This window comes from Medicago sativa, chromosome 7, assembly GCF_051527215.1.
Source record: "Medicago sativa cultivar Bolivia chromosome 7, Bolivia_mono, whole genome shotgun sequence".
NCBI lineage: Eukaryota > Viridiplantae > Streptophyta > Magnoliopsida > Fabales > Fabaceae > Medicago > Medicago sativa.
In genome coordinates, this window is record NC_140755.1 from 62,739,269 (window position 1) to 62,811,357 (window position 72,089).

General features: G+C 36.5%; 3 protein-coding genes and 4 pseudogenes across 4 annotated transcripts in view; 2 read left to right on the plus strand and 5 right to left on the minus strand.

Annotated features, from left to right (window-relative positions):
* Positions 1-15,997: 15,997 nt before the first annotated feature.
* Positions 15,998-26,172, plus strand: LOC146907501 (uncharacterized; annotated as a pseudogene).
* LOC146907502 (uncharacterized) lies at positions 23,921-24,900 on the minus strand (annotated as a pseudogene).
* A 1,306-nt stretch (positions 26,173-27,478) lies between the features above and the next one.
* On the minus strand, positions 27,479-42,513 carry LOC146907503 (F-box/kelch-repeat protein At3g23880-like; annotated as a pseudogene).
* Positions 42,514-43,979: 1,466 nt separating this feature from the next.
* LOC146907504 (F-box/kelch-repeat protein At3g23880-like) lies at positions 43,980-46,420 on the minus strand. Its single transcript, XM_085727651.1, has 2 exons — positions 45,068-46,420; positions 43,980-44,066 (listed from the first exon to the last, which is right to left on the minus strand). Exon 1 carries the CDS (start codon positions 46,318-46,320, stop codon positions 45,070-45,072), a length of 1,251 nt encoding a protein of 416 aa, XP_085583777.1. The 5' UTR covers positions 46,321-46,420; the 3' UTR covers positions 43,980-44,066; positions 45,068-45,069.
* A 1,569-nt stretch (positions 46,421-47,989) lies between these two features.
* On the minus strand, positions 47,990-48,635 carry LOC146907505 (uncharacterized). Its single transcript, XM_085729115.1, has 2 exons — positions 48,570-48,635; positions 47,990-48,457 (listed from the first exon to the last, which is right to left on the minus strand). The coding sequence occupies exons 1-2, from the start codon at positions 48,633-48,635 to the stop codon at positions 47,990-47,992; spliced, it is 534 nt and encodes a 177-aa protein (XP_085585241.1).
* A 5,985-nt stretch (positions 48,636-54,620) lies between these two features.
* On the plus strand, positions 54,621-56,491 carry LOC146907506 (uncharacterized; annotated as a pseudogene).
* Positions 56,492-67,347: 10,856 nt separating this feature from the next.
* The window catches only part of LOC146907507 (uncharacterized), a 6,081-nt gene continuing 1,339 nt past the window's right edge, over positions 67,348-72,089 (minus strand). For both annotated transcript variants that reach the window (XM_085727937.1, XM_085727938.1), the window contains exons 4-8: positions 69,824-70,520; positions 69,598-69,730; positions 68,714-69,013; positions 68,514-68,618; positions 67,348-68,219 (exon numbers count right to left, since the gene is read on the minus strand). In XM_085727937.1, coding sequence (XP_085584063.1) covers positions 67,662-68,219; positions 68,514-68,618; positions 68,714-69,013; positions 69,598-69,730; positions 69,824-70,518 — 1,791 coding nt within the window. In that variant the 5' untranslated portion in view covers positions 70,519-70,520 and the 3' untranslated portion in view covers positions 67,348-67,661. The remainder of the gene's footprint in view (positions 68,220-68,513; positions 68,619-68,713; positions 69,014-69,597; positions 69,731-69,823; positions 70,521-72,089) is intronic.

The window sequence follows — 72,089 nt, forward strand, 5'->3', positions numbered from 1 at the left end:
TTGAATTTGACATTGGAATTTGGAATTGAAATTGAAATTGAATTTTGACAGTTGACAGTTGAAATTGAGATTGAAATTGAAATTGAAGTTGAGTTTGACAGTTGAAATTTGGATTGGATTTTGACAGTTGAGAGTTGGATATGCAACATGTATGCATGGTGTAGCAAGATTATTGGATGTATGAGCACATAAAATGCATGATTATGCATGTATGAATGCTTGAAATGCATGATTGGCTTGTAATTTGGCAGAGAAAGTTTCACAAAGGCAGACGAAACATTGGAAGATTGGGCACGTAGTGGCTCGTGCTGCAACACATTCACAGGGGAAGACCTCTTTGGAGAGACCGTCGTTGAGAGACGTATCGAAACCATGGCTGAAGGCAATAAAACTTGTAAAGGAGGGACCTTTGGAAGGTTCTTGGATACAGGTCGCCGTTGCTAGGCATGTCAGTGCTGGGTAATCATTGGATGTTCGCATCTGTGGTCAATGCTTTTTTCAATATTTCATTCTTTCATTTTTCATTTTCAAACCCCATTTTTGCCTGAACCGCCCTTTCGGGTTTTCGATTCACCGGGGAGTAATATTCTTTTTATTGCCCCATTTTTGCCTGAATTGCCTTCATAGATTGTCAATCAGCGGGGTGCTCATTTTTGCCTAAGCCGCCCTTTCGGGTTTTCAACTTAGCGAGCTTCTTATTTTCATTTTTTATTTTTCTTTTTCATTCTTTTCATTATGTTTTTTTCATTCTTACCATTGACCACAGATCATCCTGGGGGTAACCTGCTTGTAACATGTATTGAAATAGACATTGACATTCATTTATTCATGCATGTTTCATTGAAATGTACCCTGTTGCTCAGGTTTGCTTTCAAAAATAGACAGGAAAAGATTTTTCAATTTTCAAAGATGTTTGTTTCAGACATTGACATTATCAAATAGAAAGAAATTGTTTTGTATAAAGCATTGAAAGTAGAAAGAAAAATAGAGTTTCAAACAGTAGAAAGGCTCAAATTGATGTAGAAGAGTGAGTGTCAGCCAAAGGCATGGCTTCACGGATTTACAAAGCTTGGAGAATGGTAAATTTATTGGTTGTGGTACATTGAACACGATGACCGCTACATTTCATAGAAATTTTGAATTCACAAGTGCAGAAGCCTCTGATGAAGACGACCATTGACAGTTGCAGATGCCCCAAGGGGTGATGGTGATTTGCCAGGTATAGTTACTTGTCTTTTATTGACCTCATTTTTGCATGAACCGCCCTTTCGGGTTTTCGGCTCATCGAGGCGCTCATTCTTGCCTGAGTTGCGTACAATCTCAGCGAGCTCTTTCATATTCATTTTTTTTTGTCCCTAACTTTTGCCTGGATCGCCCTTTCGGGTTTTCGATCCACCGGGAAGCGCATTTTTGCCTAGGCCGCCCTTTCGGGTTTTCGACCTACCACGCTGTTCTTTTCTTTTTAGACAAAGTATTTCTTGACTATATCGGCATTAACAGGATTTGGGAGTTCAACACCATCCATGTGTGTGAGAATCAAAGCACCACCAGAGAAAGCCTTCTTGACAACATAAGGACCTTCATAGTTAGGTGTCCACTTGCCCCTTGGGTCGGGTTGCTGACTTATCCTTCTTTTCAGTACAAGTTCGCCTTCCTTGAATTCTCGAGGTCGGACTTTCTTGTCAAAAGCATTCTTCATTCGCACTTGATACAACTGTCCATGAGCCATAGCATCCATACGTTTCTCTTCAATCAGATTCAATTGATCATACCGACTTTGACACCATTCAGCCTCAGTTAATTTTGCTTCCATGATTACTCGAAGAGATGGAATTTCCACTTCCAGAGGGAGAACTGCTTCCATGCCATACACAAGAGAGAAAGGAGTTGCCCCGGTTGAACTGCGCACTGTAGTGCGGTAACCATGCAAGGCAAACGGTAGCATTTCATGCCAGTCTTTGTAAGTAGTGACCATCTTCTGAACAATCTTCTTGATGTTCTTGTTAGCGGCCTCGACTGCACCATTCATCTGAGGTCTATAAGGAGAAGAGTTGTGATGTTCAATTTTGAATTCTTCACATAAAGCTTGCATCATGCTATTATTCAGATTGGAACCATTGTCAGTGATGATCTTGTTGGGAACACCATATCGACAGATGATGTTATTCTTGATAAACTTGACAACCACTTGCTTGGTCACATTTGCATAGGAAGCAGCTTCAACCCACTTGGTGAAATAGTCAATTGCCACTAGAATGAAACGATGTCCATTGGAAGCCTTTGGTTCAATTCTTCCGATCATGTCAATGCCCCACATAGAGAAAGGCCATGGGGAAGATATAACATTGAGAGCGTGTGGAGGCACATGAATCTTGTCAGCATAAACTTGACACTTGTGGCATCTTTTAGCATGTTTGTGGCAATCACGTTCCATAGTTATCCAGTAATAGCCAGCTCTTAACAGTTTCCTTGACATTGTGTGACCCGAAGCATGGGTCCCAAAAGTACCATCGTGTACGTCATGCATCAACTTCTCAGCTTCTTGTTTGTCAACACACCTCAACAGGACCATGTCATAGTTCCTCTTGTATAGGATTTCTCCGTCCAGAAAGAATCTGCTAGCCCATCGTCTCAAGGTCTTCTTGTCCCTGTTGGAAGCACCAGGTGGATATTCACGATTCTGCAGGAATTGTTTGATGTTGTAATACCAAGGCTTTTTATCATTCACAACCTCATCAGCTTGATCTGGCATATTTTCAATAGTAAACACATGAGCGGGTCTATCAAGACGCTGCACTTTGATTACAGGCACATCATTCCAATGGTTCACACAAAACATGGAAGACAGAGTAGCAAGAGCGTCAGCCATTTGGTTTTCATCCCGAGGGATGTGGTGCAGCCCAACCTTCGTAAAGTATGTCAATAGACGTCTTGCATAGTCACGGTAAGGGATCAGCTTCTCATGATGAGTCTCCCATTCACCTTTTATCTGATTAATAACAAGTGCAGAATCTCCATAGATGTCAAGGTGCTTAATTCTCAGATCGAGGGCTTCTTCAATGCCCAAGATGCATGCTTCATATTCAGCTATGTTGTTTGTGCATTCAAAAGTTATTTGAGCGGTGAAAGGAATGTGGTGCCCCTGCGGAGTTACAATGATGGCCCCAATTCCTTTACCATAAGCATTAACAGCACCATCAAACACCAATCCCCACTTGCTATTGGGATCCGGCCCTTCATTGATCAGTGGTTCTTCACAGTCTTTTGCTTTCAGATACATGACCTCTTCATCAGGGAAATCAAACTTAATCGGCTGATAATCATCAAGAGGCTGACAAGCAAGATGCTCAGCAAGGACACTTCCTTTGATTGCTTTCTGAGCTTTGTACACAATATCATATTCAGACAACAACATTTGCCAACGTGCAATCTTTCCAGTAACAGCAGGTTTTTCAAAGATGTACTTGATTGGATCCATTCGGGATATCAACCAAGTTGTATGATTCACCATATAATGACGCAGGCGTTTGGCAGCCCAAGCTAAAGCACAACAAGTCTTTTCAAGCATTGTATACCGAGTCTCACAGTCGGTGAACTTCTTGCTTAGATAGTAGATAGCATGCTCTTTCTTACCAGTCTCATCTTGTTGACCGAGAACACAACCCACAGAATCTTCTAACACTGACAGATACATAATCAAAGGCCTTCCCTCCACTGGCGGGACAAGGATAGGTGGTTCCAGCAGGTATTCTTTAATGCTATCAAAAGTTTCCTGACATTCATCATTCCATACAACAGGCTGATTCTTTCTGAGCAATTTGAAAATTGGTCCACAAGTAGTGGTCATGTGAGATATGAATCTTGAAATATAGTTCAGACGTCCGAGGAAACCTCTGACTTGCTTCTCAGTTTGAGGGGCTGGCATCTCTCTGATGGCTCGGACTTTGTCAGGATCAACTTCAATGCCTCTCTGGCTGACAATGAAGCCTAGCAACTTTCCGGATCTTACACCAAATGTGCACTTGTTAGGATTCAACCGCAGCTTGTACTTCCTCAGTCTTTCAAACATCTTTTTCAAATACACAACATGCTGCTCTTCATCACTTGACTTCACAATCATATCATCAACATATACTTCAATCTCTTTGTGAATCATATCATGAAACAGAGTCGTCATACCTCTTTGATAGGTAGCACCAGCATTTATCAAGCCAAACGGCATCACTTTATAACAGAACGTTCCCCACGGAGTGATGAAGGACGTCTTTTCTCTATCTTCAGGAGACATTCGTATCTGATTATAACCAGAGAAACCATCCATGAAGGAGAACACTTTGGATTGAGCAGTACTGTCAACAAGCACATCGATATGAGGCAATGGGAAGTTATCTTTTGGACTAGCTTTATTCAAATCTCTGTAATCAACACACATTCGAACTTTCCCATCTTTCTTTGGCACTGGTACAATGTTGGCAATCCACTCAGGATATTCAGCTGTCATGAGGAAACCCGCATCAATTTGCTTTTGCACCTCAGCTTTGATCTTAAGAGCCATGTCCGGATGAGACCTTCTCAATTTCTGTTTGACAGGAGGACATTCAGGCCTTGTCGGTATCCGATGTTCCACAATCTTGGGATCTAGACCCGGCATATCTTCATAGGACCATGCAAAGATATCTGGATAATCATGGAGAAGCTGAGTGATCTTCTTTTTCACTTCTGGCTCAAGTGCAGCACCAATCTTGATCTCTCGCTTGTTCTCTTCAGTACCCAGGTTGACGAATTCAATCTCTTCCTGGTGAGGCTGAATGGCTCTTCTTTCTTGCTCAAGCAGTCGAGTGATCTCATACGGTATCTCTTCATCATCATCCTCATCTTCAGCTTCATACACAGGGAATTCAAAATTTGGAGGAACCATAGGGTCACTGTGTTCAACGGGTTTACTGTGGTTCAATCTGCATAATATGATTGGGATGTTTTTAGAAAAATGTTTTCTATGCAGATTTTTGAAATTAATGAGAAAATACAGATGTTTTGGTTTTTTCTGGCATTACCATTATTTCCAAGAAAAAGGCACTAAAAAGTTAAAAAACAAAGAGTCGTGGAAAAAACGACAACTTTTATTGATAACGGCAATGCCGAAACAAACACACCCTTACAATGATATCACTTTCGCCTTGGGCAGAGCGAAAGGATTGTTATTTTGAAAACAAAAAAAACATGAGCAACAAAACACATTACATGGAAGCATGCATGACTAAAGGGACATCAATGGCTTCCCAATTTCTCACAGTGCCTCCTGGTATAACAAAGGTAGGCACGTAACCACCTTCAGCAGCATCTTCAGTAATAGCATTGATGTACCCAGCACTGTAGAAAGTTCCCTTTGAAACAGCAGATGTCGGGGAGAATCCAAGGCCTTCTTTACGCTTGTTTTCCAGAATCTGAATCACTTTGCCCCAGCCAGCAGCTTGCCCTGCTTGAACAGCCTTCTGGGCGTCTTTCAGTGAGGCCATGCTAGTACCAGCCCTTCGGGGTTCTGCACCCTCAACAGTCAAGCCTTGAAACGACGTTCCTTCTGCGGACCCTGCTTCAACACAAGAGAACGATGATACTTGGCTAACCAGAAATGCCTCCTCACCATGCACAGTGACAATCTTACCGTTCCTCATGAACTTGAGCTTCTGATGCAAAGTGGATGTGACTGCTCCAGCGTCATGGATCCATGGTCTTCCGAGGAGACAGCTGTAAGAAGCATTGATGTCCATGACTTGGAAAGTAATTTGGAATGTCTCAGGACCAATGGTAATTGGCAAGTCTACTTCCCCGAGAACATCTTTGCGGGATCCATCAAAAGCTTTAACCAGATAGCTGCTACCCCTCAGAGAAATTCCATGATGGCTCAATTGCCTTAGTGTGGATTCAGGCATTACATTCAGAGACGATCCAGTGTCCACCAATACGTTGGATATCATATCAGACCCACAGTGCACCGAGATATGTAGAACCAAGTTGTGGCGTTTCCCTGCTTCGGGGAGCTCATCGTCACCGAACCCCAAGTTGTTGCAGGCAGTAATATTACTCACTATCCCATCAAATTGATCCACAGAGACTTCGTGGTCAACATAAGCTTGCTCCAGTATCTTCATTAACACCTTCCTGTGAGCTTCTGAGCTCATGAGCAGAGACAGGATGGATATCTTTGATGGGGTTTGTAGCAGCTGGTCAACAATCTTATAGTCACTTTTCTTGATAAGCCTCAGGATTTCGTCCAGATTGGACTCTTCAATAGATTGGCCTGATGGGCCAGTGTTCTTGTTAACAGGAGGAGCAACTGGTGGAGTTACCGCGGCAATAGGTGTCACCACCTTCTTTTGAAACAAGGGTGGACGGATTTTTCCACTTCTCAGAGCTGTAACTTCACTAGCAACATTATCAACTGTAGCTGGGGATACGAGAGGTACTTCCACCCCGTTTTCAACCATGGTTGCATTGTATTTGTAGGGAATTGCTTTGGTAGAGGTATAAGATACCGGACCAGGTAGCCTGATCACCAAAGGCTCAACATTCTTTGCCTGAGATACACTTTCAACAGGAGAGTCATGGAACACTGGCACAATCACACATACATCACTGGCAATCAAGTACTTGTCATCCATCAGGCTCTGGATATCATTTTGCACCACACAACAGCCCATAGGATTCTGCAGACATTTTGAACAAGAATCATGATCATGTTTGAACAGAGAAGCCTGGCAAAGTTTGACATGTAATGGCACCAAGGGAGTAACGACATTGCGGACATCCAACATGGGATCCTCTTGAGGAACAGGAACCCTTTCAAAGGCCTCAATCATATTGACAGCAGCATGGTTTGGAAGCGGGTTGTCAAGGACATGAGGAACACTATTCTCAAAAGTCAACCGTCCCTTTTCTATTAGATCCTTCACAATATATTTCAGAGCAAAGCAACCTTCGACATCATGGCCTTGAGCACCCTGATGGAATTCACATGTTAGGTCCTGACGGAACCTGGGAGGCAATGGATTAGGCGGAGGCTTGCCTGGTCTAGTAACACAGTGCCCCTTAGCCAATAGAGTTGGGAGCAGCTCACCATACCGCATTGGTATTTGTGGAAAAGAAGGTTTGGGTCGGGGACCCTGTTGTTGCTGCCGTTGCTGTTGAGCAGGAGGCTGTTGTTGTACTTGTTGGGCAATGGCGTTAACGGGCACTGGTGGTTGACCCGGCGGTAGAGGATATTGCTGGTAGAATGGTGGGAAGAAAGGATGTTGAGAGTACTGCATGTAGTGATAGGGCAGAGGTAATTGTGTAGCAGCTGCAGATGGGTTACCAGACACCATCCCTACATCAGATTCTTTCCTCTTATGATGACCATTACCGTACTTCTTCGGTGCACTGTTTGAAGATTCACCTTTCTCAAGAACAATAATACCATCTCGGACAGCCTCCTCTAGGCGAGTTCCCATTGTAACCATATCCGAGAAGTTGTTCGGAGCAGAGACTATCATTCTTTCCTTATATTCCTTCTTCAGAGTCTTCAGGAATGTCTGTGTTAACTCTTCCTCATCAAGTCGAGGAGAAACACGGGCAGCTGCCCCTCTCCACCTCTGAGCATATTCACGGAATGTTTCATCTGATTTCTGAGATAGGGCTTTGAGGGAGTCCCTGTTTGGCCTTAGACGGGTGTTGAACTAATATTGACCTTCAAAAGCAGCAGCGAGTTCCTCAAAAGTATGAATGTTGTCTTTGCTCAGACTAGTGTACCAATCTGCTGCGTCATCTGTCAAGCTACTCTGAAAGCAGTGGATCATCAGTGCATCATTGTCGGCATAGTTAGCCATCTTTCGGACATACCGGATAACATGGTTGTGTGGGCAAGAAGTCCCATTGTACTTGTCAAATTCTGGCTCTTTGAATTTCTTAGGAACCTCAAATCGGGATACCAAGCATAGATCACGAGCTTTAGCAGGAGCACCATTGTTTCCTCGGCTAGCCTTGACCTCACGGAGTTCTCCAGCCAACTCCTTCAACTGTCTTTTCATAGATTCCATTGCGGGATCTTGTCCACGCGGAGTGTCAACATCAATCACCTGTTGCACGGTGTGTACAATAGGGTCGGTAACAACAGTAGTTACCTGAGGCATGGCAGTAGACACAGGAATCTGTCCTTGACCAGAAAAACCAGAAACACCAGCAGCAGTATTAGGAGAATAGAAAGGTGGGAGTCCATAAGGACGGCCGTTGGGCATAACAAAACGAGCATCAGTAGCCACAGTAGATAGTGGGATAGAGGGAATCACCTCAGCAGTAACTGGAATAGAAGTGGCTGGCTGTTCTTGTGAAGCCATCATAGCGGACATAGCGTCATGAGCCTTAGCCAAGTCTTCTTTCATAGCAGCCAATTCGGCACGGAGCTGAGCATTTTCTTCTTCAAAATTAGCCATCATCCTTCTCTTGTGAAATCTTGTTTGATGAATTCTATCTGGTTGGTAGACTTTGCGAACACGAATCACTTTTCAGACTGCGGCGGACAAAACCAGGAGGCAATGAGCACGAGAGAAGTTTTTTTTGACCAATGAATGCATATGATGCATGAAATGTGTTAATGCATATGCAAAAAAAGACTCTTTTTATGTTATCGAAGGGTTTTAGACAAATTATAAACTCGTAAACATTACTAAACAACAATTAACATAAACGGGGAACAAACAATCAACATATAGTTTTACAAGACAATTCCAACATAAACAAATGGAAATAAAAACAGGAAATGGAAGTCCTCAAACATAGGAAGTGGAAGCGTCGTCCTCCGAGTCGGACTCATAGCTGCAGTATCGTGCGTAGAAGTCACGGGCACCCCTAGCCCTCTTGGAGTCTCTCATAAGCAATCTATCTTTCTCCTCGATCTCTCTCTTAGCCTTAGCTAGCTCTTTCTTCAGTGTCAAGACCTCATGAGTCTGTTGCTCATCCTTTCCATCCAAAGTCATGATCAAGTTCTCAGCCTCATAGTATCTAGCCCTCCACTGATGCTTCTCCCGACTCTCCATAGCTAGATGCTCCTGATACATCTCCTGGGTAGGTGGAAGTAGCGGAAAAGGCATGGTAGGAACAGATGCAGACACATATCTCATAGAGGGGTAAGGCATACCAATCTCCTCAGCTTGGTTTATCACCCACTGCGTATAGGCCTCATGAGCAACACCGGATCTTACACCCATATGCTTCACCTCTTTCTTCCGAAGCTTGGTCCAAGCTTGCATGAAATCTTCTCTAATTCCGGTGGGAGCATTGGAGTAGTGAAAGAAGTAAGGAGCTGTAGCAAGATTGATGGGCTTATCTTTCATCGGAAAACCAAATTGTCGCAAAGCAAGCTCCGGGTTATAGTTGATTCCACCCCGGGTACTAAGAAGAGGTACATTAAGAAACTTTCCACCACCAAAGATAATTTCCTTGACCCTAGAAGCGGGAGTAAGCCAAACTACTTCATTAGGAGTGAGAGCCATAATCCTCTGTGAAATGGACCAATTCCTCGGATTGTCGTGGAAAGACTGCGGAAGGTGCGAAATAAACCACCTATAGAGGAGAGGCACACAACAAAGAATGTATCCACGACCTTTGTTAGAACGATCATGAATAGCATGGTATGTGTCAGCTAGCAAAGTGGGAACCGGATTCTTGGAGTGGAAGATCATAATAGCATTCATGTCCACGAAGCCATCAAGATTCGGAAAGAGAATAAGCCCATAGATGAGGAGTGCAAGAATGGCCTCAAGAGTGTCCTGACAAGTGGTATTGAGGTTGGCTTTCCAAAGAAGATACTCTGAAGTGAACCCTCGGATGCGTGCCTTAGTGACAAGATTCTTGGAGACATCGGTGGTCTTGAGATAGAGATCTTTAGCAATAACCAATGGAGGAGGAGGATTTTCAGGTCCTGAGAAAGGTATCCCCTTAGCAATAGATAAACCCATCAAGGAAGAATAAGCCTCTAGAGTAGGCACCAACTGAAAGTCTGGGAAAGTGAAGCACCGATACCCCGGATCATAGAATTGCACTAGAGTGTGCACAAGCTTCTCATCCACATTAGTATGGAGAATAGGAAGTAAAGCCCCGTAACGACGTCGGAAACCAGTCGGATCCTCAATCTTGAGTGTCAAATCCCTCAAACTAGCCAAATCCACTTCCTTGAACTTGTAGGACTTAGTCATCTTCATCCCTACAATGTTTACAAATTCAACTTGTCTAAGCCCTTCGATAACAATGCATGACAAAAAGTTTATGCATGTATGCATGTATGCATGAATGCATGATTATGTACAAGTTCAGAGAAAACATGGTGGGTTTGAAGTTCAAAGTCGAGGAGTCATGGGTGGACACGGTGTCCGGTGAATCTAGGGCTTTAGGATATAGTAACCAGGTTCTAAAAAGGTTCCCAAGTTGCAACCTCTCCGACGTATCTCATGGTGTCACGAGACAACACTCGCTCCATGATTATACGTGGAAGGTCTAACTTGAGTGTAGTATCGCGTGATGACTAAAACTCGAGACAACACCCGGTTTAGCCTCCGCACTACATCCTAGAAAAATGGCCATGGATGGGTTTGGTTATCTACGGTTCATAGCGTCATAGAACAATTAGAAGTAAAGTGCCTAAACGCGACAACACGCGCCGACAACATCACCCCCAAAATGCCTCAGCTATGTGGGATTGATCGCATAATCCAAAACACGAGGCAACCCCCGGAATGAATTGTCGATTATATCCCTCCTAAATCCTAAGTTCACTCAGCCCGGGTGCAGGACTTTTGATATTCTCACCCCCCACGTTTGCAAGAAATTAAACATTTATTCACATAGGAAAGCAAGTAAAGGAAACAAGTAAAAATACAAGCGCAAGCGTGGAAATAAAGACTAGGCGTAACTCTCGAATCTCCCCAGTGAAGTCGCCAGCTGTTTTATCTTGGTTTTCGGGTGTCAAACATTGATTACGTTTGAACCTTTTAAACCGGTGATATCTTATTTTTTCTTGGGAAGGGAAAAAGTAGGCAAAACCCTTGAGAATCGAGGTCCGGGAGTTGTTTTCGCTACGGGAAGGTGTTAGGCACCCATAACGACTATAGTAACCTATAGGAACCGTCTTTAATTTCTACGCGCGCGCTTTATTTTTAAATGCTATTTGAAAGTGTTTATTAAGCCTAAAGGATGTTCTAAGTGAAGAATTGGAGGGAGAAGAGTGTTCTTGAATTTTTATTTTTATTTGAATTGAAGGAATTTTGTTCCTTGCCTACGTACCCGTTTAAGGGATCAAATCCACCGTAGTTCTCTCTCAAAAAATGTTTTTGTTTTTGTTGGTTGATTTTAAGTTTGAAAATGGATTTTGAAGAATAGAAAGAGGCCTCAAGGGCATGAGATCTATGAAATTGTGAGGTTGAATTAGTCATTTGCAAAAACAAGTCAAAGTATGATTATTTTCATTGGATTTTTGATTAAGAAAATAAAAGGGAAATTCAATGGGATGTTGGATCCCAAGGTTTATTTGGAAAAGATTTGAGTGAAGTTGTTCACATTTGTTTGGAAAATGGGTTTTTTCTAAGTATAAGTCCTAGGCATTCATCTAAACATACAATCCTAAACATACATCTAAACATGCATATTCTAGCTATAGTGGTGTGTGTGCGTGTGTCGGTGCTTGTGTCGGTGTACATCATTAGAGTCCATTGTCCTTTACATCACACCCTAGATACATTCTATGGCCTCTTTGCCAAGAAATTAAAAGTGCATAAAAGAAAAAATATTACAAAACTCCTAAATGTTTACATTCTAACTTTGGTACAAATTAAATTGCAAGAAGAATAGAGATGAAGATGGGATGAAATGGAGATGCTTATGATGAATATGAAATATGAAATGAAAAGGTTAGTGGCATAAGGCAATATCAAAGGAAATAAAGCAAGAGAAACACTAGAACATAAAGGATAGAAAATAAAGGCAAAATGAGTGCAAATATGGCTAAAATTTGTTCATAAAAATGCAAGAACCAAATGACCTATAATTCTCACATTCCAATACATTTTAAAGGTTTAGAATCAAGTCTTGGAATGGGAATTAAGGCAACATGATTTACTTGGCATTTTAAAACAAATTTTGAGCATATTTACATTATTTAACTACTCAATGACTTGTAAGCTAAGTAACCTACCAAAATTCACAATTATGCAACAAAATTAAACACAAACAGTGGCTAAACTCTATGAAGTCAAGAGACATTGGTCACTAATATTCATCAAGCAATTTGGATTAAGATCAAACAAATTTTCATTTATTTTTAGCACAAAAATATGACAAAAATAGCAAGAAAATTAACACCTTATTTTTTTACCATTTTTAACATGTGAAAATCATCACAAAATGCTACAAAACTATCAAGAAACCTATATGAATTTTTTGGAAATTTTTAAAGGTTTTTTAAGCTAAAAATTACAAGAAAATTGCTAATTCTTAGTAAAAATAAGAAAAAATGCTATGCATATTTTTTGTCAATTTTATCATGTAAAAATGTCATGAAAACACCAAGAATATCATCAAGAGCCTATGGAAATTTATTTGGAGCTTCTTAAAGGAATTTTAACATGCAGAAGGTGTAAAAAACATGCAACATGGTGCAAATAGTAAGAAAAAGGGAAGAAAAATGAAATTCAGCAACAGAGACCCAGGCCCATGGTCTTTGATGGATCCTGGATCATCCATTGGCTTTACAGCCTTTAGATTGATCCAGGTCCAATTTTGACCAAGATCCAAGGGCTGAAGACGCACAAAGCAAAGTGGATCAAATCAAGCACGCATCAGGACCATACAACTCACAACAAGACAGATCTAACGGCCTAAACATGAAGGAGCACAGAACGAACACAACAAGCGCGCGCGTGGGATCAAAGGCATGATATATAAGCAGTTTGCAGAGAGAGAGAGACATAATACACATATACTTCTCTCTCTAACATGAGTTAGAGAGAGAAGCTCTGCAACAACGAGTCTTCTTCTCCGATCTTCTTCCGGCGAGTTCAAACATGCCGGTACGGTGGTCCGCCGGTGGCGCCGCCGTACCGGTGGAGTTTTTCAAAGCTTTTTACATCCTTGAACTCGTCTTCTCTTCCTCTTTACGGTTTTGAAACTATTTTTCGCAAAGAAGGTTTAGATCGGAGTAGATCTAGGTTCGAATCCTAAGGTTCTTCAGATTTTCAAAGATTTTCGTAACACCTTGAACTGAAACCCTAAACTACGCTATTTTTCTCACTGATTACGATTATGCACTTGAATTTGCGAAATAAACGGTGGATCTTCACAGACTGCATTTCTAGGGTTTCGGTTTCAAATCTTTTCGAATCTTTTTGGACATTCTGCTTTGATTCACCGTTTATACATGCTTATAAGCCTTCGATGATGATTTGAAACCAAAACGAGAAGGTTTTTGAGAGTTTACCTGGAGATTCAAGCGATGATGTGACGAGGATCTTCGTGAGTATTTCCTTTGAGCTTCTGGTGAATGATTTGTTGAACTGAATCAATGAACTTCCTCTTCTCTTTCTCTGATTCGAATCTTCTTTGTTCCTTCTTCTTCTCTCCCAAATTTCTCTGTGATCGTGCAATTCGTCAATCTAATGGCGAAATTGCGCTGGAATTGCAGAGTTAATGGATTCGATGATGATGATTTCGTAAGAAATCTCTGAGAATCTTGCTTCAAACTTGTTGAAATTGTTGGATTCTGTTGTGTGTTGAATTCGTATTCTTGCGAAATCTGAGGAAAATTAGCGTGAATTTGTGAAATATTGACCTGGAATTCGATGTGAATTGATGATTTGGTGTTGGATTGGTACTGGTTTGATATGAATTTCTGAGATTCTGGACAGTTAGGGTTTTGAGATGATGAACTTGTTCATCATTGTTCTTGAGATTTTCAGAGTTTGTTACGGTTTTGATTTGTTTTGGATGGAGAGAGAAATTGTGATGTGTTGGTGATTTTTTTGCTGAGTTGTTAGCATCTGAATGGAATGGCAATGATTGGAGCCTTTTATAGGCTGCCATGTGTAGCTTCTGGACCAATATGGACATGACATGTGGCACTGGACTTAACAAACTGGACCAATGGAAAAAAGACACGTGGCACTGGACTTTAACAAATTTTGGACCAAATTGCAAATAACCAAAAATAAAGGACTGAGATGTAAAAAATGACAAAAAAAGGACTTTAAAAGTAATTAATAATAAAATTGGTAAAAAACGTAATTTGGAAATAAACGTAAAGTGAAACGATTAAAATTTGACAAAGCGGACTAAAACGAACCAATGGCCTAAATGAGGTACTTTAAAGTACCTCTCTGCCGAAATTTCGTGTGAAATGACCAAAATGCCCCTGGGGGCTAAAACGACTAAAAGTGACTCAGATGCAAATTTAAAATGGATTTTTAACAGGAAAATGAAGCAAGAGCCTATACAAACAAAGTTAAAAGACTCAGAGACAATTTGTAGGATTAAAGCAGTGACTTGACACTTGAAATGACTAAAATGCCCCCAGGGGCAAAACTGACTCAAAATGACTTCGAATGCAAATTTTGAACTGGATTTTGACATAGAATGAAACAAAGACTTATTCAACCTATTTGAAAGGAGTTAAACAAATTTTTGAAAGACTGAGAGAAATTTGACATAGGAAATGACTAAAATGCCCTTGCATGTGAATTTTGCAAATAACATTGAAATAAAATGCAGAGAAAGATGCAATTGATCAGAGACAGTTCAAATGACTTATAATGCAAGAAAAGAAAAATTGACTAGTATTTTTAGGTCCAAAATTAGGGTATAACAAGGGGTACTAAAGTGTTAGCTTGAGCAAGAGTTGTAAAAGTCTAAGTGGTTAACTTAGCAACAAGGTGCAAGCCTGCTGAGGCTTAGAGAATACAAGATTGTAAGTGTTCAGGTGAACACAGATTGTAAGGTGCAGGATTTGAGAGGTTATCTCAAGCATCATAGTGGAAAATCTCACAAAACTTTGAGGAGTAGACTAGCCCACATTGGGTGAACTACTATAAATCTCTGTGTGTTCTTTCCTTCTTCCTTATACTCTTTACTTACTGCAAACACAAACACACACAAACACAGTTACTTTGTTAAAACTGTTTTTGCACTCAGACATCAGAACGTTCTGAAGTCTGCTATTAACTTAACCATTCCAAGTTTCCACTTGAGAATTATTTTTTAAGTTACAGGTTCATTTTTAAAGGGTCACAATTCAAACACCCCCTTCCTTGTGACTATTTTATCTACTTCAACAGAATGTCTCTGTGAGCTCCACATATCCTAGGTTATTAGTGGTGAAGGGGAAACCTAGAACCACAATCTGTGACTCTAACATATTTCATATTAATTTGTCATAAACATATCAGAATCCGTAGTTTATATGTTAGATTTTATAAACAAGTTCTCTAAGTTCGTTTTATGGAATGCACCAGGTGAAGTAACCCCAACAACATCCCACTACTAACCAGATAAATACCTATCTTCTCATGCTAATGACAGACTCCTCTAACTACATGTGGTATACCAACTACGGTAAAACTCATCCAGACTAATCTGGAGCATGCGAGGGACACATATTATTTCATTGTTTTGTTCTATAACATATATCTAATATGTTTCAATTATTCTGTGGTAACTAGATTCAATTATCTAAATCGAAGTCTCATAATTAAAACTCCTATTTATTAGGGTTAATAAACTACCCAAACGATAACAATTTAACGTATGATTTACTCACTCTCATGATATGTCAAGTTTTAATCATATCCTTAACTTGGTTTACCTTTAAGGGACTCATTTGGTGTTGATGACAAGTTTAGGGAAGGTTTGGGACACGTTAGAAAGGAAATTATGTAGTCGGACATCAAAATTTGAATTTTTAAAGGCTGGTAATCAATTACAATAGATGGGTAATCAATTATCAAATGCCTCAATATTGCATAATTCACACTGGTAATTGATTACCAATAGCATGTAATTGATTACCTCAGCCTATATTTCAGTTTTTCAGCATTCTAAAAGCACTTTTCTTCCCCAATCATATCAAAATGACCAACCAACACTATTAACTCAAAAATCAACATTTTAAGCATGTAAGTCAAGCCAAGAACACCTTCAACACAACATATCATACAGGGAAAATCTAAATTCAAGTTTTCTCACAATTCAATCAAAAATCTAAGGAGGGAACTAACTACTAGGAACTAGGGATGGCAATGAATCGAACCAACTCGATTAAAGTTCGTAATTCGATTCGACAATTGATTCATTGAACTTGGTTCATGAACCAAATGAGCCGAACTTGAGCTGAAAATTAAGTTCGTCAACTAATTGAGCTGAACTTGAGCTATATGTTGTTCGACTCGCACTACTAGAAAATATACATTTAACATCATGGTTTTCACATCAGGGAGTATATACCGGAGGGGAAAAATAGATAACGAAGGTTTTCACATCTGTTGAGGAATTGCCTGTGGGGAAAAATTGATAAGGAAGAGTTTTCACATCAGTGGAATTAATGCCTGAAGAGAAAGATAAACGCGGTGGCAATTTTGTAATATCAGTGAACTTTAGATCAAATATTTGACACATGAGTGGCTACACTTACCTGAATGGAAAACAAATAAAAAAAATCTGCAAATCCCAAATTCAACCACATTCTTTTCACTCACGTTCCTTCTCTCTTCTCGACTCACCATCACCATAACGCTAATTTCTCCACCACCAAATTTGTTTCATCAACCACCGCCACAATAAGGATCTAATAACCCAAAACATACTCCCTCCGGTCTCAAATGTAAGAACTTTTCACTTTTTAGATTCATTCAATAAATGATGTATGTGGTTTATAATATAGACCACATACGTCATTTATGGAATGAATCTAAAAAGTGAAAAGTTTCGTACATTTGAGACCGGAGGGAGTAGTTATTATGCAATAAGTTACTACAAAATACAAATGTTTCCAACGAAAGTCTAAATAAACATCAAGAGGGCCATTAATGTCTTAACTAGAACATATATGATGGCCTAAGAGAATGCAGCTCCAATAAGCCTCTTTCATCCCACCATCACGACATGTACAATCAATAACGCTGGATTTACTCAGAGTTGAGCTTGTAGATCTACAATTCGAAAAAGAAAGCGAATGCCTAATTCTAAATAGTGAAGTCATATCCCTTTGTGGTACTTAAAAAATAAATAATTAAGTTTCTATCGACCATAATGCAATAATATATACAAGGGTAAACCGTAGGTGACACAAGGGTATATTAATAAAATTCAATAGCAGTATATCATTTTCAGGTATAGAAATAAAATAAGTCTCACTTCTAAAACATTGGGTTCTAAACATAACTGATTTGCAAAAACATTACTATACACATAAAATATACATAGATAACTGAGTTCTAAACATGGTAATATGATCAGTTCCTTAATTCAGCATATCTATAACAAAGTTTTGAAATAAAGGAAATAGTCACACTATGAAACGAAGTAAATGAATGAATATAAATTGAAATAATTATATCACTAGATAAGAACTTACTTAAATACAAAAGTTCATCGGAACAAAATTTATCGGCAAGACTAAGCTCTTCTAGGATGTTGTTATCTATTAGTAGTTTAGGTAGTAGTTATAGTTTAGAGTGTAGTTGGATAGTGAAGAAGGCTTTAGTTGATAGTTGAAATATAGTAGCAAGTAGTGTGAGGACTTGGAGCAAGAATATATTGTATTGCTCTCCAAATTGGATTGATTGGATTGGATTACAAATGAGTACATGCTTGCCTATTTATAGGTGTGAATGTCATGTTCTAGATAGTTATTTCTAGACTCTTCATGACATTTCCTACTACATGTGTAGTATTAATTAATTCTAAAACTACTAAACTATTCTAGAGAAATGTAGGCATATCATTCTATAACATTCTATAGGTTACTAATGCATTCTAGAGAATTCTAGAAATATGCAGCACATTCTAACACTCCTCCTTGATGCATATTTCGGTAACTCCAAGCATAGTTCATAGTAGCTCAAATCTTGATCGTGGTAAAGCCTTTGTGAATATGTCTGCAATTTGGTCTTCTGTAGTGCAATACTCGAGCTGGATCTGTTTAGTCGCTTCAGCTTCTCTGATAAAGTGATATTTGATTGTTATGTGTTTTGTTCTACTGTGATGCACTGGATTCTTTGTGATTGCAATTGTAGATTTATTATCACAGTAGATTATGGAAGACTCATCTTGTATTTCACCCATTTCTTCAAGTATTCTTCGAAGCCATATAGCTTGACTTGTAGCTTCAGCTGCTGCAATGTACTCTCTGCTGTGGATTATGCAACTGTAGCCTGCTTCTTTGACGCCCATGAGAAAAATCCTGATCCTAGTGAGAAGGCATAACCTGATGTGCTCTTCATGTCATCTACTGATCCTGCCCAATCACTGTCAGTGTAGCCAAGCAACTTTGAGTTGCTCTTGGGTTTATACCATATGCCATACTCCTTTGTGCCTTGCAAGTATCTTAGAACTCTTTTACCAACTCCAAAGTGAATTTGACTTGGTTTCTGCATGAACCTTGATAGGAGACTTGTAGCGAACATGATGTATGGTCTCGTGGCAGTAAGATATAGTAGACTCCCGATCAAACTTCTATAGTGTGATGCATCAACTTCTAGGGATCCATCATCCTTTTGTAGCTTTTCATTTGTTCCTAATGGAGTAGTGACTGGCTTGCAATCATTCATCTTGAACTTCTTCAATAGTCCTTCAGTGTATTTCTTTTGGCAGATAAATATACCTTCTTGTTGTTGTTTTACCTCTATGCCGAGGAAGTAATCCATTAAGCCAAGGTCGGTCATCTCAAATGTGTTCATCATGTCTTCTTTGAATCCAGCTATCATTTTCATATTGTTTCCAGTGAAGATAAGATCATCAACATATAAGGAGACAATGAGAGTATCATGCTGACCTTGAGTCTTGATGTATAATGTTGGCTCACTCTTGCTCCTCCTGAATCCTCGATCCTTAAAGTACTGATCAATTCTACTATACCATGCTCGAGGGGCTTGCTTTAGGCCATATAAAGCTTTTCTTAGTCTCAAAACTTTGCCTTCATTTCCTTTGACTACAAATCCTTGTGGCTGCTCCACATAAATCTCTTCCTCAAGTACGCCATTTAGAAAAGCTGATTTCACATCTAGTTGGTATATGCTCCACCGTTTTTGTGCAGCAAGAGCTATTAAGGCTCTAATAGTGTCTAGGCGAGCAACCGGGGCAAATGTCTCATTATAGTCGACTCCAGGTTGTTGCGAGTAACCTTTTGCGACTAGTCTAGCCTTGTGTTTCTGTATTGAGCCATCGGGATTAAACTTTGTCTTATAAACCCATTTAACTCCAATTATGTCTTTTCCATGTGGACAATCAACAAGCTCCCAAGGATTATTCTTCTCGATCATTTTAATCTCATCTTGCATTGCCTTGACCCATACTTCTTGTTTTGACGCCACATCATAGTTTTCAGGCTCAAGCATGGCCAAGTTGCAAGTTTCATGTATATCCACCAATGATCTTACTTTGTTGGAGTAGATCCTGGTGAAGAAGTTTCCGGTTGAGGAGGTGAAGGTGGCGTACCTGGTTCTTCAGTTGTTCCTGTTATGTCTTCCAGCTAGCATTTTCATCAACATTGACATCTCGGCTGACAATGAGCTTCTTTGTTTGTAAGTTATAGACTCTATAACCTTTTGATTGTGTGCTATATCCCAAGAATATTCCACGTATGCTCTTGTCTTCTAACTTATGTCTCTTTTGAGCAGTAACATGTATGTAGCAAATAGATCCAAAAACTCTTAGATGCTTAGCTGATGGTTTTTTGCCACACCAAGCCTCAATTGGAGTTTTGTCATTGACTGCTTTGGTTGGTCATCTGTTGAGTATGTAGACAGCAGTGTAAACTGCTTCAGCCCAAATGTATTAGGCAATCCTTTATCTTTTATCATCGATCGAGCCATCTCCATGACTGTGCGATTCTTCCTCTCTGGCACACCATTTTGTTGTGGAGAATATGCGACTGTTAGTTGTCGCTCGATGCCTTCATCTTCACAAAACTTATCAAACTCATGGGAGTTGTACTCTTTGCCACGATCACTTCTGAGAACTTTAATACATTTTCCGCTTTGTTTTTCGACAAAGGTCTTAAACTTTTTAAATATTCCAAAAACTTCTGATTTTTCTTTCATAAAGTAGACCCAAGTCATTCTAGAGAAATCATCAATGAAGAGGATGAAATACCTATTGTTGTGGAGTGAGGGTGTCCTCATCGGTCCACAAACATTTGTGTGTATCAACTCCAATAACTCCTCAACTCTCCAAGTTTCTCCTGTTGGAAATGTCAATCGATGTTGCTTTCCAAGAAGACATCCTTCACAAGCTTCATTATTTTCCTTCAAGTGTGGGAGATCTCTCATCATATTCTTCTGATATAACATCTTCAATGCTTGAGTGTTAAAGTGACCAAATCTTCGATGCCATAGCCATGAATCATCAACTTGAACTTTGAAGGCAATGTTAGTAGTATATTTGAAGCTTATTGGAAAGCTTCTATTTCTTTTTTCCATTTTTATTTTGGCTATCTCTTGCCTTTTGTGATTGTTGTCATATATTGAGCATGTGTCTCCTTCAAAGTGTATAGTATATCTTTTCTCTAACATTTGACCAATACTCATAAGATTTTCTTTAAGATTGGGAACTAGCAAGACGTCTTTGATAAACCTCGTACCTTTCTTAGTCTCCACCATCACAGTGCCTTTGCCCACAACTGAGCCGTTTCCTAGTCGAACCTTTGCTTTGACAGAGTCATCAATATCCTTGAAGATGCTCGCATCTTTGGCCATGTGATTGCTACAACCACTATCCACGTACCAATTTCTACTCAATTCGTCATTGGAATCTTGTGTGGCATAAAAAAGATGTTGGTCATAGTCACGTTGGTCCTTCTCACACTCATGCTCTTCAGTGAAGTTTGCTTGATGCTTATTTTTGCTGTAGCAGTCCTTCTCCACATGTTCGAATTTCTTACAGTATCCACATTGTTGTTTTCCGCGCCATCAACAATATTTCTCGGCATGATTGGTCCTCTTGCATATGCCACATGGAGGATAATCATCTTGATTTTTCTTTGAGAAATTTCTAGAAAAATCTTTGTTTCTAGAATTTTCTCCACTTTTCTTGTTTCCTCCAAATCCTTTATTTTGAGACCGTAATTTAAGCTTTGATTGAAAGGCATATTCAACTGTATCATCATCATGCCTACTCAATCTTTGCTCATAAGCTTCTAGTGAGCCTATTAATTCTATCACTGACAAAGTTGCCAGATCTTTGGTTTGCTCAATCGTAGTAACAATTGCATCATACTTACGAGGAATAGAAATTAGAATTTTCTCAACAATTCTTTTGTCGAGAATACTATCCCCGTAAGTTTTCATTTGACTCACTAGTTCTTTTATCTTGGTATAATATTCTTTTATGGTCTCAGACTCTTTCATTTTTAATAACTCAAACTCACGTCTTAGAGTCTAAAGTTTAATGGCACGTACCTTGTCACTTCCTTCAAACTCCTCCTTTAGTGTACCACAAGCATCTTTGGCACTTGTAGCTCCCATTATTCTTGGAAAGATATTGTTTGCTACCGCTTGTTGCAGAAAGAACAATGCCTTTGCATCTTTCTGCTTATTTTCCTTCAAATCCTTTTTCTGAGCTGCATTGAGAGTTGAAATGTCTACGGGAATAGTAAATCCTTCATCTACAATCTCCCATAAATCTTGAGAGCAAAAAAATGTCTTCATTTTAATGCTCCAAAAATCATAGTTTTCACCATTGAAAGTAGGGATAGTCATAGATGATGGTTGAATGGTATTAGCCATGTCTTAGGGAAAAGTTTAGAAATTGTGTAGAATATAAGGAGGGTTTGGTTGGAATTTAGGTGGATAAATTTTCTACGCCCAATATATGATCGAACGTAGCTCTGATGCCACTGTTAGTAGTTTAGGTAGTAGTTATAGTTTAAAGAGTAGTTGGATAGTGAAGAGGGCTTTAGTTGATAGTTGAAATATAGTAGTAAGTAGTGTGAGGACTTGGAGCAAGAATATATTGTATTGCTCTCCAAATTGGATTGATTGGATTGGATTACAAATGAGTACATGCTTGCCTATTTATAGGCGTGAATGTCATGTTCTAGATAGTTCTTTCTAGACTCTTCATGACATTTCCTACTACATGTGTAGTATTAATTAATTCTAAAACTACTAAACTATTCTAGAGAAATCTAGAACATGCAGCACATTCTAACATTATCTAATAAAAGAAAACAACATACAGAACAACAGTAGTTTAAAAAAAAAACTAACCACCACATATGGTCTAAATTAGGGACCTAAACAACAGTCTCCACATATGGTCTAGTTTAGTGTCAGATTTGCTTCAAACCAGATTACAATGCAATCAGTTGCTATTATATCACAACAGTGGAACAAAACAATTGGATCAGAGTTATGGAAGCTACAATAATTATGGTGCTTAATCTCTGTCAGGACCTTTTGCTACTCAGTTCAATTCCCTCCTTCTTTGGAACATCAATTCATGGCTTTACAGGCTTGGTTACCCTTTATCATGAAATATCATGAAAGGTTAAAAGACATTCTGAAACTTTGTAACATGCCATTGCCAACTAAAAGTATTTCCGAATTAGACAGCCTCCATGGATTGATTTGGAATAATGAAAAAGTGTAACACGAAGACAATGAAAAAGGGACGTACCTTGATGTAGTAAAATTGCAATGCAAGTTTTGACCTTGAAAGAAAAGGAATAATTTAATTTGTAGACAATTTCAGCAATGTATTTCAACAATTTATAGGAGAATTAAAACCCCATTTTTGGAGATTAATCAAATTTCGGGAAAGAAAATTGCTTGAAATTATGATCACCGAACCTTGGGGTCCAAGACTCTTTCTTGGGGTACAAAGCTTGCCTAAATCGGACATGTGTGATTGGGCGTTCTTTTCCTTTGACTTAACTCTCATATTTTAAAATACATCAAATATATCATTATCCAAATAAATAATTACTTAACATCAAATATTTTTTTGTTGAATAAATCAAAGCAAGTGAAAAAGAAATACATGTGAATAATACTAACTACTAAGTAAAAATCATAATTTCAGTACCCCTTGGAAGTATTGGGCACTGGGCAGCCACCCACCCTGCCCATTCTCAAGGCCACCCCTGCATCCAACCTACCCAAACAATCAGCAGCAAAGTTACCTTCTTGGAGGTTTTGAAGCAACTCAATGTACCAATACCCACTCAATAATTTCTTAATCAATCTGATCAAGTTGCCAAACGTATGAAAAACATTCAAAGGATCACAAACCAACTGAATTACATGAAAAGTGTCTGAATAGCAAGCAACATGACCTTGACAAGTTGGACTAACGACGCATGACCTAATGAATCTATAAACAAGAACACCATTCCATATTGCAGTGAGGATGCATGTGTAGACAATTGCATTTCCAAACCCAAACTACATCTCTTCTCAGATTACATTAACACATATATTTCAAATATTAAAACAAGACACTCAAACGAATCTTATGAAATATAATCATATGGCCATTTCAAGCCTTAAAACTTTAGAGATAATATAAGATAGACAAAAAATTCACCGAGTTCATAAGTCATCTAGAGCCACATAATTTGAGAAAAGATAATGAAAATTTAGAGTCCATGACATAGGAGAGTAACAAGCTGCTTGCATGGTGCTAAATTAACATATTATTGAACCAGAGAATAATCAACTTCATCGTGTTGATTTTGAAAACACCAATCCAGCCAATAAAGTTGTGATCTACGAGGAAGTCAACACCTATCAGCATGAACAATGCATTTAATTATTACTCCATGAATACATTTCACATTCTGCATGTATAGTATTAATATTGTACACACAATTTCATTCATATCCCCTCTTGCCTGGATTGCTTAGCACATGGCATTTGTGTTGTGAGAAAAACAATGCAAGGTCACCCAAAGTTTGTAGCTTGACATAACTCATCGTTGAGAAGTCTATCCTCTAGACATCCAATAATTTATTCTGTTTAAAGAAAACCACATGAACCTTCCCATCATAACTAAGTAACATAGGCAAAAAGGATGGTCCATTGGGCGAATTTTAAGTTCTAGAAATTTCAAACTTGTAGAGTTCAGACTGGTACACCTATCTCAACCTTGTTAGTGAGAACTTAAATACTATTATGCAAAAAAACAAAGTCCAAAACAATCCACGGATTTCCGCTTTTGGAATAAGTAACCCAACTAGAATATCGAGACTGATAAACATGCAAACTACTAGAGCTTATGCAATGAGCCTCTATGAAAAATTCATTTGAACCTTTGACAAAAGTAAGTAATACTCGAGAACCGTAACGAAAAAAATAATCTTCAATAGCTGACGTGTGAATGATCATTTGTTTTCTTATAAATGGATTCATTAATTGTGGTTTATTGGCACCATTCATGATGAGATATCCACTAGACGAACTCAGATTGAATAATTGTGGTAAGTTTGTTTTTCAGATATGCTATAAAAAGAACAAAATTTCTTTGCATATGAAGTTGTTTGAACAAGTAATGGTGATTCTGATACCATGAAACTTTTGCAATAAATTTTTTGAACTATTCTCCACTCCCTTGCAAACACCAGAAAATTGAAATAGATTGTCAAAATCTAGTTTTCCAGATGGTATCAAGAACATTATCCGAAATACACTCAATGAGAAGCTTCAGAGACACCATTGTTTTTCATTGTGGTTAAATGGTTGCCTTCTCTTTAAGAAAATATCTTTCTTGGATTATAGTAATGTTTGCAAATATATATTTCCTTATCTCATATTTTTCTATGATATTATTAATTAAATGAATAAAAACATATGCATTCTTTGACATCGGGAATAACCTAGCATTATTATTGTTTCAGGTAGAGAAAAGAAAAGTGTTGTTGATTTCAGCCAACTTTCGGATAATGTTCTTGATACCATATCTCAAAAACTAGATTATGACGATCTATTTCAATTTTCTGGTGTTGGCAAGGAGTGGAGGAGAGTTCAAAAAATTTATTGGAGAAGTTTCATGGTATCACAATCTCCACAACTTGTTCAAACAACTTCATATGCAAAAAAATTTTGTTCTTTTTATAGCATACCCAAAAAACGAGCTTACCACGCTAAGATGAGATATTTTTTGGTATTATCCTATCTGAGTTCGTGTGGTGGATATCTCATCATGAAAGGTGCCAATAAACTACAATTAATGAATCCATTTATAAGAAAACAAATGATCATTGACACCTCAGCTATTAAATATTATTTTTTTCGTTATGGTTCTCGAGTATTACTTACTTTTGTCAAAGGTTCAGATGAATTTGTCATAGAGGCTTATTGCATAATCTCAAGTAGTTTGCATGTTTATCAGTCACGATATTCTAGTGTGGTTACTTATTCCAAAAGCAGAAATCTAATGATTGTTCTGGACTTTGTTGTTTTGCATAATACTATTTATGTTCTCACTGACAAGGTTGAGATAGGTGTACTTAGTCTGAACTCCACAGGTTTGAAATTTCTAGAACTGAAAAATTCGCCCAATGGACCATCCTTTTTGCCTATGTTACATAGTTGTGATGTGAAGCTTCTTGTGGTTTATTTTAACCATAATAAATTATTGGATGTCTACAGGATAGACTTCTCAACGATGAGTTTTGTCAAGCTAGAAACTTTGGGTGACCTTGCATTGTATTTCTCACAATACAAATGCCATGTGCTGAGCATTCCAGGCAAGTGGGGATATGAAAGAAACTGTCTGTACAATATTAATAATATACATGCAGAATGTGAATTGTATTCATTGAGTAATAATTAAATGCATTGTTCCTGCTGATAGTTGTCGACTTCCTCATATAGTCACAACTTTATTGGCTGGATTGGTGTTTTCAAAATCTACACGATGAAGTTGATAATACTATGGTTCAATAATATGCTAATTTAGCGCCTTTAATTTCTAGCATCGGAGTAGCGCCTTTCGAAGCCCTATACGGAAGGAGGTGGCGAACCATGTTGTGTTTGTATGAGACCGGAGAGAGTGTTGTTTGGCACCAGAGATTGTAGAGCAAACCACCGAGAAGTTTAAAATGATTAAAGAGAATATGAAAGCATCTCAAAGTAGACAAAAAATTTATCATGACATGCGGAGGAAGCCATTAGAATTCCAAGAGGGAGAAAATGTATTTTTGAAGGTCACTTCGACGACGGGTATTGGTCGCGCGTTGAGGTGGAATAAACTTACGCCTCGATTCATTGGTCCCTATCAGATTACCAAGAGAGTTGGAGAAGTAGCCTATCGGGTGGTCTTACCGCCGTCACATTCAAACCTTAAATGTGTATTCCAAGTGTCACAACTTCGGAAATATGTTCCCGGTCTGTCTCACGTGATCCACGTGGATGATGTGCAAGTGAGAGCGAATCTGACCGTCGAGGCTTTACCATTAAGGATCGAAGGTTGAGAGGTGAAGAGTTTGAGGGGCAAGGAGATTGCTCTAGTCAAGGTGATGTGGGGAGGACCGGCTGGAGGTAGTCTAACGTGGGAGCTAGAGAGTAAATTGAATGGTTCCTATCCAAAGTTATTTCCTTCAGGTAATTTTCGAGGGCGAAAATTCTTTAAGTGGGGGAGAGTTGTAACACCCCTAGTTTACATTTTATTTTTATAAATAAAATTATTAGGCGAAGTGTAATTATTATTATTGGTGTTGTGAGCAAGTGGGATTATTATGCATGAGTTAATGTGGTCTATGATGTTTAAGGGATGAACATCTACAATAACACCAACATCTGTACCACAACAGATGTCTTAATAAAGGTTAACTTCAATAGCAGTAAAAAATTATTTGTAAGGTATAAAGTAATAACTCTCACTTCCAAAATCATTACGCTAAAAATAAATATTGGTGTAATCAGAAAAAGCATATTTGCAATTCGTGTGAATATTCGTGTGAATATTGTGTAATCAGAAAAAGCATATGTGCACTTGAATTAGTGTAATCAGACCAAGAAGAATATTTAAAATAAATATTGATCAGAAAAAGCATTATATGCTAAAAATAAACATAGATAACTGAGTTGCAAATATATGGTAATATGATAAGTAAAGTGATTCAAGATACGTTGGGTGATTCAGCATAACTATGACACAGTTTCAAAATAAAGAAAATAATCACACAGTTAAAACCAAGTACATAAATTAATATAAATTCAACAAAGTATAACACGGAAGAATAACTTACTTTCAAGAAGTTTAAACCAAGCTTTCGACATAATCCTTCATTGAGAACCAACATATCTCTTTGTTAAACGTAGTTTTCTTTGCTTTGTTTGTTCTCAGGTTATAAAGAATCGCTCGATCTTGACCGATGTCTGCCAATACCATTGTTTCACCATTCTCAGAAAGATGCAATGGATTTAATTTTAAAAGCCGGCTACCAGGATATTTGCAATTCGTGTGAATATTGTGTTAAATAACTTTGTGGAATTGAGTCCAAGAATTTTCATTTCCAAATTCTGTAATCTTCCATATAACCAAATCGGACTTCTTGAAATCATGATACAAACACAAGGAGTCTTTCAATACACAACTACTCGTCGCTGCTCCACCATTATCGTAACCTTGAGGTGGCGGAAGCTGTGTGTATTTCTCCCTACCAATATCAAACGAAAGAATCACAAATTCGCCACTAGTGTCATTCCACCTTTCACTCTTATTGGCCAACCAATTAATAGTACAATTCAAATGTACACCATCAGACCCCTTCCGTTTGCACACTTCAAGAGGAATGCTACCAGAAAACTTGGAATAGTTCTCCAAACATTTTTCGCCAAACTAAAGACTCTCACTGTGGTTTTCGTATGAGGATTCCTATCACCACTGGGACTTAATTCCAGAACCTTATAAATGTCGGTTGAATTATCATAAACAAACACGAACTTACAATATATCACATAAGACTTAAAGTTATACCCTAATTTCTCATATATTTTTCTGGGAGCGGGGTTCCAAAAACATAACTGTTTTATCTTGGTTTTCGGGTGTCAAACATTGATTACGTTTGAACCTTTCTAACCGGTGATATCTTATTTTTTCTTGGGAAGGGAAAAAGTAAGCAAAACCCTTGAGAATCGAGGTCCGGGAGTTGTTTTCGCTACGGGAAGGTGTTAGGCACCCATAACGACTATAGTATCCTATAGGAACCGCATGATTTACATCAAAGCACTAAGAAGTTGATAGACCATGGTGTTACGGTGGACTAGCGCATAGGGGATAAAATGGAATGAAGATTTTAAAACAACACAACACGTGAACAAACAGAGTTCTCACTTCTTCTTCTCCCTTGCGCTAACTCTTCTTCTTCTTACAGTTCCGGTGAGCTTGTTCCTCCGGCGTGGTGGCCGGAAACGTCACCACTACGCCGGAGTTCAAGATCTCTACAGTTTTCAAAGCCTTTCACGTTTTAGAAATCAATTTCCACGAAAATCATCGATCCGGATCCGATTCGAAGAAGAAAGAATTAGGAAAGATGATTCTAATGTTCGACAGTTTGAAAACGGTACAGATAACGACGGACACGAAATTACCTCTCTTTCGACGGTGCCGCTCAATTTCCGCTTCGTCTTTCTTGAACTTGATTCCGATTGCTTCCACTTCGCCGTGAGATCGCCGTTTCACCGTCGTGTTTTTTCATTTCTCTGTTGATTTCGGATTTGATGAGTTTTAATGATGAGGATGATGATGATTGTTAATATGAGGTGTTTGGATGAATTTGGGATTGAATATGGTTAAGGTTTGTGATGAATTTGGGAGGTTGAATGATGATGAAGGTGGTTGTTTATGGTGGTTTGAGGTGGTTAAAGGGAAGGAGGAGTTTGTTAGGGTGGTTGAGGTGGTGGAGGGAAGGTTGTTATGGTGGTTGAAGATGAGAGAAAAGTTAGTTATGGTGGTGGTGATGGAGGTTACGTGAGAGAAGAGAAAGAAGAAAGAAATTGCTTTTTTTTTTTTATTTTGTGATTTTTGTGGAAAAATGTGAAAAAATGATTGTTAATGAAAAATTGACCAAGACTTTGACTTATATAGGTGATGAAAGGGATGCTTGGACCAATGAGGAAATGCCACATGGACTTGACTTGTAACAAACTTTTAAGAACCAATAACATTTGGACACATGGCACTTGGACTCTAACAAACTTAAAAAGGATTAAAACGTAAATAACAAAAGTGCGCGGACTAAAAATGAAAATTAAAACTAAAATTGAATTGAAAAAGTAAAAATGAAAATTAACGTAAAATGAGACGATTAAAAACAACAAAGCAGATTAAAACGAATCAGAAATATTATGTGAAATGACCAAAACGCCCCTAGGGACCAAATTGACCTAAAATGACGCAAATGCAAATTTGAAATGATTTTTTAACAGGAAATTAAAGCAAGAACTTATACAAGCAAATTAATAGACTCAGAGACAATTTTTGGGATTTGAACAGAGTTTTAACACATGAAAAGACTAAAATGCCCCTAGGGGCAAAACTGACTCGAAATGACTTCAAATGCAATTTTAAAAAGGACTTTGACATAGAATTGAAATGAAGACTTATTCAAACTATTTAAAAGGACTTCAAACAAATTTTTGAAAGACTGAAAGAAATTTTAACACATGAAATGACTAAAATGCCCCTAGGGGCTAAACTGACTAAAAATGACTCAACTGATATTTTTTGAAATGAATTTTGACATGATATTAAAACAAGGATTTATACAAACCAATTTAAAAGACTCAAACAATTTTCAAGGATTAAAATGAGTTGAATGCAGGAAATGACCAAAATACCCTTTTTCATGAATTTTTGCAAATAACATTGAAATAAAATGCAGAGAAAAATGTAATTGATCAGAGACAAATCAAATGACTTATAATGCAAGAAAAGAAGAATTGAACAAGTATTTTTAGGTCCAAAATTAGGGTATAACAGCTGCCCCTATTTAAGTTTCTTTGTGCGGAGAGTCAAGAGACGGGACGAAGATACTTAAATATTAACATTTGCACTGCTTTTGGACATAAAAATACGCTTTCAGATTTTCAAAAACATGAATGCCATGCAACATTTCATTTATGAATGCAAGACAATCGAACCGGAATCTACGGGCTGTGTCACACCACCAAGGGATTTATAGACATCAAGGTAGAAAGAACGGGCAACAAATAGACAGGTACAAGCTGTTCTTTGGATCGAACCTGCCACTTGACCGAGAGATACAACCAAGAGATGGGTATAAGCTGTTCTTTGGATCGAACTTGCCACTTGACCGAGGAAATACAAACAAGAAACGGGTACAAGCTGTTCTTTGGATCGAACTTGCCACTTGACCGGAAATATAGACAAAGGGTAGATACAAGCTGTTCTTTGGATCAAACTTGCCACTTGATCAATATCACAACATGTAAGTTGGTGCAAACTGTTCTTTTAGATCGAACTTGCCGTTTGACCGATAACAAAGCATGAGCTGGGTACAAACTGTTCTTCAAATCGAACTTGCCGTTTGTCCGGAAGCATAGGTATATAAGCAGGTACAAGTGGTTCTTTTTTGGATCGAACCTGGCACTTGACCAGTAACAAGATACAAATTGAAAGTCTGGTTTAACAAGATACCAATTGAGGGTAAATTGTCATTGACTTGATTTGAAAATAGACATGACCATTTTTGTTGGCCCAAAAGTAAATTGACATTGATTTGAATTGAATTGAAAGTTGAATTTGACATTGACATTGACATTGGCTTGGAAATTGAAATTGACATTGACATTGACATTGACATTGGCTTGGAAATTGAAATTGACATTGACATTGGATTGGCATTGACATTGACATTGACATTGGCATTGACATTGACATTGACATTGGCATTGACATTGACATTGACATTGACATTAACATTGACATTGACATTGGCATTGACATTTGACATTGACATTGACATTGACATTGACATTGGCTTGGCAATTGAAATTGACATTGACATTTGACATTGACATTTGACATTGACATTGACATTGGCATTGGATATTGACATTTGACATTGACATTTGACATTGACATTTGACATTGATATTGGCATTGGATATTGACATTTGACATTGACATTTGACATTGACATTGGCATTGGATATTGACATTTGACATTGACATTTGACATTGACATTTTGACATTGACATTGGCATTGACATTGACATTGGATATTGACATAGACATTGACATTAGCATTGGATATTGACATTGGCATTGACATTGACATTGACATTGACATTAACATTGACATTGACATTTGACATTAACATTGACATTGACATTGACATTGATATTTGACAGTTGACAGTTGGATATGCAACATGTATGTATGGTATAACAAGATTATTGGATGTATGAGCACATAAAATGCATGATTATGCATGTATGAATGCTTGAAATGCATGATTGATTGGCAGTTGGACAGAGAAGCTTCACAAAGGCAGACGAAACACTGGAAGATTGGGCACGTAGTGGCTCGTGCTGCAACATATTCACAGGGGAAAAACCTCTTTGGAGAGACCGTCGTTGAGAGACGTGTCAAAACCATGGCTGAGGGCAATAAAACTTGTAAAGGAGAGACCCTTGGAAGGTTCTTGGATACAGGTCACCGTTGCTAGGCGTGTCAGTGCTGGGTAAACATTGGATGTTCGCATCTGTGGTCAATGTTTTTTCAATATTTCATTCTTTCATTTTTCATTTTCAAACCCCATTTTTGCCTGAACCGCCCTTTCGGGTTTTCGATTCACCGGGGAATAAAATTCTTTTTATTGCCCCATTTTTGCCTGAATTGCCTTCATAGGTTGTCAATCAGTGGGGTGCTCATTTTTGCCTAAGCCGCCCTTTCGGGTTTTCAGCTTAGCGAGCTTTTCATTTGCATTTTTTCATTTTTTTCATTTTCACTTTCATTCTGTTTTTTCATTCTCGCCATTGACCACAGATCATCCTGGGGAGTAACCTGCTTGTAACATGTATTGAAAGAGACATTGACATTCATTCATTCATGCATGTTTCATTGAAATGTACCCTGTTGCTCAGGTTTGCTTTCAAAAATAAACAGAAAAAGATTTTTAACTTTCAAAAATGTTTGTTTCAGACATTGACATTATCAAATAGAAGGAAAATGTTTTGTATATAGCATTGAAAGTAGAAAGAAAATAGAATTTCAAACAATAGAAAGGCTCAAATTGATGTAGAAGAGTGAAAGTCAGCCAAAGGCACGACTTCACGGATTTACAAAGCTTGGAAAATGGTAATTTTATTGGTTGGTGATACATTGAACACGATGACCGCTACATTTCATAGAAATTTTGAATTCACAAGTACAGAAGCCTCTGATGAAGACGATCATTGACAGTTGCAGATGCCCCAAGGGGTGATGGTGATTTGCCAGATATAGTTACTTGTCTTTTATCAACCTCATTTTTGCATGAACCGCCCTTTCGGGTTTTCGGCTCATCGAGGCGCTCATTCTTGCCTGAGTTGCGTACAATCTCAGCGAGCTCTTTCATATTCATTTTTTTTTGTCCCTAACTTTTGCCTGGATCGCCCTTTCGGGTTTTCGATCCACCGGGAAGCGCATTTTTGCCTAGGCCGCCCTTTCGGGTTTTCGACCTACCACACTGTTCTTTTCTTTTTAGACAAAGTATTTCTTGACTATATCGGCATTAACAGGATTTGGGAGCTCGACACCATCCATGTGTGTAAGAATCAAAGCACCGCCAGAGAAAGCCTTCTTGACGACATAAGGACCTTCATAGTTAGGTGTCCACTTGCCCCTTGGGTCGGGTTGTTGACTTATCCTTCTTTTCAATACAAGTTCGCCTTCCTTGAATTCTCGAGGTCGGACTTTCTTGTCAAAAGCATTCTTCATTCGCACTTGATACAACTGTCCATGAGTCATAGCATCCATACGTTTCTCTTCAATTAGATTCAATTGATCATACCGACTTTGACACCATTCAGCCTCAGTTAACTTTGTTTCCATGATTACTCAAAGAGATGGAATCTCCACTTCCAGTGGGAGAACTGCTTCCATGCCATACACAAGAGAGAAAGGGGTTGCCCCGGTTGAACTGCGCACCGTAGTACGGTAACCATGCAAGACAAAAGGTAGCATTTCATGCCAGTCTTTGTAAGTAGTGACCATCTTCTGAACAATCTTCTTGATGTTCTTGTTAGCGGCCTCAACTGCACCATTCATCTGAGGTCTATAAGGAGAAGAGTTGTGATGTTCAATTTTGAATTCTTCACATAAAGCTTGCATCATACTATTGTTCAGATTGGAACCATTGTCAGTGATGATCTTGTTGGGAACACCATATCGACAGATGATGTTATTCTTGATAAACTTGACAACCACTTGCTTGGTCACATTTGCATAGGAAGCAGCTTCAACCCACTTGGTGAAATAGTCAATTGCCACTAGAATGAAACGATGTCCATTGGAAGCCTTCGGTTCAATTCTTCCGATCATGTCAATGCCCCACATAGAGAAGGGCCATGGGGAAGATATAACATTGAGAGCATGTGGAGGCACATGAATCTTGTCAGCATAAATTTGACACTTGTGGCATCTTTTGGCATGTTTGTGGCAATCACGCTCCATGGTTATCCAGTAATAGCCGGCTCTTAACAATTTTCTTGACATAGTGTGACCCGAAGCATGGGTCCCAAGAGTACCGTCATGTACATCATGCATCAATTTCTCAGCTTCTTGTTTGTCAACACACCTCAACAAGACCATGTCATAGTTCCTCTTGTATAGGATTTCTCCGTCCAGAAGGAATTTACTAGCCCATCGTCTCAAAGTCTTTTTATCCCTGTTGGAAGCACCAGGTGGATATCCACGATTCTGCAAGAATTGCTTGATGTTGTAATACCAAGGCTTTTTATCATTCACAACCTCATCAGTTTGATCTGGCATATTTTCAATAGTAAACACATGAGCGGGTCTATCAAGACGCTGCACTTTGATTACAGGCACGTCATTCCAATGGTTGACACGAAACATGGAAGACAATGTAGCAAGAGCGTCAGCCATCTGATTTTCATCCCGAGGGATATGGTGCAGCTCAACCTTTGTAAAGTATGTCAACAGACGTCTTGCATAGTCACGGTAAGGGATCAACTTCTCATGATGAGTCTCCCATTCACCTTTTATCTGATTAATACCAAGCGCAGAATCTCCATAGATGTCAAGGTGCTTAATTCTCAGATCAAGGGCTTCTTCAATGCCCAAGATGCATGCTTCATATTCAGCTATATTGTTTGTGCATTCAAAAGTTATTCGAGCGGTGAAAGGAATGTGGTGCCCCTGTGGAGTTACAATGATGGCCCCAATTCCTTTACCATAAACATTAACAGCACCATCAAACACTAAGCCCCATTTACTATTGGGATCTGGCCCTTCATTGATCAGTGGCTCTTCAAAGTCTTTTGCCTTTAGATACATAACTTCTTCATCAGGGAAATCAAACTTAATTGGCTGGTAATCATCAAGAGGCTGACAAGCAAGATGCTCAGCAAGGATACTTCCCTTGATTGCTTTCTGAGCTTTGTACACAATATCATATTCAGACAACAACATTTGCCATCGTGCAATCTTTCCCGCAACAGCAGGCTTTTCAAAGATGTACTTGATTGGATCCATTCGGGATACCAACCAGGTTGTATGATTCACCATATAATGACGCAGGCGTTTGGCAGCCCAAGCTAAAGCACAACAAGTCTTTTCAAGCATTGTATACCGAGTCTCACAGTCGGTGAACTTCTTGCTCAGATAGTAGATAGCATGCTCTTTCTTACCAGTCTCATCTTGTTGACCGAGAACACAACCCACTGAATCATCTAAAACTGACAGATACATGATCAAAGGCCTTCCTTCCACTGGCGGGACAAGGATAGGTGGTTCCAACAGGTATTCCTTAATGCTATCAAAAGCTTCCTGACATTCAACATTCCATACAACAGGCTGGTTCTTTCTGAGCAATTTGAAAATTGGTCCACAAGTAGTAGTCATATGAGATATGAATCTTGAAATATAGTTCAGACGTCCGAGGAAACCTCTGACTTGCTTTTCAGTTTGAGGGGCCGGCATCTCTCTGATGGCTCGGACTTTGTCAGGGTCAACTTCAATGCCTCTCTGGCTGACAATGAAGCCTAGCAACTTTCCAGATCTTACACCAAATGTGCACTTGTTCGGATTCAACCGCAGCTTGTACTTTCTCAATCTTTCAAACATCTTTTTCAAATACACAACATGCTGCTCTTCATCACTTGACTTCACAATCATATCATCAACATATACTTCAATCTCTTTGTGAATCATATCATGAAACAGAGTTGTCATACCTCTTTGATAGGTAGCACCAGCATTTATCAAGCCAAACGGCATCACTTTATAACAGAACGTTCCCCATGGAGTGATGAAGGATGTCTTTTCTCTATCTTCAGGAGACATTCGTATCTGATTATAACCAGAGAAACCATCCATGAAAGAGAACACTTTGGATTGAGCAGTACTGTCGACAAGCACATCAATATGAGGCAGTGGGAAGTTATCTTTTGGACTGGCTTTATTCAGATCTCTGTAATCAACACACATTCGAACCTTCCCATCTTTCTTTGGTACCGGTACAATGTTGGCAATCCACTCAGGATATTCAGCTGTCATGAGGAAACCCGCATCGATTTGCTTTTGCACCTCAGCTTTGATCTTAAGAGCCATGTCCGGACGAGACCTTCTCAATTTCTGTTTGACAGGAGGACATTCAGGTCTTGTCAGTATCCGATGTTCCACAATCTTGGGATCTAGACCCGGCATATCTTCATAGGACCATGCAAAGACGTCTGGATAATCATGGAGAAGCTGAGTAATCTTCCTTTTCACTTCTGGCTCTAGTGCAGCACCGATCTTGATCTCTCGCTTGTTCTCTTCAGTACCCAGGTTGATAAGCTCAATCTCTTCCTGGTGAGGCTGAATGGCTCTTCTTTCTTGCTCAAGCAATCGAGTGATCTCATACGGTATCTCTTCATCATCATCATCCTCATCTTCAGCTTCATATACAGGGAATTCAAAATTTGGAGGAACCATAGGGTCACTGTGTTCAACAGGTTTATTATGGTTCAATCTGCATAATATGATTGGGATGATTTTTAGAAAAATGTTTTTCATGCAGATTTTTAAAATTAATAAGAAAATACAGATGTTTTGGTTTTTTCTGGCATTACCATTATTTCCAAGAAAAAAAAGGCACTAAAAAGTAAAAAAAACAAAGAGTCGTGAGAAAAACGACAACTTTTATTGATAACGGCAATGCCGAAACAAACACGCCCTTTCAATGATATCACTTTCGCCTTGGGCAGAGCGAAAGGATTGTTATTTTGAAAACAGAAAAACATGAGCAACACGACACATTACATGGAAGCATGCATGACCAAAGGAACATCAATGGCCTCCCAATTCCTCACAGTGCCTCCTGGTATAACAAATGTAGGCACGTGGCTTCTTTCAGCAGCATCTTCAGTAACAGCATTGATGTACCCAGCACTGTAGAAAGTTCCCTTTGAAACAGCAGATGTCGGGGAGAATCCAAGGCCCTCTTTACGCTTGTTTTCCAGAATCTGAATCACTTTGCCCCAGCCAGCAGCTTGCCCTGCTTGTACAGCCTTCTGGGCGTCTTTCAGTGAAGCCATGCTAGCACCAGCCCTCCGGGGTTCTGCACCCTCGACAGTCAAGCCTTGAAACGACGTTCCTTCTGCGGACCCTGCTTCAACACAAGAGAATGATGATACCTGGCTAACTAGATATGCTTCCTCACCATGCACAGTGACAATCTTACCATTCCTCATGAACTTGAGCTTCTGATGCAAAGTGGAAGTTACCACTCCAGCGTCATGGATCCATGGTCTTCCGAGGAGACAGCTGTAAGATGCATTGATATCCATGACTTGGAAGGTAATCTGAAATGTTTCGGGACCCATGGTAATTGGCAAGTCTACTTCCCCAAGAACATCTTTGCGAGATCCGTCAAAAGCATTAACCAAATAGCTGCTTCCCCTCAGAGAAATTCCATGATGACTCAATTGCCGTGTGGACTCAGGCATTACATTCAACGATGATCCAGTGTCCACCAACACGTTGGATATCATATCAGACTTGCAGTGCACCGAGATATGTAGAGCCAAGTTATGGTGTTTCCCTGCTTCGGGGAGCTCATCGTCACCGAACCCCAAGTTGTTGCAGGCAGTAATATTACTCACTATCCCATCAAATTGATCCACAGAGACTTCGTGGTCAACATAAGCTTGCTCCAATATCTTCATTAACACCTTCCTATGAGCTTCTGAGCTCATGAGCAGGGACAGGATGGATATCTTTGAAGGAGTCTGTAGCAGCTGGTCAACAATTTTATAATCGCTCTTCTTGATGAGCCTCAAAATCTCGTCCAGATTAGACTCTTCGATGGGCTGGCCCGAGGGGCTGGCATTCTCTTCCTCAAGGTTAGCCATGTTTCTTCTCTTGTACAATCTTGTCTGATAAACTCTATCTGGTTGGTGAATCTTGCGAGCACGAGCCACCTTTCAGACTGCGGCTGAAGAACCAGGAGACGATGAGTACGGGAAGCCATTTGTGACCGATGAATGATGCATATGATGCATGATATGCAAATGCAAAAAGACTCTTTTTTTGTCAGAAGACTTGTCAAAGTGGTTGTGAACATCACGGAGAAACACGGTTTTATTTGAAGATCTTGAGCAAAACTAGAAGTTTAGTTGAGATGGTATCACTTGGTGTTCACATCCGTGATGTTCAAAAGATGACTTGTCTAAGTCCTCCGATAAATGCATGGAAAACGGTTTATGCATGTGTGTATATATGCATGAATGCATGATTATGTTCAAGTTCGGAGAAAACATGGTGGGTTGAAGTTCAAAGTCGAGGAGTCACGGGTGGACACGGTGTCCGGTGAAACTAAGGTTTTAGGAAAATAGTAACCGGGTTCTAAAAAGGTTCCCAAGTTGCAACCTCTCCGACGTATATCATGGTGTCACGAGACAACACTCGCTCCATGATTATACGTGGAAGGTCTAACTTGAGTGTAGTATCGCGTGATGACTAAAACTCGAGACGACACTCGGTTTAGCCTCCGCACTACATCCTAGAAAATGGCCATGGATGGGTTTGGTTATCTACGGTTCATAGCGTCATAGAACAATTAGAAGCAAAGTGCCTAAACGCGACAACACGCGCCGACAACATCACCCCCAAAATGCCTCAGCTATGTGGGATTGATCGCATAATCCAAAACACGAGGCAACCCCCGGAATGAATTGTCGATTATATCCCCCCTAAATCCTAAGTTCACTCAGCCCGGGTGCAGGACTTTTGATATTCTCACCCCACACGTTTGCAAGAAATTAAACATTTATTCACATAGGAAAGCAAGTAAAAGAAACAAGTAAAAAAGAGCGCAAGCGTGGAAATAAAGACTAGGCGTAACTCTCGAATCTCCCCAGTGAAGTCGCCAGCTGTTTTATCTTGGTTTTCGGGTGTCAAACATTGATTACGTTTGAACCTTTCTAACCGGTGATATCTTATTTTTTCTTGGGAAGGGAAAAAGTAAGCAAAACCCTTGAGAATCGAGGTCCGGGAGTTGTTTTCGCTACGGGAAGGTGTTAGGCACCCATAACGACTATAGTATCCTATAGGAACCGCATGATTTACATCAAAGCACTAAGAAGTTGATAGACCATGGTGTTACGGTGGACTAGCGCATAGGGGATAAAATGGAATGAAGATTTTAAAACAACACAACACGTGAACAAACAGAGTTCTCACTTCTTCTTCTCCCTTGCGCTAACTCTTCTTCTTCTTACAGTTCCGGTGAGCTTGTTCCTCCGGCGTGGTGGCCGGAAACGTCACCACTACGCCGGAGTTCAAGATCTCTACAGTTTTCAAAGCCTTTCACGTTTTAGAAATCAATTTCCACGAAAATCATCGATCCGGATCCGATTCGAAGAAGAAAGAATTAGGAAAGATGATTCTAATGTTCGACAGTTTGAAAACGGTACAGATAACGACGGACACGAAATTACCTCTCTTTCGACGGTGCCGCTCAATTTCCGCTTCGTCTTCCTTGAACTTGATTCCGATTGCTTCCACTTCGCCGTGAGATCGCCGTTTCACCGTCGTGTTTTTTCATTTCTCTGTTGATTTCGGATTTGATGAGTTTTAATGATGAGGATGATGATGATTGTTAATATGAGGTGTTTGGATGAATTTGGGATTGAATATGGTTAAGGTTTGTGATGAATTTGGGAGGTTGAATGATGATGAAGGTGGTTGTTTATGGTGGTTTGAGGTGGTTAAAGGGAAGGAGGAGTTTGTTAGGGTGGTTGAGGTGGTGGAGGGAAGGTTGTTATGGTGGTTGAAGATGAGAGAAAAGTTAGTTATGGTGGTGGTGATGGAGGTTACGTGAGAGAAGAGAAAGAAGAAAGAAATTGCTTTTTTTTTTATTTTGTGATTTTTGTGGAAAAATGTGAAAAAATGATTGTTAATGAAAAATTGACCAAGACTTTGACTTATATAGGTGATGAAAGGGATGCTTGGACCAATGAGGAAATGCCACATGGACTTGACTTGTAACAAACTTTTAAGAACCAATAACATTTGGACACATGGCACTTGGACTCTAACAAACTTAAAAAGGATTAAAACGTAAATAACAAAAGTGCGCGGACTAAAAATGAAAATTAAAACTAAAATTGAATTGAAAAAGTAAAAATGAAAATTAACGTAAAATGAGACGATTAAAAACAACAAAGCAGATTAAAACGAATCAGAAATATTATGTGAAATGACCAAAACGCCCCTAGGGACCAAATTGACCTAAAATGACGCAAATGCAAATTTGAAATGATTTTTAACAGGAAATTAAAGCAAGAACTTATACAAGCAAATTAATAGACTCAGAGACAATTTTTGGGATTTGAACAGAGTTTTAACACATGAAAAGACTAAAATGCCCCTAGGGGCAAAACTGACTCGAAATGACTTCAAATGCAATTTTAAAAAGGACTTTGACATAGAATTGAAATGAAGACTTATTCAAACTATTTAAAAGGACTTCAAACAAATTTTTGAAAGACTGAAAGAAATTTTAACACATGAAATGACTAAAATGCCCCTAGGGGCTAAACTGACTAAAAATGACTCAACTGATATTTTTTGAAATGAATTTTGACATGATATTAAAACAAGGATTTATACAAACCAATTTAAAAGACTCAAACAATTTTCAAGGATTAAAATGAGTTGAATGCAGGAAATGACCAAAATACCCTTTTTCATGAATTTTTGCAAATAACATTGAAATAAAATGCAGAGAAAAATGTAATTGATCAGAGACAAATCAAATGACTTATAATGCAAGAAAAGAAGAATTGAACAAGTATTTTTAGGTCCAAAATTAGGGTATAACAATAACCAAATATTTTTATAATGAAAAGTCTCTTCATAAGAAAAACCAAGTAAGAAAACCAATTCATTACACGGACCAACTATTTCCTCACAATCCTTGTCATTCGAATGGTAGTAAGGATCCTTAGGAACTGTGATCCAATGGTTTTGCAGTACACGACTAACGGGGAAGTGTAAGAAATTGTAATTATAATCATTGTGCGGCTCACCATGGTACCAGAAGTAAGGGTTTTGTGCAGATCGATGAAGGTGCATTATGACGAATTAAGGATCGAAGATTATAGTGTTCCAAGTATGACTTACTGACTTCATCAGCATCAGAGATTTGACAGGAAGCCATGATTGGATTTCAGGGATAAGTTCGTCGGGGAGGAACGACGATGGATTGGATCAAGGTTGACAGGCGTGAGTTGAGTGGATTGATATTCATCAGTTCAGGGCGGTGGCTGGCTACAGAATTGAAAGATGTGTGCGAATGAATTAGGGGTTTTAGTAATTTTTAAGACATAATACAAAAAATTTAAGACGTTCTTTTTTTGTTTTAACAAAAATTTTAAGACATTCTTTTATTCTTTTTGACAAAAAAATTAAGACATTTTTTTTTTGATACAAATTTAAGACGTTCTTATCACCAAATCACGTTCTTATCACCAAATCAATTTCTTATAGGGAGCTTCTACGGTGCAGTCAGAAAACTGACTTTTTTGAAAAAGTTAATTTTGATCTTAATGTTTGATTCATTTTTAAATTGTTGATTACTGATTAATGATCAATAGTAATTCATCTAGTAATGCTTGCAACATCTTGGACTTACAGGTACTATTTTATCGTTGGAATCTTTAACATGCAAAGAGAGTTGATGATATTATGTGATAGTCTTAACTGTTACACTTTGTGGGGTGTTACACTTATAACAAGGTAGGATAAAATTAGATTAAGTGTAGTCTTGTTAATCTGATGAATTGATGATACTATGATGACTGAACTTTTGATGTCATTGTACAAATAGTGGGGTGTTACTCATTACATTTTTGATGTTATAGTGTTGACTTCACCAAAAAAGTCATTCTCATGACTTTACCATAGAATTTTCCTTTCTTTATAAGGCAAATTAATCATTTCAATATTTTTCCTTTTTATTCTTTTTTGACCAAATAGTTTCGATTTTATTCTTTTTTGACCAATTTTGTATTTTTTTCTTTATCATTTCTTTCTCTTTTTTACTATTAAAGTTATTATTATTTTTTAGTTTCTACTATTCTTCCCTTTCTTACTTTTTAAATATTTGATTCGTTATTCTTACTCTATCATTCTCTCTCCCCAACTTTTCAACTTTTTTTCTTTTCATTATATTATTTTCCTTTCGCATTTCAGATTTAAATTATATCTCTTCTAATTTATTCTAGGTTAAACTACAGAACGAGTCCTTTAGGTTTGAGGTTTATAACAGATTAATTCTTTAAGTTATTTTGGTCACATATAAGGCCTTTAAATTTGAGGTTTGTAACAAATTGGTCTTTAAGCAGTTATTTTGGTGACACGTAAGTTATTTTGAGATTCATAGCATTAATACTAACTAGGAATATCCCATGTCTCACACTTATTAATGACAACATCAATCATGAGAAAAGAATCACTGCGTGTCACCTTCATCAAGCAATCACACACAAGCTCTTCATCTTTAGGATGAAATTTGAACCCTGGTGGTAGCTTTGCCTCAACCATGCTTATGTTGCTCTTTTTTTTTTGACATTATAAGTAATAATAATCTTCATAATAGCAACTTACTGTCCCGTGAACATAGCTCAGTTGGTAGGACAATACATTATTATATGCAGGGGTCGGGGTTCGAACCCCGGACACCCCACTTATTCACCTTATAAGGTGAATTCTAGCCACTAAGCTACCTGACCAAAAAAAAAAAAGAACACACACCACATCCCGATTAACAACCAACATCCAAACTATTACATGCTCCCGCATTACTTTTTTTTTCTCTCCCGGTTTGTCAATTTTTTCTCCCACACCAAAAATAGCTACATTATCCTTACATATATCTCCCTCACCCATAAAAATCCCATTAACCTTAATATTTTCTCCCTCACCAAGTATCTCTCCCGTGAACTTACTTTGAAATCCCTTCTCATAATGAACACCCCCACCACCTTTACCCCCTTGACTATTGCATGGACCCCTAGAAAGATCAATCCAATTGACTTTTCAATATTTTCAACGCTCTTTGTGGATCCCTTCTTTTTTATCATGAATAATTAACCAAGTTTTCCAATACCCCTTTTGGTATCCAATACCGAGTTTCAAAAATCCAAAAAAAATATCCTTTAACAAAAGAATGAGTGTCTGAAGAACAATTCTACAGGAGCTAAAGATAAAAGCATGTGAAATCTCTTTTATAGAGTTGACGAGGGTGACTTGCAATTTTCTTAAAGATAAAAGCATGTGAAATCTGTTTTTTGTTTGTTTGTGTTTACTTATGATTTTAAGATTAGTTGGCATTGCGTTAGAACAATTCTACAGGAGCTAATCAATTTTACAGGTCTCATATTTCAATTAGAACAATTTGATATATGACAGATACTTGAAAGGCCATAGATTTAAAAGGCATCTATTAGGGAAAATACATAATTAGAGGCATATGTTTCGAACATATGAAACATACTACACGTTGTAAACCTCAAGTACAACAAAATGGATCAGATTGATTTCTTTCAACCAAAATGGAACTATCAAGATTTTTAATTCTTTTCGACCTAGATACATTACTATGCGAGGGCATGTTTCACTTCAAAGATATACAAAATATAAAATATAAATTTATTAAAACGTCCATAATCATTTTGAAATGAGAAAGGATGTTTTGTAACAACCATGTCGTTAATTAGCTTAGTATTAACTACAACAATTATTTGCAGCTAGAATTAATAATAAAATGTAGCATTTAATTTTTGAATGTTAACAAGGTTCAATATTTTTCCGATAAAAAACATTTATTAATAGCGGTCGAACCCAGTCATTTGCGTAAAAGTTTGGACATAGACAAAGGTTCTAAGTCTTAGAAGCATGCACCTGCTACTACAAAATTGTCATTAGACAACATACAAAACACAACACCCCAAGAAAAGAACAAGTTCCTTGGAAACAATACGACTCCAAGGACCATTTGTAGCAAGAATAATAAAATCGCATCCATCGTATTTCACATAACAATACAACTTCCACTTAAATCAAATGACGAAACTTGACGAAGAGTTGGACCACACCTGTAAAAGAAAAATTGCACTACAATTGATTAAGTGCGGCACCAAAATGAATAAAACAGTCAGACACCAAACAGGTTTCATTTCATACTTGAGGTTAAACAACTTGAGGTCAACCTCTCTACAATTATATTCATATCATACTTAAATGGTCCTGCAAAAAAAGGACTCAAATTACACAACCAGGAGTAGAAATGAAAAAACATCACAATTATTAAGCAATAAGTTGCTACGAATGTTTCCAAAAAACCCCTAAATAGACATCACGAAGGCCATTAATGTCTTCTATAGAACAAATACCATATCTGAAGAGAATTTAGCTACAATAAGCTTCTTTCATCCTACCATCTTGACATGTATCATCAATTACATTGAATTTTCTCAAAGTTAGGCTATGAACTGAAACAACAAACTACATGAAAAGTACAAAGACACAAGAAAAGTGAAGAAATAATTCTCAGAGTGCAGTCATTATCCCTTCTTTGAAAAAAGTTGAAGAAATTAGCTTCTACTAAGATATAATAATGCAAGTATGTAGCACAAGTGACTCAAGGGTTTCATGCAATTAAAAACTATATTCAACCACAATATTATATCATTACCATCTATAGAAATAAACAATCCTCCCTTCCAAAATAGTGTATTTGAATTGGTGTAAATTTACCAAGAATATTCAATATGTATCGATTTGAAAAAACATTATATTCTAATAATATACATAGATAATCGCACAATTGAAAGTTGAATAGGATCAATTAAAAGATTCTTCATATGTATGAAAATCTTTTGAAGTAAGAGAAATAATCACACAATTGAAACGAATTTCATGAATTCACATAAATTTAAACATGAAACAACATCAACATTGAATTGCAAATGCATTATATGCTTAATTTATACATAGATGATTGGGTTTTAAACATCGCAATAGGATAAGTCGGTTCATTAAACATATTCATGCATAAATTCATACAAGTATATCAATTAAGTGAAGAAAAACTTACTTTCAACAGATTAAAACCAAGCTTTCGACATAATTGTGGATGGATAACCAAGATATGTTATTGTACATTCTAGTTTTCCTCGATTTGTTAGTTCTTCGGTTGTAGAGAATTGCTTGGTTATTTTGCAATTGGTTGTTTGCCAACACCAAAGTATCACCATTCTCAGATAGATGCAATGGTCTTATTTTGAAAACCGCGCTATGACCAATTTCATGATACAATTGAACATCCCGGTACCTGATTTTAAGGAATTGGGTCCAAGAATTTTCATTTCCAAATTCCATCAATTTCCATATAACAAAATCAGTTTCTTTTAAATCATGATAAACACACAGGGAGTTCATCAACACACAAACATTTCCCCATTTACGTAACTCCTCGTCAGAAGGGAGAAGCATTTGTTTGTATGTCTCTGTAGCTAGATCAAGAGATATAATCAAAAATTTCATAACACCATTATAATCGGTACGAGTGGCCAACCAATTAACAGTGCTATCCAAATATACGCCATCACACAAATTGGATTTATGAACCACTGGAATATCACCCAATGGAAATCTTTGAATTCTTCTCCAAACATTATCACCCAAATTAAAGACCCTCACTTGGCTGCCAGTTGAACTTAAGGACACCACCTTATAAGTCTCGGTTGAACTATCATAACCAAACACAAACGCAGTCAATCTGAAATAACTCATGTTATGATAATAAACATCAGATCCTAATACATTAGATATTTGTTTGGTAGCGGGGTTCCAGAAACGGAACCACACTTTCTTGTTGTTATTACTCTCGTTGATAGAATAACCGAGCAAGCAGATCAATCCATTGCAGGAACCAAGAACCACGCTACAATTCTTATCACTCAATCGGAAGTAAGGATCCTTAGGATGTCTGATCCAATGGTTTTCCAGTAAACGACTAACAGGAAAGTGTACAAAACTATAATGCAGATGATAACCTTGTGTAAGGACTATTGATGAGAAGTATGGGTTTCGTGTAGATCGACTAAGGTGCATTTTTATGAATGGAGGATGAGAGACAAGACTCTTCCATGACTTACTGACGCACTTCATCTTCATAAGCGATTTGACTGGAAGCCACGATAGTATTTCAGTGATAACCTCGTCAGGAAGGATAACTTCTGGCAACGACGACATATTGGATTGACGGCGACGACGACGCGTCATTGGTGGTGGCTGGAAATTCATCAGAGCAACGACGACTACGCATAAAAGTAAAAAAGAAGTCATTGTGAGAGCAAAATAATAATAATTTTGTACTGAAATGATGTATAGAACACCAGAGAGAAATTGTAGTTTTATTGAATGAGAGAAATTGCAGTTGAGTATTTTGTTGTATCGGTGCATTTAAGATTTGTTTCGTTTTATTGTAAAATCATTTTTTTATTACAAAATTTATTTCATATTAATATTTTCTTTTTGTGTTTGCTTTTCACCTATTATGAATTTCATGAATCGGTGTATTTAAAAGCATTTAAAAAAGTTTGACCAAGCATCTTTCAACAAAAAAGTTTGACTAAGCATTTATTTCATTTCCTATTTAAATAATTATTCTTTTTGAAAGAATTTCCTATTTAAATAATGAAAATGCTAACTTATGTACTTAAGATAAAGATTTAAAAATAGAATTGAAAAATAAATGTTGCATTGAAAAGATAAGTTTTTAAACTTTTAAGATTATGAAAACAAAATTTTCAAAATTAAATTTCTATATTTAGCTTCTTATATTGTGCCCTTAGGGTACAACACAAGTTAGCAAGACCCTTTAAATAAATAGGTTTTGTTAACCGGTGTCCCAAGTGCATTGGTTAAAGAATCTATTAATAAAAATTATGTCTTGAAAATGCAAGTTTTTTTTTCGTACAAGGAAATGCAAGTTTTTAGTTTTGCCTTAGCAATAATTACACAACTTTTTCTTGCAAAGTTACTTATTTTAGTGCTTTAACCAATTTCCCAAATGCACTTATTAGCATTCTCCAAATAAATAATATAATATTTTCACTATTTCTCGATAATTGTTTTTGACCGTGTATTTTTTTTTTTTGTTGAGTAAAGAACGTGTATTCTTTTAATAAATAATACAGAATAAAAAATTATTTCCTAACTGTGATTTTTTACCAAGTATACTTTCAATAAATATCCTTTAAATTTTAAAACAAGTTTTAACAAGCATTTAATTCATTTTTTGACCATAAATTCAGTAAAAAAAATATTTGACCATGTATTGTTTTAATAAATAACAAAAGACCAAAATTTTATTTCCTAATTTTTATTTTTGTTCAAATATTCTTATAATAAATATCAAAAGAATATTATATATATATATATATATATATATATATATATATATTCAATTAGATAAAATTTGTCAAAAATAAATAAATAATAAATAATGTCGTTAAATTTTTTATGAAATTCATGTCATTTTTTTATGATTAATGTTGTGTGCGTGTGTGTATAGATACACACAATATATAAACGAGATACATGATTTTGGAACGACTGTTTACTTTCAATTATATGCGTCATTTAAACTATTATATTTGAAAATTTACCCTTTTTACGTTATTATTAAAGGTATTAATTTTTTTGAATGGCAAATATATAATATATAAAAAAGAACAATTCACATACAAACAATTAGGATTCGCAGAAAAAACCGCGAATCGAAATCGAAATAAGAAAAAACAGCACCCAAGCTGAACCAAGGAAAACGAAAGCACCAACACCTAAAAACGAGATAGGAGAAGCACTCCACCCCCACTAAAAGGCAAGCAAGGAACCCCATTCCAAAAACCAAAGCCCACCTCCCGGGGAAATGAACCAAGCCAACTACCCCAAGTGCAGGGACAAGGAACAAACAAACCCGGAACCCCTGCAATATGCATAAATGTGATAATTATTGGTTGGTTTGAATGAGATGACATTGGTGAGCAGCATAAATGTGATAATTATTGGTTGGACCGGTAATGAGACCAATGCAGAGAAGAGAGTCTGTATAGCAAACCAATTCCGCAATATGCATATCACGAGCCAAAGATAACCCATGATAGATTGCAGAGAGTTCCGCTAGCAAAATGTCCTCCGAATTGGAAATAAAACCAGAGAAACCGGAAAGATAGCGACCGGCAAAATTTCTAGTGAGACCTCCGAAGCCAGCACGTTGCGGTGTTCCAAGACAACTTCCATCGACGTTGAGAATAATGCATGAGAAGTTTAAGCAATTCCATTTAATTAAACGCTCCAAATTAACAGCAACAACATTCTTAGAGAAAGCATTCTTGATGACTTCTGCTGAATTTTGAATGTTGAAAGAGAGGCGATGTAAAGACCAAACTTCGTTGTTCAGCAAGTTAGGTTGCGGTGTCTTCAAGCCCACCAAATACCAGCTGAGAAAAGATTGGAATGAGAACCTATCAGACCTTCTTTTAACCAATCTTGAGCACACAAGTTTGTGAAGAAATCCGGAGTAGTAAAACCGATGTGATGCCAAATATTGGTGGAATGAGTGCAGTCTCTAACACAGTGAAGGAAGGTTTCGTCATGGTTACCACATCGAGGGCAAGCAGCAGTAGGCGCCACATTTCTATGATGAAGAAGAGAAAAGGTAGGAACAGCATCATGGCAAGCAAGCCAAACAAGGAATTTGTATTTTTCCTGAAGCTTGAGCTTCCAAATCCAAGACCAAGACAGAGAAGAATTGGCGTTGCTTACCGGATCAGCATGGGAAAGAAGCCAATTATAACCACTTTTGGTTGTGTAGACGCCATTTTTGTTGTCGGGCCAAATAAAGGCATCCTCAATAGAGTTGTTGAAGCGAAAATGCGTGTTGTTTATAGCTTCAGCAATCTCTTGGGGAAGATGGGTGTAAAGATGTTGAGAATGGGGAGCGGTGCTGCCGAGAGCGTCTTTAACAGAGAGTTGAAGATCATGGATGTCAACGGAAGGGACAAGAGACCCGAGAAAGCCTAGGCCACTCCAGTTAGTGAACCAAAAAAAAGAGGAACCACTGCCAGGTCGCCATTTATAGCCATCTTTTAGCATATTAAGTGTTACTTGTTGAAATAAATAAATTAATTAATAAATTCAAGAACATTGAATCATGAAAATCTAATATTTAAATGTCAAATTCTATTATGTTTTATGAAAAGATTTTCTAACACAAACAAGTAATTATAGTTTAATTTGCTAAGCAAGCAGAAGCCACAAATATGTCACAACTTGGATACTACTAAATATTAAATGAAAGATCATATAAAAATCTAAAAACGAAAATATGCAACACAAGGTAACAGTAAAATGTAAAAACAAAACTCAAAAATTAACATTCATGTGTTGTGCAGTGGGCACAAAATCAAGCTCTAGATGACTTCTTGGATTCAGGGCCTCATTATGATAAAAGTAGTTACTTCTTCTTGCACTAACAAAGGTACCAAGTTTAACTTCTCTTGTGTTACCTTGCAAATTTGTAGCCATAGCTGACTCATTCATGTGAGTTAAATTCTCTTGTTTTTCTACTTTAGGAAATTTGTTAGGTCTCTTCCTTGAATTTGAGAATGCTTGAGTAACTCGAATATGTGTAATTTTGGCAGCTGCCTTAATTATGTTCCTATGACCACTCTTTGTGGCAAGGGTGGATTTGGAACATGAGTAATTGGAATATGTGTTGGTTGAGAAACTTTAACTGGACACACATTGGTATTCCTTGCAGTTGGTTTAGGGAAATCATTACTCCAAGTAGGCTGTTGCTGAGTTGGTGAGAACATCCGTGATGTTCGTGGTGGTGGTGCATCAGGAATACCATTTGGAACAAGATAGATAATAAGCATACTCACTCTGAAATTAAAACTACTCCCTTTAAACTAGATAACACCGACACATACAAGGATATCAGACATAGGACACAACACTAACACATCCACGCAAATAATATTTTGAGAAAGTGAAATATTGGAATGTAGCTACATCTATCGGTGTACATGACTTATGTCGGACACCAGACATGCCATCAATCCGAAATGAAATGTCGGTGCTGCATTACTAGATGGACTTAAAGATGCAAAACATGTAATAAGAACTAAAAACAAAATAGAGAAGGATAATTTCAACCTTCCTAGTTCCATCAAATGCCGTGTGAATTTCTTTAACAGAAAGTGCCTTGAAATCTGCATTTTCACTCAACATCTTGAAATCTTTGTTCAAACCTATATGCACAATTCTATATTCTATTTATGTTCATGGCATATTCTACATGAAATCGACAGAAGAAACAGCAAAAATTAAAATTCTAAAAATGAAATTAAATGGGTTCAAATCCTCAAGGCTTCTTTGGCAAATAATAAACTTATAACCATTGAATATTTCAACTTTTCTAGAGTAACCAAACTAATCAAATGCACCAACACGGGAAACTTAATAAACAGGACAGGGTGAACAAACCTGATTCACGAGAGATGCGGAGAGTCAATCCAAATGTTCAGTGAAGAATCCATAGAGAAATCTGAAGAGCAAGAGATTCTACGAGAAAGTTCAAGGTCAGTACAAATTTTCATTTTCATTCAGCCAAACTTAAATTCTCTTTCATCACCTTCAACAAGCCATATATACAAATTCATTTATCCTTTAAATTCTCATTTGCTTTATATCTCATGTTATCCTTTAAATTCTCATTTTCATTCAGTACAAATTCTTATTAATGACATATTCATACGGTTTATCATGGAAATGCAAGTTATGAAATTTTCAGCAAGCCATATAAGCATGTAAATTTGTATAAGGACATTGTAACAGGACATGATGCTTAGTTAAAAAATAAAAATCTCATTTGTTAAAAAATAAACAGTGAAAGTAAAACTTGATCTAGAAAGTTATCAATTTGACTGCTAAACCAGAAAGCCAAGCCTACACCAAAATATATTATGAAGATAGCTTAGATATGCTACTGGGAAGCATATTATAAGAAGTAAAAGAAAGATAACTTACATATGCTATTGATGCAAGTAAGGAAGAACATAGAATCACATTCTCTCCAACCAAAGGATTAAGTATTGGAAGCAGCACAATCTGCAAGCCAGCTTATTATAGTAAGTACTTAAAACTAGAAACTCAACTTACCTATAACCAGCTTATTAAACATTAAAAGAAGTCGGATTAAACTCAATACTATAGAAATGAAAACTGATATAGAGCAAGGAAAAAAGAAACCAATATGATTATAGAGAAAAAGTCACATCTGATTCAACCTGTTTTATCTTGGTTTTTCGGGTGTCAAACATTGATTACGTTTGAACCTTTTTAACCTTTGATATCTCATTTTTTCTTGGGAAGGGAAAAATAAGAAAAAACCCTTGAGAATCGAGGTTCGGGAGTTGTTTTCGTTATGGGAAGGTGTTAGACACCCATAACGACTATAGTATCCTATATGAACCGTCTATACTTTCTACGCGCGCGCTTTATTTTTAAATGCTATTTGAAAGCATTATTTACACATAAGGGTTTACTAAGTGTCTGACTGTTTTATTCATTTTGGTGCCGCACTTAATCAATTGTAGTGCAATTTTTCTTTGTTTGCAGGTGTGGTCCAACTCTTCGTCAAGTTTCGTCATTTGATTTAAGTGGAAGTTGTATTGTTATGTGAAATAAGATGGATGCGATTTTATTATTCTTGCTACAAATGGTACTTGGAGTCGTATTGTTTCCAAGGAACTTGTTCTTTTCTTGGGGTGTTGTGTTTTGTATGTTGTCTAATGACAATTTTGTAGTAGCAGGTGTATGCTTCTAAGACTTAGAACCTTTGTCTATGTCCAAACTTTTACGCAAATGACTGGGTTCGACCGCTATTAATAAATGTTTTTTATCGGAAAAATATTGAGCCTTGTTAACATTCAAAAATTAAATGCTACATTTTATTATTAATTCTAGCTGCAAATAATTGTTGTAGTTAATACTAAGCTAATTAACGACGTGGTTGTTACCAAAGATCCTTTCTCATTTCAAAATGATTATGGACGTTTTAATAAATTTATATTTTATATTTTGTATATCTTTGAAGTCAAACATGCCCTCGCATAGTAATGTATCTAGGTCGAAAAAAATTAAAAATCTTGATAGTTCCATTTTGGTTGAAAGAAATGAATCTGATCCATTTTGTTGTACTTGAGGTTTACAACGTGTAGTATGTTTCATATGTTGGAAACATATGCCTCTAATTATGTATCTTCCCTAATAGATGCCTTTTAAATCTATGGCCTTTCAAGTATCTGTCATATATCAAATTGTCTACTTACTATCTATTAAAATAAATGTATCATGTTTTTACATTTTTGCCCCTAGGAGGGGCAATTTGGTAATTCCATAATTCATGGATTTTGATTGTTGCCACCTCATCATGCCATGAATTTCCATTTTTGCCCCTCATCAATTTTTTTAATTATTTTCTAATTTTTATATTTTAATAACTTTTAACTATTTTCCAATTTTTATATTTTTCAATTTTTTTCCTCCCAAATTCAGTTGCTTCTACATTGCCGTTGTGGGAGATTAAGGTATCGTTTGACCCGATTTTTTTCCAACTTCTCTACATTTTTAAGGAGAAGTTAAGCCAAACACAGTATCAATTAAGTACTTACTAAAAGAAATTACTTTTTTTTGAATGCATAAAATTGAATGGAATGAGCTTTGGCCAAAAGTTGTTGAATGTTACTTTAAAAAACTACTTGTCGACAATTTATTTCACAAGCACCTCTTTTCAACTCACGTTGGGAACCTTTTCTTTTATTTTTTTAATATTATATTTCAATATGTTTTATCTTCCATTTAACTTTATTTTATTTTATTAAACCGTTCCATTTAATTTTTTAAGGAAGTTCGATTTAATTTTATTATCTTTTTTCAAAGGAATACCATATAATTTTATTTTATTTCTTCAACCTCGCAATATATATATATATATATATATATATATATATATATATATATACACACACATACACACACACACACACACAAACACACACATTAATGTTTAGAGTAATATTTTATGTGTGTCTGTTTTTTTGTTACGCTAATGCGTATATTTTTTTTTTGGCATTGCACCTTTATATTGTAACAAACTATGCATATCTTTTTCTTATTCAAAAAAACTAAACATATCTGTTTTCATGACACCAATAATGTAACGAATATAATATCATATAATATAAATTCTTATCTTTTTCAAAGACACCAAAAATATGATATTCTTATAACGAAATTTGTTATAGAGTATAATTGAAATAGAAAAAACCAACTATTTTGATATTATTTATGTTATTATTTCAGACTCCTCAAATTGTTTCTCCTATTCAAATATTTAACAAGTCATTTATATGATGATACAAATTTGTATTCATGTTACACATAATAACGTTATTGATTAAATATAGTATTTGTAAAAAAAATATATCTTTTATTTTTTAACATTTTTAGCCTTCAAAAAATATTTTAAACATTTTATTTATTTATTATGTTAATTCATAATAAATTCAAAGTTTTGTCCTCGTGAGCTTAACTCAGTTGATAGGAACAATGCATAAATAAATGCCAAGTCCGGGGTTCGAACCCCCGGACACCATAGAAAAATTAAAAAAATTCACAGTTTGTACAATATTTTGCCAAACAACATTTAACTTAAAAATAGCTTTAAAACTATAAAAACAAAAAACCAAACAACTTTAGCTTCTTTCTTAAAGGCCTTTATTTTAACTTTGTTTTGAAGTAACTTTCAAGTCGTAAAAAACCTTGGCCAAACGGTATCTAAGTTCAGCTAGAAACACTGTTTCACTTTCTTCTTCATAAGAGGTCATTTTCTTCCTTTTTGCATAGTTTTGAGACCATGCATGACTTGAGTTGACTGATTTTTATGGCTTGAGGGTTCATTTTTCGACACTGTTTTAGTTTGCCTATTCAAAGTTCTGCATTAATTCAACCTAAAATATTAGAGCTTACTTATAAAAAAATAAATTATAGAGAATATTTTGTCTTGGATTGGCTGTTTAGGATAGAGAATATTAAGTTCATGTGATTCGAAATGTTAATATGTTTGTTTATGATTATATGATGCGATATCATAACTTATTCCACCTTTGTTTTGTTTTGATAAGTAATTTGATATTTTGTGTTTGCAGGAAGAGCAAACAAAAGAGCAGGTGATGATGGGTAAGTTGAACTTCTTCTGTAAATTATCTATTTTGGATTTCTTTCAATCTTCTTTAAATTAATATATTGTTTTTGGCATGTGCATCAGCTTTGTTCTTTGTGTGCATTGAATTTCATCATGGTCTTAGCTTAGCTTTCTAATATTTTTGTATTTGGTAAGTTTCAAGTTTCTATTATCAAGCATCATTTGTTGCATTTTTATCTGTCAAATATCTTCATTTGTAATCCTAGCATGATGTATGTTAAGATTTTTTTAAGCTACCATGTTGCCGTTTTAGAGACTTAAAGCAATAAATATGATGTGTACCACTAAATTCATTAGATTGAAACAATATATGGATTGTGGTGAAGAATGTGAGTTTGAAAAAATTGGATTGAAACTATATATGGATTGTGGTGGAGAATGTGAGTTTGATAAATATGTGCATCATATTGAATTGACCTGTATAATCTTGCTATGGAACTTTCATAGCTTAAATCTCAGGAAGACATTGGTGTGAAAAATTCATAGGTGTAAGCTTACTTATATGATGGCTACCGAGAAGACATTGGTATCGCTGAGGCTTTCAATAATGCAAATCTCGGAATCGCCAAAAAGCCTGTATCTGACTTCAGGTAAATAAATAGGCTATATACCATATAATCATTATATTGTCATGTCAATGGATATTAATTTCAGTTTCTATGATCGTTCATCTCCAGTTTACACTCAACCGCGATATTTGTCTCTGTTGAAGATGCTTGATGCTGATATCACTGATAGTGTTATCGGGGAAGGATGTGGGATTAAGGTAAATTGTTTCCGAATCTGATAGAAGAATGTGAGATTTATACTTTTCTTGACAAAGATGTCAAATATGATTAAATGGATTTTATTGTGAGAAACTTTAATTTTTTCTGTTTCCTAGAATCGCAAAATCTTCCATTTAGTGGTCGGGATGCGGTCTTGCGTTACGTTCAGAAAAACGCAAAAATTCAGCAAATTACATTCAGGAGCTAAAAGAGAGGAAATACATGAAAAACTTGATGAATGGTTTATGATACTTGATTCTTGTGGATTTCGTAAAGTCCCTTTAAGCGCATTTATAAAGAATGCAAATTTTTGTTGGATATTTCTTCAGCTGGTACCTCATCTTACTTTTTCTTACCACTTTAGGTTTAGGATCCATATGAGCCTTAATCTATCATACTGCATTGGTTTCTTGGACCATGTCAGTACTTGCCAAGGCAATCCTTAGTCCTTTTTGGTCTATCAAAGTTAGAACTTATTAAACCACCTTTCACATACATGTACTGTTAGCTAGGTCATTTATGGTCATGCTTGTGGTTGTGCTAACATATATCATGCTTACATATCAAACCATTATATTTACATATCTAAAGTTTGGTATTTGGTGCAGAAAATTCAGGTTTACACGTCTTTGACTTCTTTGCCAATTCAATCCTTAGAGAGGTTCTCTTTGCTATTTAGAAGGGAAAACCCGATGCATTTTCTCCTGGAAGACCAGAGTTCTTGAAAAATTACAAATCAAGCTTGGAGTTCTTGACTTATCTAGAAGGTAGTAGTCATATCTCCTTTTAGCTAATCTCACTTTTCACCTTGAGAAACAGAAATAAAGAAGAAAATGTGGCCTTAATGTGTCAAACAAATTTGTTAATTTAACAGTGTATTTGCTAGATTTATCGATACATGTCTAAGAGTATATATTCACTAATATATGTCATTTAATTCCATGCAAGGCTGCTGTACGTCCAAATCTGTTGTTGCTATACCGAGTTCATGATTCTTATCTTTAAGATGGTCATAACTTTATAAGAATACCTGAATTATTAGTGATATGGATCTCATATCTTCAATTGCCTCAGGTTTCAGGAAATAGCAGGGTCTTTAGATTCTATGTTGACAACATCAAGTCCTGTCCTCGTTCAAAATTTAGATCATGGTGAAGTAAATTATCAGGACTTAAGGCTAAAATCAAGTGTAACCCTGTTGGAGAGTTTGAGATTGTGCTGGAGAGAAGAAAATGGTTGTGTAGTAACTTGCTGGCAGGACATGTCTTTGTTTTCAACAACAGCTTGGAGAGCTAGGAAGTAATTAAGACTAATTTTCAAGCAAGAAGAAGAACGCTATATTAGAAAGAAGAAAAATATGATATGAAGTGAAGAAATGATGGGTAGAGTTTTGAGGGTTTTAATTTTTCTTTTTGTTTTTCTTTGTTTGAAGAAAGAATTTACGAATATGGTAATGAGCATTCATTTCATCATTGTCAATTTAGAGATACTTTTATTTTCCTACCTGACTGCTACTCATTTTGTTCTTCATGAACTCCTATACTCTAGCATGTATAGTACTTGAATGTATAATACTTTGGACTTACCCTTAACTATAATCCAAAACTATCTTAACTTGGAAATGTTGTTTCTTTGGTTCATTTTGTGTCATGCGAATGTAATCGTAATTTGCACATCATTGGTTCCTTCATCGGTTCAAATTAGTTTAATCTTAATTATTACATTGTTTTCCCGATCTCATGAACAAAATATATGCTCTTTTCATGAATCAAGACCTGGTAAAGCTTTGATAAATATTTTGATAAATATTTCTAATGTTTGTGCAATATTCCTTAATTTGCTCATTTTTCCTTTGAAACAATTTTTTTACAAAATACGTTCTTCAACCCGTGCGAAGCACGGGTTTGTAACTAGTTCTAATTGAAATATGAGACCTGTAAAATTGATTAGCTCCTGTAGAATTGTTCTAACGCAATGCCAACTAATCTTAAAATCATAAGTAAACACAAACAAACAAAAAAACAGATTTCACATGCTTTTATCTTTAAGAAAATTGCAAGTCACCCTCGTCAACTCTATAAAAGAGATTTCACATGCTTTTATCTTTAGCTCCTGTAGAATTGTTCTTCAGACACTCATTCTTTTGTTAAAGGATATTTTTTTGGATTTTTGAAACTCGGTATTGGATACCAAAAGGGGTATTGGAAAACTTGGTTAATTATTCATGATAAAAAAGAAGGGATCCACAAAGAGCGTTGAAAATATTGAAAAGTCAATTGGTTTGATCTTTCTAGGGGTCCATGCAATAGTCAAGGGGGTAAAGGTGGTGGGGGTGTTCATTATGAGAAGGGATTTCAAAGTAAGTTCACGGGAGAGATACTTGGTGAGGGAGAAAATATTAAGGTTAATGGGATTTTTATGGGTGAGGGAGATATATGTAAGGATAATGTAGCTATTTTTGGTGTGGGAGAAAAAATTGACAAACCGGGAGAGAAAAAAAAAGTAATGCGGGAGCATGTAATAGTTTGGATGTTGGTCAGGAAGCCAATTATAACCACTTTTGGTTGTGTAGACGCCATTTTTGTTGTCGGGCCAAATAAAGGCATCCTCAATAGAGATGTTGAAGCAAAAATGCGTGTTGTTTATAGCTTCAGCAATCTCTTGGGGAAGATGGGTGTAAAGATGTTGAGAATGGGGAGCGGTGCTGCCGAGAACGTCTTTAACAAAGAGTTGAAGATCATGGATGTCAACGAAAGGGACAAGAGACCCGAGAAAGCCTAGGCCACTCCAGTTAGTGAACCAAAAAAAAGAGGAACCACTGCCAGGTCGCCATTTATAGCCATCTTTTAGCATATTAAGTGTTACTTGTTGAAATAAATTAATTAATTAATAAATTCAAGAACATTGAATCATGAAAATCTAATATTTAAATGTCAAATTCTATTATGTTTTATGAAAAGATTTTCTAACACAAACAAGTAATTATAGTTTAATTTGCTAACCAAGCAGAAGCCACAAATATGTCACAACTTGGATACTACTAAATATTAAATGAAAGATCATATAAAAATCTAAAAACGAAAATATGCAACACAAGGTAACAGTAAAATGTAAAAACAAAACTCAAAAATTAACATTCATGTGTTGTGCAGTGGGCACAGAATCAAGCTCTAGATGACTTCTTGGATTCAGAGCCTCATTATGATAAAAGTAGTTACTTCTTCTTGCACTAACAAAGGTACCAAGTTTAACTTCTCTTGTGTTACCTTGCAAATTTGTAGCCATAGCTGACTCATTCATGTGAGTTAAATTCTCTTGTTTTTCTACTTTAGGAATTTTGTTAGGTCTCTTCCTTGAATTTGAGAATGCTTGAGTAACTGGAATATGTGTAATTTTGGCAGCTGCCTTAATTATGTTCCTATGACCACTCTTTGTGGCAAGGGTGGATTTGGAACATGAGTAATTGGAATATGTGTTGGTTGAGAAACTTTAACTGGACACACATTGGTATTCCTTGCAGTTGGTTTAGGGAAATCATTACTCCAAGTAGGCTGTTGCTGAGTTGGTGAGAACATCCGTGATGTTCGTGGTGGTGGTGCATCTGGAATACCATTTGGAACAAGATAGATAATAAGCATACTGACTCTGAAATTAAAACTATTCCCTTTAAACTAGATAACACCGACACATACAAGGATATCAGACATAGGACACAACACTAACACATCCACGCAAATAATATTTTGAGAAAGTGAAATATTGGAATGTAACCACATCTATCGGTGTACATTGATTTATGTCGGACACCAGACATGCCATCAATCCGAAATGAAATGTCGGTGCTGCATTACTAGATGGACTTAAAGATGAAAAACATGTAATAAGAACTAAAAACAAAATAGAGAAGGATAATTTCAACCTTCCTAGTTCCATCAGATGCCGTGTGAATTTCTTTAACAGAAAGTGCCTTGAAATCTGCATTTTCACTCAACATCTTGAAATCTTTGTTCAAACCTATATGCACAATTCTATATTCTATTTATGTTCATGGCATATTCAACATGAAATCGACAGAAGAAAGGGTTCAAATCCTCAAGGCTTCTTTGGCAAATAATAAACTTATAACCATTGAATATTTCAACTTTTCTAGAGTAACCAAACTAATCAAATGCACCAACACGGGAAACTTAATAAACAAGACAGGGTGAACAAACCTGATTCACGAGAGATGCGGAGAGTCAATCCAAATGTTCAGTGAAGAATCCATAGAGAAATCTGAAGAGCAAGAGATTGTACGAGAAAGTTCAAGATCAGTACAAATTCTCATTTTCATTCAGCCAAACTTAAATTCTCTTTCATCACCTTCAACAAGCCATATATACAAATTCATTTATCCTTTAAATTCTCATTTGCTTAAATTCTCGTTTATATCTCATGTTATCCTTTAAATTCTCATTTTCATTCAGTACAAATTCTTATTCATGACATATTCATACGGTTTATCATGCAAATGCAAGTTATGAAATTTTCAGCAAGCCATATAAGCATGTAAATTTGTATAAGGACATTGTAACAGGACATGATGCTTAGTTAAAAAATAAAAATCTCATTTGTTAAAAAATAAACAGTGAAAGTAAAACTTGATCTAGAAAGTTATCAATTTTACTTACCCAAGGTGCCATGCTAATCCAGAAAGCCAAGCCTACACCAAAATATATTATGAAGATAGCTTAGATATGCTACTGGGAAGCATATTATAAGAAGTAAAAGAAAGATAACTTACATATGCTATTGATGCAAGTAAGGAAGAACATAGAATCACATTCTCTCCAACCAAAGGATTAAGTATTGGAAGCAGCACAATCTGCAAGCCAGCTTATTATAGTAAGTACTTAAAACTAGAAACTCAACTTACCTATAACCAGCTTATTAAACATTAAAAGAAGTCGGATTAAACTCAATACTATAGAAATGAAAACTGATATAGAGCAAAGAAAAAAGAAACCAATATGATTATAGAGAAAAAGTCACATCTGATTCAACCTACTACTTAGAAACCTAGATTCATTATGAGAGAATTATGTCACACTTATCCTTATAAAGAAGAATCACAAAACAAACTAGCTTGCTTTGTTTTTATTATAACCATTACAATCATCAGGATTGAGGGATCAAAGGAAGAACTTTCTCTGAGAATCGTTATACCTTAGAAAAGATTGAACCAATTCTGACCATCATCAGAAGTTCTGAGAACTGATTTCAAACCAATACAAGGAATGGTTATCCTTTGCACATTCCTTAAGGCTAGCATAACAAAACACAACCCATCAGTGACGTTACATGGATAATGAGTTCATATTTGTGACACACACATAAAAAACATCAACATAGAAAGAGTAGTAGCAATGCTAGAATGCTAGTTACTGCAAGTTCTGATACTTCCCCCACACCCACATCATGAACCTATTACTTACAAGGATATCACTTTCAAATCCAGACAAAGAAAACACTAAATCAAATGCAATATACATGCACAGAAAAATCATAAAAAATTAAACAAATCGAAGAAAAAGGCACTGAAAATTACGATAAGAGGATGCCAAAACTTAGTCCCAAGAAGCTCCTTGATATTTTCTCTGGCGCTTTTCAACTGATCAGGATCAGACGCAAATGCAACCTTTTTGAGTTGTCGACTTGAAACACGAGTTGTACATGAACTGCAAGTCTCTGGTGAATTCTATGTGCATATAATTTTGGGTACTGACTTTTTATGTTATCCATGTTGGTGCCTATCAAATATGACGCAGTTAGAAGCGTAGGCTAGCAAGTGCAAAACCTAGATTGAAAAGAGACAAGTTTGCAAGCGACAAACTTGTAAAAATAGGGTTCTTGAATCCACCAGAAATTGATAAAACTCTCTGAAATATTATTAAATGAATAAAAGTTATGCTTCTTAGGCTAATGCTTTTAAGCTTATAGGAAAATAACAAAACCCTAATGGGCCGAAAATAACAATTTGAAATAAAACTAAAAATTACTAAAGTTGGGCGAAAATAAAAATACTATAAAATTACTAAGGAAACCCTCCTACATCAAAATATTAGTGTCGTACAATGATTGATTAAATAACATTGATATGTATCTAAATGGATCACTCTTATACCATATTGATATGTCTGGTGAGAACAGTTGAGTCGCAACGGTGGCAGAGAATGCTCTGATGAATCGCTAACGGCTTCCGGTACGGAGGCGAAAAGTCTCTGCGGTGGAATTAAAGGTGCCTGCAGGCACGTTATCACTTTGTGATCGCCACTCCTTTCACACACTAATTGCTTGAAGACATACCCAATCAAGCAACTCATCCTATCTTTCCATTTAACTTATTCGGAAAAAAATGAGCCGTGTCAACTTCGTTGGCATCAAGTGGGACGGCACCAGAGTCAACATATAATGAAGCTTCAACATGGACGGAAGCTCCATCAATATTTGGTTTGGCTTCAAACTTGGGCAGTTTGACAACTTCGGAATTTTTGACAAAAATTAGTTGTCTCACGAGGATCATCATCCGGGTTCTCAACCATAACTATAAATAAATAACTAACTAGTGCAAAAAAACCAATTGCATAATGAATTAAAAAAAAAAAAATAGGCAGTAGCTTGCAATTTTTTAGCCATCGCATTGGCAGTTAACTACCGAATTCCATCGGCAGTTAACTGCCGATGCCCCCATACTTTGGCACTTAATTGTCGTTACGTGCATGTTAGTCATTTTGCGAAAACTGACAGAAAAATACACAAAAATAAAGTGATTAAAATAACCAATGCTTGTTTTTATACGTCAAAAGTGTGTTGAAACCTCCTAGGATTGATGCTTCAATGATTTTGAACAAAGATTGTGGAAAAAATTATTTGAGTTGGTGGTATAGATTGAAGAGGGAAAGATAAGTTGATGAAATAGTGAGTAGAGGGAGTAGGTTGCTGCAATCAGCTATCTAAGACCGTATCGGCAGTTAAACTGTGAGAGCGGGTTTCACTTCAAAGATATACTCAATATAGAATATAAATTTATAAAAATGTCCATAATCAATTTAAGATATGAAAAAAAAAAAAATTGTAGCGTCATTGTAGTTAATTAGCTTGGTATTAACTACGACAATTATTTGTAGCTAGAATTAATAACAAAATGTATATAATAACCATATTACATCTTTTGCATGTGTGTTAGAGACTCCTGCGGGAAATTTATTCGGGCTCAAACGAAATGACAGCGGGCAAATTTGACAGTTTTGGAGGGGGAGGCAGTAGCCTTACTCGAGGCTCTTCACTTTGCTGATGCGAACAGATGGGACCGGGTTGTTTTCGAGTCCGACTCATCTACTCTAGTGCAAGCTCTATCGTCTCCGGGCCATGGTGATTCGGAATTCTATGCTATTGTTTCCAGTATTATTTATCAGTTATCTTTACATTCCATCTTCGAGGTGAAGTTTGTTAGGAGACAAGCGAACATGGTTGCTCATAGTTTAGCTAGGGCGGCCTGTTCTTGGGCTAGTCACCATATTTTTGATTCTTATCCTTCTTGTATTGAACATTGGTTGATTAATGATAATAGTTAACTTTGTTTCGGTCAAAAAAAAAGTGTATCTAATCAAAAAGTGATTAAGCTAGATTGTGAGAAATATACTTAAAATGTCAATTACTAGTCGATTAATATTAAATAGGCATTGATTCACAACTAATTATTATACAATTAACAATAACATAGATTTATATATATGTGCAAGCACAATTAATCAAACGGTCAATTAACATCTGTTCCCTAACATCCAATCATTTCAATAACAACACACGTTGCTAGTAAGTTACAACACATTTGAATAAAGATGCAAAGAAGAGACTTACGATAATAGGACTTTTCACTTTCTTCCCATGCCTTCCCATTAGATACCTTTTCTCTTTCTCTATTTCTGCAAAAGAAAACTTGTATACCACAAAAATGCATAAAGACACGTGTTTAGAAAGATAAATGCTATCACAAAAATTTGATTAGAAAAGATCTATTGTAGCTTTAAGGTGGTTACTTAGTGTACATTGACTAAACAAAAAGGACATGGCTCTCTTAAATTCATGATTTGTCGATAAAAAATGAGATTCTACGTATATTCCAACTGCTGTAAGTTTGGTTTGGAATAATTCCATGGAAAGCAATATCAAGTAGAAAAACAGAAAAGGAACTCAATTGCAAAATTACACAAGGCCAAACTAGAGGAAGATAGCATATATATCTTATCTTATTTCTTTAATGCCTGCACAGATTTTTATAGTAAATACAAAACATTAGACATACGCAAACAAACTTATGAAACCAATTGTAGGGTGGCTTCTAGGGGAAGGTTCACTTAAGTCCATCAGCAGTAAAACCCAAAAGTAACTATGTCCATGTTTGTCTCGGTCTCTTCAAATACATCTAAAAGACTATTCTCAAACAAAATGTGTTCCTCAATTACTTCTCATATAAACTCTTCCAAATAAAAAAATTCAATAATATTAGATTAATTGATCCTAACATTCACAAAATACTTATCTTTCTGCACCATAACATCAGAAATTGAATTGTGAAATTAAAAAAATAAAATATTACAGTACATAACAAAGTCAATAAACTTGCAAATAGTGCAAATATAGCACTACACTAAGAACATAAACAATTAGAGTTAATTAAATGAGGCAAGATAATTTTAAATATGACCATGAGCAAAAGGGTTGGAGGAAGAATGCTAAGTGATAGGTTTTAAACTATTAGGAAAAGGGAGTAGAGAATGAATTTCATTATAGTCTGGCTAGGTTTCCTCCTACCTAGAAGCGTGCATAGCTTATTTATGGTTGTATTTTACCTCTATTTGTTGTGAATTCGTTACTAAAATCACACAAATAAACTTAGATTTTTAGAGCAAAAGGAAGGGAGTAATCAAGAGAATAGTAGTTTTCAAGAACAGACAACAACAATAAACAAACTTAGATCTAAGTTTGAAGCAACACAACTAACATGACCAAAACAACCAAGATAAGAAAGAAGAGGAAAGGCAACACACAAATATATGTTTACACAATTTGGACAAACTTATCCTGCATCTAGGGAGAGAGAGAGCTGCTCACCAATCAATCTACTATGAAATGAGTCCTATTTTTCATGTCACCGAAACCCACAAGGAATCCTAAGAGAAAACAATAAAGAAAGCTTCTTGATCCTTTCTATAATGAGATCTCACAACCCAAAGTGTTTCCCAACCCAAGAACTTTTATCTAATTCAAACGCATCACATTAGTACCGACATGTACTTTAATAACCCGGTAGAAGAAGAAGGATCTAAATATAGGAAAGAAACATGCAATTTTGTGCAGCTACAGAAATATCATTCAGACAACTTTGTGCAGCTATAGAAATATTCTATATCATACTAAAATGGTCCTGCAAAAACTGTACTCAAACTACACAGGGATGTGGGGATTTCCACTTGCCTTTACACAAACAAGTTTATAATTGAAAAACAACACAGTTACAATGCAATAAGTAACTACAAAATACAATTGTTTCCAAAGAAAGTCTAAATGAACTTCAAGAGGGCCATTGATGTCTTAACTAGAACAGATACTATGGCTGAAGGGAATATAGCTCCAATAAGCCTCTTTCATCTGACCAACATGACATGTACCATCAATAACGCTGAATTTGCTCGGAGTTGAGGTTCTAGATCTACAATTCAAAAAGGTTTCCCATTAGACCGGAGAGTGAAGCAATAGAACACATCGAAAGAACAAAGACACAAGAAAGCAAATGCCTACTTCTCAATAGTAAAGTCATATTTGTTATTAAAAATATAAAGAAATTAGTTTCTATCTACCATAATGCAATAATACAAGTCTAAACCGTAGGTGACACAAAGGTATATAAATAAAATAAGTCTTACTTCCAAAAACATTGGGTGTAATCACTGTCAGACCAAGAAGAAGTTCAATATTTATTGATTTGCAAAAACATTACTATACACTTAAAATATACATAGATAAATGAGTTCTAAACATGGATAGGATCAGTCTATTAATTCAGCATATCTATGACAAAGTTTTGGAATAAATTTAAGTTCATTGAAAGAATTTACTTAAATTCAAAAGTTTATTGCATTGAAAGCAAATTTATCAGCAAGACTAATATTTTCTAGGATGTTGTTATCATTTGCTACTATATCACAATGCAATTATTTGCTATTATATCACAACAGTGGACCACAACAACTTGATCAGAGTTATGGAATCTACAAAAGTTATAGTTATGGTGCTTAATCTCTAGATAGCCTCCATGAATTGATTTGGAATAAGCCTATTGTTTAAACTAGTTTACCCTTTCAGTTTTTGGAATAAACAGACCTTCTTTTTATTCTCTAAATCAAAGAGTCCAGATGTTTTCTATTATATCATCACTATTCCTTAGACCTTTCAGTTTACCCTTTCAGTTTTTGGAATAAACATAACCTTTGGTAGTGCATGTTTTCACTTCCTTTGACCTTATAACACTAACTAATTAAAATTTTAAATGGCCAAAAGATTTCACCAGTAACAAAGCTTTGGCTACACTGATTTTGACTCTTGCACTATCCCATCACGGCAAAACATGCATTTATGAGAAGATAAATAGACTTCTGTGTGGCCTCACACAAGACCAAAGAGCTTGGTTTGAAAGATTCCAATCTTTAGTTACTCAATTTTGTTTAAACAGATATTTTACGTATCAATTAATTTTCATTTCAGAAGAAAGATGCATAGTTTCATAACTCACTGACCTTAACCTCATAAAACTAAACCCCTAACCAGAATGTTCTAACCGCATGAAATAAATTAGTCAAACTTAAAGGTATTAGCAAAAACATTATATGCTTTCAATATACATACATATTACATAACTGAGATCTTAATATGATAATAGGGTTTTGATGTAAAGCCAGAAGAACTTACTTTCAAGAAGTTGAAACCAAGCTTTCGACATAATCTTTCATTGGGAACCAACGTATCTTTTTGTTAAACGTAGTTTTCTTTGCTTTGTTTGTTCTCAGGTTATAAAGAATCGCTGGTTAAATAGTAAAATTATCACATAAGCCCTCCATCTCCTTTCCTTGTTGGTTTCTTTAACTCCCAAACAAGGGAAATGTTTTCCCTCCTTTCTCCCTTCCCCTCTTTCCTTCCCTTCCCCTCCTTAGCCTTTCCTTTCCTTCCCCTCAAAACTCACAAACAAAGTCTTAGAGAAGTTTTTTTTTTTACGTTCTCTCTCTCACACACACATAGAGAAGTTATCCTCTAGAACAAATGCAAAATTGAAACAACAAAGATCATCTTCAAAGAACAAAGGTGTTCCATAGTTGGTTCCCCTATAAAAAATAGTATCATCTGCATATTATAGACGGAAAATTGTCAACCCCTCATTGACCGCCTTAAAACCCTAAAATTATTGAGAGACTCCAACTTAAAAACCATCTCACCCAGACCCTATACCACCAATAAATAAAGAAATCAAGCAAGGAGATCATTTTGCATAAGGCCCTTATGGATGTTTACCTCCCTTTTGCGACACCCATTTATCGAAACACACGTTACATGAGAAAATGCAAGCAAAAATTTAAAATCGCAACATATCATCCAAGAAAAACCTACCCACTATGTAATTCAAAAACACCAAGCTAAATCATAGGATTTTTCGAAATCGACATAAGGGGCATTACACTACAAGAAAACAGTTGATTTCCTAGGGAAAAATTCGTCGGAAAACAAACCTATTTCGTAGGAAAACACTGTTTTCCTAGGGATTACCGAGGAAACCAGTTGTAGGAAATTTTAGATCTATTCCTACAAAACTTCCGAGGAAATATTGTTTCCGAGGAATTTACCGACGAAAGTTTTGTAGGAAAGCACTTTGCAGACTGTCAAACTGACACATGCTTTCCGACGAAATTTTGGTAGGAACGCACTTTGCAGGCTGCCACACGCTTTCCGACGAAACTTTCCTAGGAAACATTAATATTTAAAAAAACAAATAATTAAATCCAAATTTTCAATTTGAAATGAAAATGAAACCAAAATTTCAGAAAAATCAAATTTAAAAAAAAAACAAATAAATAAAGTGCACCAAAATTTCAAAAACACCAAAATTTTTTGAGAATTTGTTTCCTTTTTTATTTTTTTTGACATGAAACCTGTTATATTAAACACAAACAGAGGCTGAACTAGCAGCAATACAAACAAGATTTAACTGATATGGGACATGCCCTAGCCCAACCAGGTTCTATCACCATGAGTTTTTGACAGCCCTACTAGACTGTGAGCAACAGAGTTTAGAGTGCAACTAAAATTATCTGTTGATAATAATTACATAAAAGCAACTAAAATTATCTGTGACAGTGGTGAGGCAACCAGAATTTTTTTTCACAGTGGTACATCACCACTGCAAACAACCTAAAACACCCCAAAAGTGCCCCGAACCAGTCCCTAACCAAAAAACCTGCTAAAAACAACACCAAAATACACAACAAGAATAAAAATTACTCGCTATGATCATCATCCCGCTCGTCGTCCTCATCATCATCATCAATGTTGTCATCGTCGTCATGTGATCGGTCTTCTTGAACCGATGGTGATGATTGACTCGATGGCGACGATGATTCCAATGTTTTCCTACTCTTCATGCCACCCATCCTTTTCGTAACCATCCTTTTGAGTTTTCTCATTTCATCTGCTTGTTTGGCCAGCAATTCCCTTAACTCATTCTCCGATTCTTCTTTCTTTGCCAACGCCTCCTTTTGAGATTGCAACTCCTGGTTCATTCGTTGTATCATTGCTTGCATCTCAAGAGGCAGATCCCTAGAACGAGATGAGGACTCTGGTGGAGGAGGAACATAGAACAAATCTCCATGTATCACATTGCCGGCTAACGGCCCAAGGCCGTACATTCTACCCTTTCTTCCTTTTCCTCCATCCGGTCTTCCTTTTTCTGCAGCCTTTGCCCATAATTGAAGTTTAATGGGGAAGGGAATTTCTGGATATGATGGAATCTCAAGATTCTCCTCCAAAAATTCCGCTGCATTTGTGCGATAAGCTGCCTATAAAGAAAAGTAATAAACAATAAAGTCAAAACCGGGAAGGAAAAAAACACAGACACAGCAGCAGCAAGCAAGCCACAAACAAAAAGTGCTGATAGCTTCAATCTCAAAAATGAAAGGCACCAACCAACAAAAAACGCTGGCAAACAGAACAGAACAAGACAACATTTTCTTGGCAGCAATGTGATATTTATAAGCATCAAATAAAAATGAAAGGCACCAATTGACAATGCATACATATGACCGACACATCCTTTGAACACAGCAGAGAACAAAAAATTATTAAAAATTTACCTGGGTATTGCTAGCTCTAGCATCGACATACCGACCAAGATTCTGACTGAAATGAGTCTCATCATGGATCTCTTCCGGATAAGGATCTCTACCCAATCTATTTCGCTAATTGTACACATAAATATTAACCAATTAGAACATTTGGCAAAATTAATATATACATATATAAAAAATATTAATAGTTAAATATATTTTTTTACCAAATTTCTAGCATGGGTAGCGGAACTGACAGAGCCTTGTGCGTGCAACTGTCCTCCTACAATAGATGCTCTGTTCGCCTTGTTAGCTTTGGACCGGTTCTTAAAATGTGGATCTTCATTCCAATACATCAGCAATAAGTCCCAACTTTTTTCTCCGATCCATTCTGTACGATAATTGCCCTTACGTTTTTTCAATTCCTGCCGTTCATCATACAATAAATCTGATAAACGTCTTGCAGCTACCCTATGAAAGTTTCTCTCTACAAGAGTGTGATGATGAGATTCCCATCTACAAAAATCCTGCAATAAAAAAAATGATTTATCTATCTGGAGCCATTCCCCATTTTCGTATCAAACCATTCTAGTCATCAAGACTTCTTAGCTCGCTGCAAAACGCCCAATTGTATCTTAATTATCCAATGATGTTTATATTCAATAATCCAAAAATTACAAAAATAATTCTTGATAACGTATCGTAAAAGAAGAGTGAAGAGAAGCATAACCCTAAGATCGCTTATAGGAAAAGCTGAAATTAAGCAATCAGGGAAGGAACAATCTGGCTGGCTAATGGATCAAGATACAAAAGACAGTAGAAAGAAAATCAAGCAAACTCTAAACTCAAGACATCAAAATCATACATGCTATCCTACAACACTAAAGATTGAACAAAAAGAATTTACTTGAGGCTCCATGCTATGGATGAAGGAGATCATTATTATGACAAACCACATTGCAGAAGAGCAATTTCAAAATCAATTTGTATGTTTTGCAATCAAAGTTAAAGATTAAAAACAATAAACAATGGCTCATTGAAGAAATTTGATTTAACTAATCAAAACTTGGAGGTTCTTTTTTATTTATGAACTAAGGAGAAAAGTATTTACCGAAAAGTATTTAAAAAGGTCATTCCTGTCATCGGTAGTAAGATCTGTATATACGGCCCAACGCCTATCTTTAGGGTAAAACGTCTGGATCGCCATTCTAATATGTTGTGATACTCCGTGAGATGGCTCCAAACTACAAATTTGAATTGTTAATTAAATTATGCATTTAAAAAACTAATAAGAATTAGGTCAAACATAGGTAACAAATTAAATTTATATTACTTACATTTCAGGTGTTGGTGTAACCACAACAAGTTTATCCACATACTCCCAGTCTTCAATGATGTGACGCCGTTGTCGTCGTTGTTGATCACCCCCAGATGGTAACTCTTCATTTTGGTTGTTTTGTTGTTGTTGTTGTTGTTGTTGTTGTTGTTGTTGTTGAGGCCGTTGATCAGCAAGTAAGGCTAGGAAATTGCCAGTTTGCATAAGATCTTGCATCAGTTCCGTTGATGATTGTGATGGAATGGATGTGTTAAAGCCTTGTCGGACATTATATGGGGTTGTGTTGTAATTTGGCGAGTGTGTGGATGGCATAGTAAATCCAGGCATGGCAAAACCAGGATTAGAATATATGCGGGGCTGGCTAGTAGTAGCCTGACTAGTAGTAGCTGCTGGAAATGATGCGGGAAGACTAGGCAGGAATGGGGCAGGAGGATTAGGCGGGAATGGTGCGGGAGGATTAGGCGGGAATGGTGCAGAAGGAATAGTCGGGAATGGAGTGGAGTAAGGAGGTGGAGTAGTAGCAGTACGAATAGGAGTACCTGTCCGTTCATCAATGTTACGGAAGGTAACCCCCGTCGGCCGAACCCACTGTCTGGTAGGGTCCGAGGAAACATCTATTCTTCCATTCTTCTTTTTCTTCGGCTTCCCATGATCTACAGCATGAGCCTTACCCCTATCCTTGTCTCGCCCAGACATCCCTGTCATAATTATACAATAAACAAAATTAATAGAGGTAGCAGAAGAAAGAGTAAACGAATCAGTTTGAAGTAAGAAAAAACCCCAGCCAACAGGTTGCAACCGAGCCAAAACCACAAGGCACTACCTGCTGCCGCAAACAGCATAAAGCAACAGGCTGAACTGTCAAAAAACCAGAAAAAAACAGCATGCACAACAGGCTCCCACAGGCAAAACTAAATCAAAAAACCAGCTGCCAAAACACTACAAAACCAGTAAAAGCCCAACAGCCAGTTATCGCAAAAGACAATCCTTTGGGTTCCACTTCTATTCACAAAACATACACACAGAAGCTTTAAAACTCCGTATATATGAACTTGTTTCATAACAAACTCATTCTATAATATACATGAATACAATCATAGATGTCAAAATTAATAAAATCTGTAGCATAAGGAGCATTGAATTCTCATTAAGCTTGTATAGTAGTCAGCGATCATGTTGTTATTAGGTGCTGATCTTTTGGAGTCTGTTTTCCTAAAATGACTCTAGAAAGCTACAATAAATGCACCAGCAAAAGCTACAACAATCATTCCACAATTAAACATGCATCTGAGACTCAACAATGATGGATGTGATTGACTAAGACTCTACAAATGCCAGCTGCTATATAACATCATAGTTTTAGAGTAACCAACACTTAAATTTAAGGAAAACAAAGTTGCAGGCCTACAACTAAAACTTAATCCATTTTGATACAAACTGTAAAATAAATGATTTAATCATAGAGAACTATATCAGATTTGACCAAGCCAAAATAACAGTTAGATAAAAGCTTAAGCATAGTTCCTACTTCAGTTTTGTCTCATTCAAATGTATAGTCTTAATATAGATGCAAACAACAGTGAGTTAAAAGCTTAGTTCCTACTTCAGTTCTGTGTATAACGAAAATGATATAAAAGTTGTAAAACAAAACAAAACAAAACAAAACAAAACATAGTAAAAGAATCAAAACAAGCCAATGTTGAATAAATAATAATTGAGTCAGAACTTGTAATTGCAAACATAGTTATGGCTTCTTCACTATCGGACACAAAAACATTACTTCATACTCATTTGAAATAGTGAATTTCTCAGCAGTTTCTTGATCACATTCATTTGATAGAGTATTTAAAAATTTATAAAAGACATTTCTATCTATATAAGTGAATACGCTTGTCTCATTTTTGCATTCAAACAAAATTACTCCTATAAATTATTCCAGAGAGACAAAGAAAACAGTAAATGACATGCTGCAATATACAAGAATTCAATTTTTGATAGTTGAAATGTCATGTTAGTATATATTTATTTTTGCCCTTAATTTGTTTTAGCCTCTCATACTTCTTGAGTAATTTGTTTTAGACTAACAAATTGTGATTATATGTTCAGCCGTTACTGACATCGATACGAGTGGCATTCATGCCTTTGAAGAATTACATAGAAGTCTTGAAAAAAGAAGTGTTCATGTAACAAAATTAATCATGTCTGCTAAGATTTACCATATATGTATATGAAGAATCTTTGTTCATTTATATACTATATGATATAAA

Coding starts and splice junctions, on each gene's coding strand:
- LOC146907504 (XM_085727651.1), bottom strand. CDS start 46,320: ATGACTTCTTTTTTACTTTTATGCGTAGTCGTCGTTGCTCTGATGAAT.
- LOC146907505 (XM_085729115.1), bottom strand. CDS start 48,635: ATGACGAAACCTTCCTTCACTGTGTTAGAGACTGCACTCATTCCACCA. Junction 48,458..48,569: donor CAATATTTGGCATCACATCG/GTTTTACTACTC, acceptor GTGGGCTTGAAG/ACACCGCAACCTAACTTGCT.